We start from the raw sequence: 72,089 nt of genomic DNA on the forward strand, positions 1-72,089 counted from the left end.
AAGAATGTAGATTTGAAGTTACAGAAATTAATCATTTTCAATTAGTGGCATCATTTGGGAAAATTTAGAACATATTGTCATACTGGAAGAAATGTCATGGGTTTTTTACTGAGAGTATACATTCACACACCATTTCAAGATCCTATACCTGGTTCATGATACAGGCTAAGTATATGAGTCCTTCACTTCCCGGTGTAGGTGTCATGTCTGAGACTTCTTGTGACAACACTGTCAAAGTAATCATGTAACCGTCTGGAACCCAGAGTCACATTAAACGCTTTTATTAAGTGACTTAGACATTATGATTCATCACAGACACAGAAGAGGCACTCATACCCATCTACCAAATTTTACATCTGGATAAGTGATAGGGGAAGCTTTGTTAACCAATCATCTTAAAGAAGTGGAATCTAGTTAAGGCATGGCTTCCTGGAGCCCAGGAGAAAAAACTGGGGTAGACCAGGTGCTTGCTATCTGGGTGATTCCCATGGGACACAGTGGAACTTGGACTTTCCATTCCTGTGGCATGAGTTTTCTCTTATAATAAGTAAAAATATAATTGTTTATCATTAAGGTAGCCTGGTTATATCCCAAAGTCAGCTAATTTCTAGAGATAGCTGTATTTATATAATTGAAGAAAAGTGCAAAATCAAAAATAGTTACCTTATCAGTGAATTCATAGGACTTCTGTCCATATAATTTTGCAGGTGCGAACAAAATAGAGACTTTATAATGCTTGAACAGTTATGATACTTGTAGACTTGTTTTCTTCTCAGTCTTATGTAAGTAAATGTGTATTGGATGAAGATATTTCAAAAACATTTACAGTTACAGTCCCTTTAGTAGGAATCTTCTGAAGACCTCAGAGTACTGTGATATGCAAAGGCCTTAATAGACCTCTTTTCCACCAAACGTTTACTCTTGTATAAAGACTACCAAGAAGAAGAAAACTTTACCACACTGATTGCACTTAAAGCGTTTGACAGGCTAAACTGTGGAGGCACACCCCTGTAATCCAGCACTTGGGAGACAGACAAATCTCTGTGAGTGTAAGGCCAGCCTCTTCTATACGTGAGTTCCACAACAGATTCCAATGTTACAGAGAAACACTGTCTCAAAAATTAAAAAAAAGGTTTCTTTGCAGTATGATTTTTTCTCAAGATTTAAAGCCTGTTGCCACATACAAAGGCTCTACCACATTTGCTAAAATTGTAGGGTTTCTATTCAGCATGTGTTCCTTTATGGATGCGTGCACTTTTATGACATGCAAAGGCCTTACTACATTGATTACATTTATAAGGTTTCTCTCCAGTATGTGTTCTTTTATGTGATTTTAGACTACTGCAATGTGAAAAGGCTTTATCACATTGATTACATTCATATGGCTTCTCTCCAGTATGTGTTCTTTTATGTGTTTGTAGATTAATGAATTGTGAAAAGGCTTTATCACATTGATCACATTCATATGGTTTTTCTCCAGTATGCGTTCTTTTGTGAACTTGGAGACTATTGATATATGAAAAGCCTTTACCACATTGATTACATTCATAGGGTTTCTCTCCAGTGTGTGTTGTTTTGTGTATTCGGAGTTTAGAGTGCTCCCAGAAAGCTTTATCACATTGATTACATTCAAAGGGCTTCTTTCCAGTATGTCTTCTTTTATGTCTGTGAAGCTCACCATGACTCACAAAAGCTTTATCACATTGATTACATTGATGAGGCTTCTCTCCAGTATGTGTCCTTTGATGTACTTGAAGATTACTCTTAATTGAAAAGGCTTTACCACATTGATTACATGTGTAGGGTTTCTCTCCAGTATGTGTTCTTTTATGTAGTTGGAGACTATCTTGTCGTGAAAATGCTTTACCACATTCATTACATTCATAGGGTCTCTCTTTAGTATGTGTTCTTTTGTGTGTTTGGAGTTTAAAGCATTTTGAAAAAGCTTTATCACATTGATTACATTTGTAGGTTTTCTCTCCAGTGTGTAATCTGTTGTGAACTTGGAGACTTCTTACATATGAAAAGTCCTTACCACCTTGATTATATTCATTTGGTTTCTCTCCAGCTTGTGTTCTTCTTTTAAGTATTTGGAGACAACTGGTATTTCCAAAGGCTTCAGCATATTGAATACCATCATATGGCTTCTCTGTAAAATAATTGTTTTCATGTCTTTGAAGATGACTATAACATGCAAATGATTTAACGCATTGAGCATACTCAGAGAGTTTCTTTCCATTATGGATTCTTTCATACCTGCAAAGATAATTGGCAAATGCAAAAGTTTTACCATGTACATTACCCTGATGAATCTTAGTATCTATATGAATTAATTTTATAATTTTGCTTTATTGTAAAGAGGAATAAGATTTTCAGTTTTACATTCATGGTGCTCTCCTATAGTATGGGATGTTTTGTGTCTATGAAGAACCTTTGATGGTAAGGGTCTGTTTCCAAATGACCCACATTCATAGCATGATTTAATATGATTTTTTTTTACATATTTGAAAGGAACTAGACTAACTCAGTTTTAAATAACCTTACATTTCTTTTGGATTCTTATGTTTTCTTGTAGTGCAATATCTACCACAAGAAAGTGTACGAGGACAAACAAAAGTAAGTACACATTCCAACACTCATAGGGCTTAACTTCAGTGTGAGTTTGCTGATATCTTCCCAAAAAATTTGAAAATGAATTACATATAATCTTATAGCACATTCAACAAATCTACCCAGTGTTGAAATACTAAATATCTTTCATATCTTCTCATTATTCTGAAGGAGATACAGTCTCTCTTTTCATTTTGGGAAGCTCACTTGTGACATATGACATTCTTATCAAATGAAGAAGAAATAAATGGTTTTCAATTGAATTTACAGAGTTTCATCACAAACATGTAGTATAGGAATTAAGCTTTCTCAAGATGAGACTTTTTGACTCTCATAAACTAACTCTTTCAATAAGTTTGGCAAAGTCACAAGTACATAAGTAACACTGGCTTTACTACTGAGTATTTATTTTTTGGTCAGTTCTAAACATAGACTTATTATCTAGTCAAGTAACACTGGCTTTACTACTGAGTATTTATTTTTTGGTCAGTTCTAAACATAGATTTATTATCTAGTCAATGTGTGTATGTGTGTTCCCTGTGCAGTATCTGAGTGCTATGAAACTAAATGGATTGGCAGCTCTACAGCATAGTTCTCATGGGACTAGGACTCAAATGGTGGGATCAGGTAAGGAATCATTTGTTTCTCTTCTGATTTTAGAGGAATGCCTTGGAAACATAGACCATTTATGTTATATTGAGGCATATGGTTTTATGAGATATTAATACACATCAATATACTTTAAGCTGTGTTCATTTATATTATTGTTTTTCTTTAAGTGTTCCAGGACAAATTAAAACTTCTTCAGAGACAAATATATACCAAGTTGCAAATAAAAATTACCTTCCATGTTTTTTAGCACTTTGACAATACTCTTCAAAATTATGGTCTTCCAAACTGTAGCCTAATACAGTAACAAAAAGTAAATAATATATTAATCATATGTACAAAATTGAATATCTTAAGTGACCTATGCCTTAATTATTTGACTCATTTTTACTCTTTCTCAAACACATATACCAAAAGTATAAATAAATAATACAGAGTAATCCCCTTATTTTAAAATGTAAAGGAAAGTTCACAGTCCTACCAGTAGCAGTGAGGTTCCTGTATGTCTCCAGCATCACATCTTTGTAGAGACTCTTTTGGGAAGGATTCAGCAAAATCCACTCATGCTCAGTGAAGTCAATGTGCACATCCTCAAAGGTCACTGAATTCTAGAATAATTCAACCAACAGTAAAACAAAGTGTGATCCTGACATTGGATACTTCTTTTAAAATGGTATATTTGTATAATGTTGCAGCTTCCCATACTTCTTTCATTACATTACATTATAATGTAATCACCAGTCACTTTAGAAGGAAACTGAAGAAGAGGTTCCTATGTGCCCTTCCTTGGCCCTTTAAATAGGATACGGCTTTAAGAAAGAAATGCCAATGAACAGACATAGAGACACAGAGAAGCAAGCAGATCAACACTACTGAGAAAACATTACAGAAATAGTAAGAGCAATGATTATTTAAAAAAGAGATGGGGAAATTGGGTATACTGACACTTGCCTTTAATCCCAGCAATCAATATAAAAGCAGATGAATTAAATTGAGTTGGATGTCAGTCAAAACCTATGCAGAGTTAAAGGTAAGCCAGAGTTACAAATTAATAAATCCCAGTATCCATCCAAAAATCACTCAAATAAAAAATGTAATAGGAAATCAGAGGATCTACTGAAGAACTTACAGAAACTTTTTTTTTTTTGAGACAGGGTTTCTCTGTGGCTTTGGAGCCTGTCCTGGCACTAGCTCTTGTAGACCAGGCTGGTCTCGAACTCACAGAGATCCACCTGCCTCTCGAGTGCTGGGATTAAAGGCGTGCTCCACCACCGCCCGGCTAGAAACTTTTGTATTCACTTTAGTTCTACATTCATCTTCGAGAACCTGTAGTTGCCCAGTTTAAACTGTTGCATACTAAGATCTGAATAAATGGAGTGCATGTTTAAACAGTTACAAATGGAACAAAGAAAACATCAGCCCCGCAAATGATGATCATAAACAACATAGAGTAAGGGAGATGGGTCAGCAATTAAGCAGTTTTGCTGTCCTTGCAGATGAGTGGGAAAATTGCCAGTACTAAAGGGGACTTGCAATTATCCATTACTTCAACATCATAGGTGCTGTCGTCTCTTGTGACTACCATGAGGAACAAGAACACATGTGGTACATACCCTTGTATATAGATACAACCTCATATTCATTGAAAGCATTCAAAAGAAAAAAATTAGAGGCAGGTAGAAAGTCACACTCCTGCACTGCAATGATTCACAAGGCAGAGGTATTAATGTCATGCATACTACACTCCTGGGAAAGAGAATGATACCCTCCACCAAACTTCAAATTTCAAGATGTAGGTGAAGTTTAGCATAGATGTTTATCATTGAAATATATAAAAATCTACATTCCAGCCTCATCAGACAATCAAACAATACACACACAAACACAAACACACACACAAACAACACTGTTGTTTTGTCATTAATCCCTCTGTGCAGAAGCCAGAATCATTTGTATTTGTGAGTAAGGACAACATGGTTTAAGGAGCTACATTAAGTACCCAGAGCTACACAGAAAAATATCGTCTTTCAAAAACAAACGCCTTTAATCTCAGCCCTCAGGAGGCAGAGGCAGATAGATCTTTGTGAGTTCAAGGCCAACATTGTCTACTAGAGCTAGTTCTAGGAGAGGCTCCAAAGCTACAGAGAAAGCCTATCCCGAAAAACCAAAAAAAAAAAAATTACAGAAACCACCTGTGTTACTTAAGAATTTTATGCATGTGAAGAGATACAATGAGCACCATAACCCGTATTAAAAAACATTTAATCGGGGTGGCTATTTTAGACTTCCAGAAGTTGTCCATTGTCATTATGGTGGGGAGAATATGTTGTGCAGGACAATTTTGCTGCAGGCCACAGGAAGTTGACTGAAATGCTTGGCAGTATCCAGAATATAGGAATTCTCAAAGCCCATCCCCAGTGCCACACTTCTTTCAATAAGACCATACAGATTCCAACAAAGATACACTTTGTAATAGCAACAATCCCTATGAGATTATAGGAGCCAATAACCTTGAAACTACCACACTGCCACAATCAGGTCCTTTCTCAGACTGGTGACTCCAGCAGCTGATTTCCTCCCATTTCGCCTGTAGTGCTCTCTGTTAACTATTCTTTCTATTCTGATCTGAAGGCAGACACCATGTTCTACATGCAGGTCCTTCTCCTGTGAGTTAATGAATAGTGGAGTTCATGACTCAAGTGGGTAATTTCAAAAGTCTGAGGCCACACAGTCATTTAAAAATTTTGAATCATTACCGGGTGGTGGTGACACACGCCTTTAATCCCAGCACTTGGGAGGCAGAGGCAGGCCGGTCTCTTGGAGTTCAAGGCCAGCCTGATTTACAAAAGCTAGTTCTGAAACAGGGACCAAAGCTACAGAGAAACCTTGTCTCAAAAAAAAAAAAAGAATTTTAAATCAAGACAGCAAGGTCATTGAGCTGGAATGCCACAGAATGAAATCGAGGTCTCATATAAAAACATAAGAGACCTTTTCTCACCAACATTATTCTACAATGCTGGAAGTGCAGATATTCTAGAATATACCTTTCCAGTGAGAAAACACTGTTCACACTTAAGAGATTAATAAAGAAAAATCTGCACAATGATAGCATGCATCCATCTCTGGCAAATGCTCAAAGAGCAGAGAATCTAGAATAAACAATGCATTCCACATACATTACCATCCTTGAGTTTCTTTTAGGTTCAGACTCTAGCTTACACTTTGAAGAAATAAAATAGCCATGGGAATATATACATATTAGAGTACTACTCAGCAGTAAAAAACAAGAACTTCTTGAATTTTGCATGCAAATTGATGAAAATAGAAAACACTCTCCTGAGTGAGGTAAGCCAGACACAAAAAGAGGAACATGGGATGTACTCACTCATATTTGGTTTCTAGCCATAAACAAAGGACATTGAGCTTATAATTAGTTATCCTAGAGAAGCTAAATAAGGAGAACCCAAAGAAAAACATATAGGCATCCTGCTGAATATTAACCTTCATCAGGCGATTAAAGGAGACAGAGACAGAGACCCTACTGCACGTACTGGCTTTGTGGAAGCCTAGGCAGTTTGGATGCTCACCTTACTAGACCTGGATGGAGGTGGGTGGCCTTTGGACTTCCCACAGGGCAGGGAACCCTGATTGCTCTTTGGGCTGACGAGGGAGAAGGACTTGACTGGGGGAAGAGGAGAGAAATGGGAGGCGGTGGCAGGGAAGAGACAGAAATCTTTAAACAAAAATTAAGAAAAATCTGCACAATGATAACATGCATCCATCTCTGGCCTATGCTCAAAGAGGAGAGAATCTAGAATAAACAATGCATTCCACATACACTACCATCCTTGAGTTTCTTTTAGGAGCAGATTTTAGCTTACACTTTGAAGAAATTAAACAGCCATGGGAAACTGCAAGTCTTGCCAGTTAGGGAATAGGGAAACTTACACAGCAAGGATATTGCAACAATTATGTCAAAAGTATGTAAGTGACCTGAGCAGCAGGTCATACTTTACTGACAGGGCCCTACGTGCAGTGCCAGAAGGTGAGAAAGGCAGGAAAACTGGAACGAAGGTATGATAAAAGCTGGGACAGAGAAGTCTTCTTTAAGCTATGTCTTATTCCAAGTAAGCTTCTTAAGATGAATAGCTTCTTGTATACCATTTGTAAGGGGAAATGGGAGGAAATAGGAGACTTCTAGAAAATCAGCAGAAATTGCCACACAATGAGACAAACTCAGAATAAGGTTAATCAAGCAATGGAACACAATAGCAGGGTAGTGGTGGAGCACGCCTTTAATCCCTGCACTGGGAAGGCAGAGACAGGTGGCTCTCAGGAATTTCGAGGCCAGCCTTGTCTCCAAGAGTGAGTTCCTGGACAGACTCCAAAGCCACAGAAAAACCCTGTCACAGAAAAAATGCAACACACACACACAAAAAAAAAAAAAAAAAAAAAAAAAAAAAACAAAGGCGGGGAGGGGGAGGGAAATGGGAAGCGGTTGCAGGGCGGAGGCAGAAATCCTTAATAAATAAATAAATTAAAAAAAATGGCGATCTCAAGAATATTATGGACTGGCCGGGTGGTGGTGGCGCACGCCTGTAACCCCAGCACTTGGGAGGCAGAGGCAGGTGGATCTCTGTGAGTTCGAGGCCAGCATGTTCTACAAAGAAAGTACCAGGACAGGCTCCAAAGCTACAGAGAAACCCAGTCTCAAAACGCCCAGCACAAAAAAAAGAATATTATGAACTACGCCCAGAGTGGCCTTGGTACCATAGCTCACTGTGGTGGGAAGAGTTGGGATCTCAGGATCTGAAGAACCTCTCCAGAAAGGCACTGGTTCCAGATCCTTACCATCTCACGCAAACATATTCCCGGTTTCAATGATGGAGTTCTATTTTATTCTCCATAACTCAGGATCTTAGGCAAAACCCCAAGGCCTAGACACTCACTAGGCTGTTCCTGGCTCTGCCAAGAGTATCCCTGGTTTTGAGAAGGAGCTAAGTTCCTTCTCCATGAGTTGGACCCTAAATGGAAAGACATCATTGATATGGCCAGCTCTCAACACAACAGCATTTTCCTTTCAAATGACTGTCACTTCTCTCAGCATATACATCTGACAGAACTATAATTTTCTCTAAAAAGAATTGGAACTTTAAGTCACACCATACCCTAATGTTCATTATGATCCCATAATGACTTGAGCAGCACGTTAGAGGTTTCTTCATTGATTTGGGAGCAGAGTAGTGGCTGTTTATAAATCAGTGGTGTCTCTGTCATGGTCTAGATTGAAATGTTTAAACAATCCTTGTAAACAATTTTGTATGCTACCATCCTAATCTCTAATAGGCCTAGTTAGCACACTACTTTGCTATCTTTGGGTAATTTAGAGGCAGGCTTCCTCAGCTAATATCTCCTAAGCACTGGTGATGCCTTTATATCAAATTTCCACTCTTCTGCACAACTGGTTAGTGGTAGAGTGGGAAGGAACACAAGAATGCCATTTACAAACTCCACAAAATTAACTCACTTCAAAGGGATCTTACTCCTAAATGTTAAATACAAAGGGCAAAGCTTCTGAAAGATAATAAAAAAACTAGGCATCTCCAAGTTTGGGATCCTGCCTTCCATACGTATCAAAACTACGTTTATGTGGACCACAAAGATGTTTCTACACACAATTCCCTGCTGGAAATGCTTTTCACAGATGCAGGCCACAGAGGGAAGTCATTCAGAGGCCACGACCTCGTTATGGGGAGTTGCAAGGACCAATGGAACCTCAGAAAACACTGATAGTAGCAGTGGGTTCCTACACTTGCTCAAGGAGGGCGTGCCACACTCACTCCCATGGCTCACATCCTCTCCTCCTCGTCTTGGAACAGCAACCCGTTACTCACCACGTTGTGGCTTCCAGGCTCACCCATGTTCTCCTCAGAGCTCGCCGCAGAAGCACTCACAGCACAGAATACAATCCACTGGCGCCTGCTCAGCTTGAAAATCAATCCAGGAGCAAGGCGCAGGAAGAGCCCTGCCTGATTTCTGACTGACAGGTCGGCCTGGAAGTCTTGATTGGCTAGTGAGGCTTGAGTGACAAGAGCACCTCCCTGAGCCTTACAGTGCACTTAAAGACACAGAACAAAATTCCTTGGCTCTGGCTTCCACCCCAGACCCAGACTTTTACAGATCTGCAGACATATGAATTTTAATATCACTTATGCCTCTATCAGATAGATGACACAGCTGTCCTCCTGCAATCCACAACCACACTGCCTTCATCCTCCTGGACATGAAATGGCTCGCTAGCACAGCCCATTACACAATGTGCAGTAGACTGATTCTCCTGTTCAAAAGATGGAAGGGTACACAGAATACTAATGAGTACAGATTTTAGGAAACCAAAGATGATGTTTGTTCTGTGGCTTCAGGCTGACACCAGGAGTCACAGGCACTTCTGACAGCCATGAGAGCAACCCAAGCACCAAATGACAACTAAGCTGGTATCTTTATGTCCTGCCAGAAGATTGCATGATAGGTACAGACTATGTCCCATTCCAGACTATGACCAGCTGGCAAATTTAGCTCAGGTTCTTAAGTGCCCACCATTACAGAGGCTTTGAACTGCCACATTCTTAAGTTTAAGTGGGGACAGTCATCCCGATTTTTACTATACTTGCTTTATTATTTTATCTTTTGTAATAACACAATTAGAAGAATTCTGAATCCTCTCCTCTGTTAATGGCCATAGATTTTTCCGTTATAGGCTCCTTGTCTAATGGGTCAATTAGCCTATAGGTGTTTCCATTGGCTGACTCTGTGTGCTGACTGTGGGAGGTATAGCCCTTTAAGCTCTCCTGTCTGCCTTTCCTGGCTCCAAGGCACAGCATGGGTCAGACTCTGCTGGCCACAGCATGTGTGCTTGGACTACCCCAATCTCAGCAGTATCCTAGGCCAATTCTAGGGCAAACACCATACCCCCTTCATTCTTTTCATCCAGACAGAGGTGGGAGAAGCTGTGGCTTGGTGAGCACAGCACTGCTGGTTGCAAGGGTGAAGGTGAAACTTATTTTGGTCTCTCCAAGTCTTGGAACTGTCTGAAGATGGCAGTGGATACACTATCAGTGCTGTGGGAAAACTATAATATTTAAAAACTGTAAAAATTTCTGCCTTTGTTTTTACTTCTTTTCAGCTCCTCTGGCCAATTAAAATCCATCTAAGTAACTGTACAGATACTTGAGTGCTATTTCCTTGTGCCATGTTTACAAATATTTGCATTTTTACTCCCAATTTTATACCCAGCTTAACTCTTTCCTTTTTATATCTACTACTCATTTCTCTTTTTTTGAAACACACCTTTTATTATACTTTTTAAAATATTTATTTATTTATTACGTATACAATATTCTTTCTACATATATGCCTGCAGGCCAGAAGACGGCACCAGACTTCATTACAGATGGTTGTGAGCCACCATGTGGTTGTCGGGAATTGAACTCAGGACCTTTGGAAGAACAGGCAATGCTCTTAACCACTGAGCCATCTCTCCAGCCCCCTCTACTACTCATTTCTGAGCACTCATTACTTACCTCTCCACCTGTGGTGCAGTTTTCTTGTGGCATCCCTCACATGCTCCCTTGTACACAAGACCACACTTCTTTTTTTTATGGTTTATTTAACTTTTTATTTTATGTGCATTGGTGTGAAGTGTCAGATCCCCTGGAACTGATCTTCAGACAGTTTTGAGCTGCTGTATGGGTGCTGGAAATTGAACCCGGGTCCTCTGGAAGAGCAGTCAGTGCTCTTAACCACTGAGCCATCTCTCCAGCCCCCAAGACCACACTTCTGTATGTTTTGAGGTTCACTGGTCAGACCCACATTTAGGTGCCATTTGTGGGCTGACTGTGGCTTATTGGGCTGCCATTCGTAGACAATGACACCTTGCTTTCTAACAGGTTTTAGAGTCGCTTTATGCACATCATTAGGATTCTCAAATGCTAGCTCTTTAACTATCGAATGCTCTGGTTCTGTACCTCCAATCAATCTATTAGATGCCAGTGTCAGTCTGGAGACAAGTCTTGAAATAATTTATCTGGTCCCTCTCTTATACTAGACAACTCCCCAGCCTGTTCTTTAGAAGATGAAAGTCTATGCCAGGCCTTCTTGGCAGTTGCATTAACTTGGACATATGCTGTCATATCAAAGTCTAATTGCTGATCTCTGTATCTCCTTTGCCCACTCCTGCCTAGCCTTATTCTGCCTAACTAAGGGCCGATTCTGGTATATTATTAACCAATGGAAGGAATACATATTCAAAGAATACATAAGCATTTTCCCACAGCAGTGTGAACTTGTGTAATGTGAGCTGATTTAGATCTGTGACATGAAACCACTGCTACAGTCAATGGCCTGTGTCTGAAACTTTTGGATGACCCAGTTTTGTCAATCAGGACTATACACATTTGTAGGCAGAGATTTCCTCTTCTGACAGTTTCCAAAAACTGACATGGAGACTTAATATTAATTATAAATGCTTGGCAGAGAGTTTAGGCTTATTACTAGGTAACTCTAACATTTCAAATTAACCCATATTTCTTATCTATGCTCAGCCATGTGGTGGTACATTTATTAGCATAACACATTCATCTCCTTATATGTCTTCATTTGGTTTGTGAATTCTCTGACTCTGCTCTTGCTCTTCCCAGAGTCCTCAGTTTGGTTTTCCTTCCTATACTTTGTTACTAATAATAACATCAACACATTGTCATGGTATATATGAGTATTCCACAGTACCTATTTGCAAAACAAAACAAAAATCTACAAAAATCCTTTTCCTTAAATATTCATTTACTCAAGAGAATCCCCCCAATTGTACACCCAGTAATCTGGTCTGTCTTCATTCACATGACATGCATTAATATATGCCGGGAAATTACAGAATCACTCCCTACTGTGAGCCACAGGATTATGCAGTAATTATACAGTTATCATTTTTTAGGATCTACCCATCAGAATCAATGATTCTGTTGTGAAGGCTTTAATCAAGACGTGAAGCATATTGGCATAATTGCCTTGTAAATGAACTGGATGTTTCCTGGCTACAGAATTCTCCCATAACTTACTCTCATCTATTACCTTTTTGGGATATATTGCCCATAGTTTAGTATGATTTGATCTCATTTTGGGCACAATTTCCCCTAACTATGTGCAAAAGCAGGCACAGTGTCACAAAGACCTGTTCCCCATTACCTGATCTTCATTCTTTTTTCCAGTGTATACACAGAACTATAACTTCTTGTGATTATCTTTATTGGCAGGCATTTGACCAGCATTAAGCATCCAGGCAAAAGTACTTCATTAAAACCATTCATACAATTTCTGAAGGCAAGTTCTCCCTTTCCACGATGGGCTCTGGTGGATCAAACTCAGGTCTAAAAGTTTCTAAAACCAGAGCCTTCCCCTGCTATTAAGATGCCCAACATCAAATCTAACAAATATTTAACAGACACCCAAGACATATGGGTAACTATCTTTGCAGGTCTGAAAACTTAAAGAGAATTTCTGGGCATGATAATAGTGGCTCCAGTTGTAGGAAGCTTAGTATAAATGAGGAAAGGAACTCTTTCTTTACCTCTTATAACATTTAAAATTTTTCTTTGAAATTCATCAATATTATTCTTAAAATTCAGAAAATAATCAATATAGAAGAAAAGCCTTCATTTATAGGGTGTAAATAGAGGTCTGGCAGAAGCATAAAATTTAAACTGTCTTTTTATTGTATAAACTAAGAATGCTTTTTCCTCTCTTAACATGACTTAGAGCAATTAACATTTACTTGTTCTGTGTGGTGTAAGAGAAATGGGTCAGTTTGAAGAGGAAAAAAATACAGAAACACAATAAAACCATCCATAAATTTCAAGGGCATAGAAATACTACATTCATAAGACTGTACATTGATAGTCACTCAAATAGACAGAAAAATAAGTATACTCTGGTTTTGCCTCATTTATAGATAAGAGATTGGCCTAAAGTAACCTTGCTGTGAAACACTCCTAAATCTTCATACTCACCTTCACCTAAATTTATAGATGACTTTAGTCCATGAGATTTACTATTTATATTTTACTCTCCCAGATAGCAAGAAAAAGAATTAAATATCTGCCCACAGCCCAAAGAAGACAATCCATCTTTTTCTGGGGCCTCCAGACTTACACTACCAATGACCAAAGTGGCAGAGAGGCATCGAAAACCAGATCTGTTAATTTAGAGCTTCAGTACCTCTTATCAAGGTTTATTTTGGGGGTAACCCCCACTAAACCATTTAGCGTTCAGAAAGATTTGATATAGCAGTGGGAAATCTGACTAATAGGATCTGAGCAGAAAGAATAAATAAATTAACTCACATACATCCTTTTATTGCGTCCTGTTTATTCTTTCTATGGCCTCTCTATTAACTATGCTCCTCATAATACTTTGCTGTTCCTGGTGGTTATGCTGTGCTTGCTGTTCCCACCTAGCTTGAGGTTTCCAGCCTATATAACCCACACAGACAATAACAGTCATCTTTACATGCACTACAGAATCATAAAAAATAGGTAGGAAGGTCCTGACAAAGCAGCCCTGCAGGAAAAGTGACACCACACAAGAAGGGCCAGTATCCAAGGGGACATATCTGACATTCCAAACCTTTGGATAGGATCAGTAGACTTCCATAAACCCTGGACTCACCCACTCCCCTCAGCCCAATCTCAACTGTGATCACCAGCTTATGATACCCAGACCTGTTTGCCAGTAAGGGTGGGCATGTTGTCTTTCTATCTTTTTGGAATTTCTACATGGTCTATTAGCAAGGGAAATTATGGGGTATTAATGTAATGTAGACTTGACTATTCAACATAGAGTGAAAGTTATTGCTCAAAAGTAGTGTGGCATTTGTGAATGAGAGAAGGTTATTTGGTTCCCATATACTGCTTGGGTACTTTGGTGTGAATAACTTTTTGAAGGGGAGAAATGCCATGATTTCACAAGATTTCTGCAGAATTGACAGTGACTGTCCAAAACACAAGTGTCCCCAAAGCTCTGCAATCCGGTTCTCCATATGGGGTGTATATTCCTGAGAATTGGCCTATAGGTCTGTCAGCTATGCATTCATTGTATAATACTTGTGGCTGCAACTTCTCCACTTCTTTTGTTTAATAAAAACAGACTGTGCATATTTTTCTGGGAAAGGAATAATAATTTTAAAATTAATGCCAAATAGTCTATTGATGGCAACCAGAGAACTAGTTTGTCTATCCTACAGATGAGTTTTATAAAATTTTAGAATATCTCTCATCTATGGTAAAACACAGCACTAATATAAAAGTTCACAGTTATTATGACATGATGTATTTAAGTCCATCTAAGAGTTGTAGAATTGATTTCTTAAAGAAATGATTGTTACTTTAGAAGGCTAGTTTTCTCTATTAGTCATTGATTATTAGAATGTACTTTGATAAAGAATTGTTAGGCAGAGATTACCTGGTATGCATCTGTGGGACCATGCTTGCAGTTGAAATAGACCTGATGCGTAAAGTTTGTGATCAAGGCAAAGGTAACCCATTTTATTCAGGATAGGACAATACCAACTTTCTCAAAACATACATAGCTAGATGTTCACAGCAGAACAGTTGTCAGAAATACACGAGGAGAGTGTCTGATAACATATACATTACAGTCTCATGGGCAGAATATAGACATTAGTGATAGAATATGTTTAAAGGCAGTCTAGTCTCTGGGGCATAGAGTTTAATACAGTAAAAGGTGACATAAGATGTGAAGTTCTCTCATAGTTGCTTCCTGCTGATAAGGGGAGAAGTTGTAGGTCTTGTCTTGAAGGCTGGAGCATAGTGGAAACCCATGGAGACCAGGGAAGAGCAGGCTGCATCAGACTCTGGGAGGCCTGCAGGCAGCCTTGGAGCAGTCTGTGTCAGGAGAATGCAATAGGGATTCCTTGGGTGAGAGCTGCAGAGAGAGCTGGAGGGCAAGGTGCACAGCTGTGGCAAGGAAGCTGCCTAGCAATCTCTAACTCCTTAAATGATTATAAATCTGGTGGAATAAATACATGTTAATGGAAGAATAGGAAGTTAAGGAATCTCAAAGAAGAAACTTTATCTCTTGGGTGCACACTTGAAATGTTTAAGTGCACAGTTTTGGCAGATTTAAAAAGGCAAACTGGGCCAGGGAGACAGGGAAATTTTCTCTCCTGCACAAAGAATTAGGCAGGTGGGAAAACAAATTACAAACAAATAATACTTAGCTGAGTTTACTTTTAGTTGTGACAATGTTGCTGGATCTAAATCGATCTTTTAAAGCCCCTAAGAATCATTTTTAAGAGGCAAAAATGTTATATCTATCAGGTTATTACTATTTGTGGTCTGTACTGAAATTCATACTGTGGAAGAATCAAAGAGACAGCTATTTTGTAGCTATATTTTATCTATACCTGTAAGGTAAATAGCAATTAATATGACAGTTATACAGTTAAAGAAATAGGTCCCTAGTACTAGAATGAAAAAAATGTTTAGAGTTAAATGAAGAGTACAGGTTTTAAATTTAAAGAACGAACAGCGGCAAGTGTTTTTTTTTTTTTTTTTTTTTTTTTTTCATGGATGGCTGGGATGGCTTAGGAATATAGGAGAGTGGCAGCTTGCTGATACCTGAGCAAGCTGGGATAGACAGTGAAAGGGCAGGGGGGAGGGGCAGAAAGAGCTGTCTGGGAGAGTGCACACAATTAGACTGATGCAGAGTTAATGTGCAATATAAAGTAAGATTTATTTTATTATCTTGAATGTCTCCAATCGAAGTGGGAAAATCCTGTAGAGTTTTCACAAGTCCTCGGAGAGAGCATCCTCTCAGGGACTTGGTCTTGGATGGGCTTGCAGGAACTCTCTGTGCCTGGCCACTTATTTTTTTGTAAACATAACTTGAGAAGGATAGCCTCACCCAGAAAGAAAGAGAGGTTTTAGACAGGTGACAGGAAGAAAAGCTGTAGGAATCATTTATGCAATGTTGAGAAATCATCATTTGGGTTTTTAAAGCAGCTAAAATGGTCTCTATACAGAGCCTAATACTGGGGGCGTGTTAGTGAAACCTGCTTTGTCATTTAAATGAGAAGCACCAGGGATAGGTATCTGGGCTGCCTACAAGACAGTTTTGGGTTTAAAGTGCAAGTTTAATCATTTAGGTTTCAGCAAGTTACAGTAAAGAAATCTGTTCAGATCAGGCAGGGATCTGAACTTCACTTAAGGTCTACTGACCTGGCAGCAGTACATTCATTCACTGCAGTGTTTGTGGCTCCAACATCCTCTCCTTGTTTCAACTGCTTAGAGCAAAAGGTGTCAACATTTGATCTAAACAACCCCTAGAGGATGCTAATCTTTGGCAGAGGTGCTCTTGGACCAAGAGACAGATGCTTCCCCTGGTTGTTACATAGTTTGCCTTGTTACCCTATACCCTATGCCTACTGGGGGAAAAACCAGTTCAGTAAAAAGGCAGACTTGCCTTACTCCTAGTTTTTATTGATGATAAACCATTAACTTCTTATCTAATCACTTAAGGATATAGTGTAGCACACAAGTCCCCCCTCCAAGATTTCACTGATGATGTCATCTCTCCCTTAATAAAGCTCTCCACTCACTACCCATAGCCTCCTTGAGCCGTAAAGTAAGCTGGGAGTTACTGCTTTCTGTGGAAAAATCCTTGTCTGGGTATTGTGGCCCTGAACAAATGCCAGTCCAGGACTCAGCTCGGGCTGCCACCGACAATCCTTGCAGCATGAGGGAACAGTAAAGAAACATACATGCTCAGGAAAAGTTACCGGTTAGTGAATGCATTTTTTTACACTTCAAGATTTGCTTCACCTCAGCTGCCCAAGGAACTAACTGGGAACCTCATCTTGGGCACTAGGGAGCCCCTCTAGGGTCAAGTCTCTTGCCCACCCTAAAGTGGCTCCCTTAACTAAGAATTGTGGTTCCGTGCTCCCCTATCCACCTTTCCTTTATCCCAATTCTCCTGTTTCCCCAGGTCCCCCCTCCTTCCCTTCTACCTTTTCTCTCCCCATCTCCCCTTACCCCCATCCCACCCCACCCCCAAGATCCCATTTTCTCCCCGGAAATTTGGTCTACTTCCCTTAGCCAAGAGGACAACTATATGTTTTTCCTTGGGTTCACCTTCTTACTTAGCTTCTTTAGGTTCACCTATTGTAGACTCCGTGGTCCTTATTTATGGCTAGAAACCAATTATGAGTGAGTACATCCCATGTTCATCTTTTTGGGTCTGGGACACCTCACTCAGGATAGTGTTTTCTATTTCCATCCATTTGCATGCAAAATTCGAGAAGTCATTGTTTTTTACCGCAGCGTAGTACTCTAGCGTGTATATATTCCATACTTTCTTCATCCATTCTTCCATTGAAGGGCATCTAGGTTGTTTCCAGGTTCTGGCTATTACAAATAATACTGCTATGAACATAGTTGAACAAATGCTTTTGTCATTTGATAGAGCATCTCTTGGGTATATTCCTAAGAGTGGTATTGCTGGGTCCAGGGGTAAGTTGATCCCGCATTTCCTGAGAAACCAAAACACTGACTTCCACAGTGGTTGCACAAGATTGCATTCCCACCAGCAATGGATGAGGGTACCCGTTCCTCCACAGCTTCTCCAGCAAAGGTTATCCTTGGTGTTTTTGACTTTAGCCATTCTGACAGGTGTAAGATGATATCTCAAAGTTGTTTTGATTTGCATTTCCCTGATTGCTAAGGAAGTTGAGGATTGGGAACCTGAAATGACCCTTTCCTAGAGCAATACTGACGAATATCTTGCATATCATCATAGAATCTTCATCTGGTGATGGATAGAGATAGAGACTGAGACCCACACAGGAGAACTGGACTGAGCTCCCAAGGTCCCAAGGAGGAGCAGAAGGAGGGAGAACATGAGCAAAGAATTCGGGACCACGAGGCGTGCATCCACCCACTGAGACAGTGGAGCTGATCTATGGGGAGCTCACCAAGGCCAGCTGGACTGTGACCGAAAAAGCATGGGATAAAACCGGACTCTCTGAACATGGCGAACAATGAGGGCTGATGAGACACCAAGGACAATGGCAGGGGGTTTTGATCCTACTTAATGTGCTGGCTTTGTGGGAGCCTAGCCAGTTTGGATGTTCACCTTCCTAGATATGGACGGAGGGGGGAGGACCTAGGACTTAACACAGGGCAGGGAACCCGGACTGCTCTGTGGACTGGAGAGGGAGGGGGAGAGGAGTGGGGGGAGGGGGAGAAGGGTGGGAGGAGGGGGAGAAGGGTGGGAGGAGGGGTAGAAGGGTGGGAGGAGGGGAAGGGAAATGGGAGGCTGGGAGGAGGTGGAAACTTGTTTTTTGTTTATGTTTTTTTTTCTCTTCTTTTCGCAAAAAAAAAAAAAAAAAGATTTGCTTCACCAGTTGTAATGCATTAGCTGAATCCTAAAGAGTTCCAAGGGACGAGTGCCCCCAAAGACACTGTTTACTGCCCTTACCATAATCAGTAATTTATTTCATAATGGTGACTCCAGAAACTGACTGCTTTCCCTGTACCGCCCCCCGCCACAGTGTACTCAATAAACTGTTCCTTCTATTTTGCTCTGAAGGAGAAACCAGGCTCCATATGCAAATCCTTTTCCTGTTACTTCAATGGACTACATGACTCAAATGGGGAATTTTAAATTCAGTGGTGTTACAGTCATTTAGTGTAACATTTTATTTGGCTTACTGAATAGAACAGGAAAATCATTGTCCAGAATACTAAATGATTGGGATTAAAGCTACCTGAGTCAACAGAAGAGGGCATATCTCAGAAATACTTTTCTAAAAGGCTGCACATACACCTGTTCTAAAATTTTTATGCTTTCCCAGGGATAAAGCATAGTAAACACTTTGAAGACGAACAAAAAAATCTGGTTAATAGCAGCATGCATTCAGCTCTGGCTAATGCTAGAAGAGGAACCAGTCTAGAACAGACTTCACATTCCACATATGCCGTCATCCTTTTTCTTCTTTTAGTTCATGTCCCAAGTTATACATTGAACAATATAGATAGTGACAGGAGCCTGCAAGTCTATCCATTTAGGAAGATGAAAATTTACAGAGCAAATCTATCTTTTAGATCATACATTATGATCTGCACCAAAGGGAAGCACTAAGACATTTCAAAGATGTACCATTGCCACAATCCTCACACATATGAACACGAAATAACACAAAAACAGTGGGAAAAAAACAAAGAAAAGTCTCCAATCCCCACTGTGAATGCTGTTATTAAATGAACAGGCTTGCTGAGCTCTTCAAACGTTAAAACAAGGCTGCCTTTTCCTCTAAGAGGGCTGGCTAGATTTTAAAATCACAGTTGCTTCCTTGCAGATCCAGAAGGAGTTCAGAATAACCAGACCTGCCCTCTGTCTGTCTCAGGGCTTTATTATGTTTTTGGTGTGTGGGTGTTTGTCTGCCATTTTCTGTGCACAATACCTAAGAGGCCAGAAGAGGGCATCAGAAGCCTTGAGATTGGAGTTACAGGAGATGGTTAGCTACCATTATTTCTTGCAATGGATCCTTTTCCTCTTCAACAACAGACAGTGCTCTTAGCTGATAAGTTGTCTCTACAAAGGCTTTTTTATTTAAAGTTTATTTTCATACATTTTACTTAAAACATTATATCACTTTCACCCTTCTTTGTTCTCTCTTCACTTTTTCATAAATTATTTCCTTCCATTTTTCTCCTTATTAAGCATGTGTTACTAAGTGTGTACAAATACGTGTATAAAACCTGCTGAGGCCATTTCTGTTGGTTGTGTATACTTAGATCCAGGGCTAAACGTGTATCATTGGATATTCAGTTAGTTAGCTTATCACTGACTAAATGAAATTCTTCCACTGAAATAAAACTCTAGTTGTTAATGAATGAAATGATCTGTCCCCACCATGACCTAGGCTTTCTTGGGTAGAAAACATTATCAAAATTAGAAAACCCTTGGTGCAAATATCATCAGAGTTTTGCTGGTGTAATGAATGAGTCTGAAGTTCTAGCCCTGCAGTGAACCTTCTGAACACTGATCTAAGCCAATCACAGTCTTTTTTGGAACTCTGGGCCTCCCTTCACACCCTTTTCACCATTCTCATCTCAGAGAACTTAAAAATCCAGAAGTTCCTGCCACCACTTTCTAAGTACCGTGACTACATGTCTGTGCCACCATGTTTGACTTAGATTGCTCCAGCTTCAATTATTTTGGCATAAAAAGATGGGATGAGAAAAAGAACATTAAGTTAACTTCATTATAATAGCACTTATCTCATTGAAACTGGGTTTTACTATCTTTAGAATAAATTCAGAACTATGTGCTAGTCACTTGATGAGTTATAAGAGACTCAATGGTAAAGAAAAACTTTACCATTTCGAAGACTGTAGACCTTAAGGAAGAAGGATAGTATTTGATGGGAGCCATCCTGTCACTAGAATTAGGTCTTCTTTTTAAGTACCAGAATTTCTTGACATCTTCACGTCATTTGAAGTCACCACCATTCATGTCTCCTAAACAAAAGATTTACAGTCATCAGGAGAGCAGACTATAATCACATTCAGAAAAGTTATTCTTCATGCCTGCAAGTTCCCTTTCTCTCCTTACAGGCGGCATAAACTCTAGCAGGGTTCCACCTGCCCTGTGTCCTTGTGGTATCCCATTGCTATTTACCAACTTTGGGCTAAACTCAGTTTTGTGGTTTCATCAAGGGTCTGTCACTTTAAAGACATTTGTATTTTCAGTTTCTCTCCTGAAAATCTTTTCTACTCTTCCATTGTTTTATGGAGATTTGGGCTCAAAGACATCTTTGTGCATATTTCTAAGTTGTTTTCTGATACTGCCCATCTTGTATTTCATTTGGGTCATTAGGGATGAGGCAAAGATGAACTCAGGATCACCCATTCACACATCACTGCTATAATGACATGCTCACTAGGCTGAAGAGATGGCTCAGCAGATAAGAACACTGGTTGCTTATCCACACGGCATGACTTTGTTTCCCAGAACCCACAAAACAGTTCACAATTCTCTTTAACTCCAGTGAAAGGGGATCAGATACCCTCTGATGGCCTCCACTCTTGGACTTGGTATGTACAATGACAAACTCAAGTCATCAGACAGCAGCAACAAACTTTATGTACTGAGAAATATTATGGTATTCACTCGGATTCTGAGGAAATGTTATGAACAAGTGGTTAGTCCTAAGGATAACACAGTCTACAAAAAAAGGAATAACAAAAGAAGAGATATCAGTTTCTCATTTTCAATCAAAAAATAGGTTTTATTATTTAAATTGTTTTTCCTCTATCTTTCAATGAAAATATGTTAACAACCTGAATAAAAGGCAACATTTTTGTGGAAGAATGTTTCAGTTAATCAGGGTTCTGATTTAGTGGGATACGTGTGTGGTGTGCAAGTCTGGAAACCGAATTTTGATCACCATATGAAGAGAGCAAAAATCCCACCTCAATAAGTTGTCTTATGTTCTTCACATAATTGTCAGGCCTAAAATTCCATAATCATATCACACATACATATAACAGAAACTATTTTTCAAATAAATCTCATTGATGTTACATTACCTTGCATCTCTGGATAATTCCCTTAGAAGGAAGCACTTCATGATGAAGTGACAAATGGATAACTAATGGGGACAGGAAGATGCATAGAGCTTCACATAATGTATACATATCCACAGGAGATCAAGCTATACTGTGAAATATTCACTTGATTACTGATTGTCCTACATTTTACAACTCTACCAGTTGGATGAAAATGATGCTGTCCAGTTTTTCTGCTCTCATGGAAGCTCACGCAGTGCAGGTGGAGAGACGCAGGAGGCTGGGGTGGAAGAGGTTGAGGAGCTCACATCCAGTGCCATGACAACAGCTGAGAAGCTCGCACTCAGCTTTGCCAATGCCGCCACAGGCAATGCTTCCTCTGTCCTGAGCAGGAGGCACCTGCCTCCCTCTGCCAACTGTCTTGTGTGGCCTCTGACCAGCCAGGGACATCTGACGAACATGAAGTCTGGTTTATCTTTCAGTATTTTGCTCTAAAACCAGATTTCAGATGGCCACATGAGAACTGCTATGCCCCATTGATATTTTCTGTAGGTGGCCCATGACACCTACCCCATCTAATTAAATGATAGGTGAGATTTGTTATCCTAAATATAACTCATAATTTGCTGATTGAATAGGGCAATATGTCAGAAAGCCTAACCGTCCAAGGTTTCAATAGCCTCTTCATTAACACCAGGTGCAAGATTTTACAAGATGTATATGATGTCCCTCTACATCACTATTTTTATTTCTGAGGCTTAGACTTGTCCTCAATACTTTTTCTTTTTTCTTTAATATTTATTTACTTATTATGTATCCAACATTTTTTCAGCTTGTATGTCTGAAGGCCAGAAGAGGGCACCAGACCTAATTCTAGATGGTTATGAGCCACCATGTGGTTGCTGGGAATTGAACTCAGGACCTTTGGAAGAGCAGGCAATGCTCTTAACTGCTGAGCCAACTCTCCAGCCCTCAGTATGTGTTCTTTTATGTGTTTTTAGACTACCCAGTTGTGAAAAGGCCTTATCACATTGATTACATTCATAGGGTTTCTCTCCTGTATGGATTCTTTTATGTGTTTTTAGATTACTGATATATGAAAAGGCTTTACCACATTGATTACATTCATAGGGTTTCTCTCCAGTGTGTGTTGTTTTGTGTATTCGGAGTTTAGAGTGCTCCCAGAAAGCTTTATCACACTGATAACATTCAAAGGGCTTCTTTCCAGTATGTCTTCTTTTATGTCTGTGAAGCTCACCATGACTCGCAAAAGCTTTATCACATTGATTACATTTATAAGGTTTCTCTCCAGTATGTGTCCTTTGATGTACTCGAAGATTACTGTTCCGTGAAAAGGCTTTACCACATTGATTACATGTATAGGGTTTCTCTCCAGTATGTGTCCTTTGATGTAGTCGAAGATGACAGTTCTGTAAAAAGGCTTTACCACATTGATTACATGTATAGGGTTTCTCTCCAGTATGTGTCCTCTGATGTACTCGAAGATGACAGTTCTGTAAAAAGGCTTTACCACATTGATTACATGTATAGGGTTTCTCTCCAGTATGTGTCCTTTGATGTACTCGAAGATGACAGTTCTGTAAAAAGACTTTACCACATTGATTACACGTGGAGGTATTTTCTCCAGTATGTCTTCTTTTGTGAAGTTGGAGATTATACTGACGTGCAAAGACTTTACCGCATTTATTACATTCATAGGCTTCCTCTTTAGTCTGTGTTCTTTCATGTATTTGGCGGTTAGAGTGTTTTGAAAAAGCTTTATCACATTGATTACATTGATAAGGTTTCTCTCCAGTATGTGTCCTTTGATGTACTCGAAGATGATTGTTCTGTGAAAAGGCTTTACCACATTGATTACATGTGTGGGGTTTCTCTCTAGCATGTGTTCTTCTAAGTATTTGGAGACAAGTGGTAGCTGCAAAGCCTTCATCATATTGAATAACATCATAGGACTTCTCTGTAGAATGAATTTTTTCATAGCTTTGAAGATGATTATAACATGCAAAGGCTTTATCATATTGAGTATATTCAGAGGGTTTCTCTACATTATGGTTTCTTTCATTCCTGTGAAAATAATAGAGACATGTAAAAGATTTACCATGTACATAACACTGATGCATTTTAATATCTGTATAAATTAATTTTATAAATATGTTTTATTGTAAAAAGGAATCAGATTTTAAGTTTTACATTCGTGGTGCTCTCCTTCAGTATGAGACGTTTTGTTTCTTTGAAGAACCTTTGATGGTAAGGGTTATTTTATAAATGACCCCCATTTATAGTATCATTTTATTTAAGATTTTTTTGCATATATGAATGGAATGAGACTAACTCAGTCTTAAATAACCTTACATTCCTTTTTCATTCTTATGTTTTCCTGTAGTGCAATACCTACCACAAGAAAGTGTACAACTACAAACAAAAGAAAGTACACAGTCCAACACTCATAGGGCTTATCTTCAGTGTGAGTTTGCTGATGTCTTCCCAAGGAAGTTTGAAAACCAATTAAATATAATCATATAGCAATTCCACAAATCTACCCAGTGTTGAAATACTAAATATCTTTCCTAGATTCTAATTATTCTGAAAGAGATACAGTCTCTCTTTCCATTTTGGTAGCTGACTTGTGACATATGACATTCTTAATAAAGGAAGAAGAAATAAATGGTTGTACATTGAATTCACACAGTATGACTTTCTGCTCCTCACAGACATGCGGTATAGGAATTAATGTTTCTCCACAAGAGCCTTTTTTACTCTCATGACCCAACTCTTTCAACAAGTTTGGCAAAGTCACAAGTACATGAGTAACATGCGCTTTACTACAGAGGATTTTTGGCACAGTTTTAAACATATACTTATTATCTATTCATTGTGTCTATGTGTTATCTGAGTGGTATGAAACTAAATGGATTAGCAGCTCTACAGTATAATTCTCACGGTAGCATCAGTTAAGACATTGTTTTCTTCTCTTCTGTTTAGAGGAATGCACACACCATTTACCTTATATTGAGGCATATGATTTTATGAGAAATTAATAAACCATATAGGTTATGGCATGCTTATTTGTACTATTTTTTTCTTTAAATCTTCCAGGACAAATTAAAATTTCTTCAGAGACAAATATACACCAAGTTGCAAATAAAAATTACCTTCCATGTTTTCTAGCACATTGACAATACTCTTCAAAATTATGGTCTTCCCAACTGTAGCCTAAAATAAAGGAACAGAAAGTAGACAATATATTAAAGGATATTGTACAAAATTGAATACCTTAAGTGAACTATGCCTTAGTTATTTGGCTCATTCTTACTCTTTCTCCAACAAAAATATAAAAAAAGTATCAATAAATAATACAGGGTAGTCCCCTTATTTTAAATGTAAAGGAAAGTTCACAATCTTACCAGTAGCGGTGAGGTTCCTGTATGTCTCCAGCATCACATCTTTGTAGAGACTCTTTTGGGAAGGATTCAGCAAAACCCACTCCTCCTCAGTGAAGTCAATGTGAACATCCTCATAGGTCACTGAGTTCTAGAAGAATCCAATCAACAATAAATCAAAGTGTGATCCTGACACAGGATACTTCTTTTACAATGATATATTTGTATATTGCTGCTGCTTCCCACACTTCTTTCTTCCATGCCATTGCATTAGAATATAAAGAAAAGTCACTGTAGAAGGAAACTGAAGAAGAGGCTCATATGTGCCATTCGTTGGCCCTTTAAAAAGGATACAGCCTTGAGAAAGAAATGCCAATAAACAAACACACAGAGATAGACAAGCAAGCACATCAATACTACTGAGAAAACATTACAGAAATAATAATACCAATGATTATCTAGAAAAAGGATGGCAAAATTGGATATATTCATTTGTGACTTTAATTCCAGTGATCAATGTAAAAGCAGATGAAATAAATTGAGTTTGATGTCGGTCAAAGCCTATGAAATGGCTTGCAGGTAAGCCAGAGTTACAAATTGATAAAACCCAGTATCCATCCATAATCATTTAAATAAAAAACGTAAAAGGAAGCCGGGCGATGGTGGCGCACACCTTTAATTCCAGCACTCGGGAGGCAGAGGCAGGCGGATCTCTGTGAGTTCGAGGCCAGCCTTGTCTACAGAGCTAGTTCCAGGACAGGTTCCAAAGCCAGAGAGAAACCCTGTCTCGAACCCCACCCAACCCCCCCAAAAAAAACGTAAAAGGAAATCAGAGGTTTTAAATGAAGTTCTTTTTTTTTCTTTTTTTTTTTATTGCGAAAAGAAGAAAAAAAAACATAAACAAAAAACAAGTTTCCACCTCCCCCCAGCCTCCCATTTCCCTTCCCCTCCTCCCACCCTTCTTCCCCTCCTCCCACCCTTCTCCCCCTCCTCCCACCCTTCTCCCCCTCCCCCCACTCCTCTCCCCCTCCCTCTCCAGTCCACAGAGCAGTCCGGGTTCCCTGCCCTGTGTTAAGTCCTAGGTCCTCTCCGTCCATATCTAGGAAGGTGAAATCCAAACTGGCTAGGCTCCCACAAAGCCAGCACATTAAGTAGGATCAAAACCCCCTGCCATTGTCCTTGGTGTCTCATCAGCCCTCATTGTTCGCCATGTTCAGAGAGTCCGGTTTTATCCCATGCTTTTTCGGTCACAGTCCAGCTGGCCTTGGTGAGCTCCCCATAGATCAGCTCCACTGTCTCAGTGGGTGGATGCACGCCTCGTGGTCCCGAATTCTTTGCTCATGTTCTCCCTCCTTCTGCTCCTCCTTGGGACCTTGGGAGCTCAGTCCAGTGCTCCTGTGTGGGTCTCTGTCTCTATCTCTATCCATCACCAGATGAAGATTCTATGATGATATGCAAGATATTCGTCAGTATTGCTCTAGGATAGGGTCATTTCAGGTTCCCAATCCTCAGCTGCCCAAGGAACTAACTGGGAACCTCATCTTGGGCACTAGGGAGCCCCTCTAGGGTCAAGTCGCTTGCCCACCCTAAAGTGGCTCCCTTAACTAAGAATTGTGGTTCCGTGCTCCCCTATCCACCTTTCCTTTATCCCAATTCTCCCGTTTCCCAGGTCCCCCCTCCTTCCCTTCTACCTTTTCTCTCCCCATCTCCCCTTACCCCCATCCCACCCCCCCCCCAAGATCCCATTTTCTCCCCGGAAATTTGGTCTACTTCCCTTAGCGAAGAGGACAACTATATGTTTTTCCTTCGGTTCACCTTCTTCCTTAGCTTCTTTAGGTTCACCTATTGTAGACTCCGTGGTCCTTATTTATGGCTAGAAACCAATTATGAGTGAGTACATCCCATGTTCATCTTTTTGGGTCTGGGACACCTCACTCAGGATAGTGTTTTCTATTTCCATCCATTTGCATGCAAAATTCGAGAAGTCATTGTTTTTTACCGCAGCGTAGTACTCTAGCGTGTATATATTCCATACTTTCTTCATCCATTCTTCCATTGAAGGGCATCTAGGTTGTTTCCAGGTTCTGGCTATTACAAATAATACTGCTATGAACATAGTTGAACAAATGCTTTTGTCATTTGATAGAGCATCTCTTGGGTATATTCCCAAGAGTGGTATTGCTGGGTCCAGTGGTAAGTTGATCCCGAATTTCCTGAGAAACCGAAACACTGACTTCCACAGTGGTTGCACAAGATTGCATTCCCACCAGCAATGGATGAGGGTACCCGTTCTTCCACAGCCTCTCCAGCAAAGGTTATCCTTGGTGTTTTTGAGTTTAGCCATTCTGACAGGTGTAAGATGATATCTCAAAGTTGTTTTGATTTGCATTTCCCTGATTGCTAAGGAAGTTGAGCACGACCTTAAGTGTCTTTTGGCCATTTGAACTTCTTCTGTTGAGAATTCTCTGTTCAGTTCAGTGCCCCATTTTTTAATTGGGTTAATTAGCATTTTAAAGTCTAGTTTCTTGAGTTCTCTATATATTTTGGAGATCAGACCTTTGTCTGTTGCGGGGTTGGTGAAGATCTTCTCCCAGTCAGTAGGTTGCCTTTTTGTCTTAGTGACAGTGTCCTTTGCTTTACAGAAGCTTCTCAGTTTAAGTAGGTCCCATTTATTCAATGTTGCCCTTAATGTCTGTGCTTCTGGGGTTATACATAGGAAGCGATCTCCTGTGCCCATCTGTTGTAGGGTATTTCCCACTTTCTCTTCTATCAGGTTCAGTGTGTTCGGACTGATATTGAGGTCTTTAATCCATTTGGACTTGAGTTTTGTGTACGGTGAGAGATATGGGTCTATTTTCATTCTTCCACAGGTTGACATCCAGTTGTGCCAGCACCATTTGTTGAAGATGCCTTCTTTCTTCCATTGTATACTTTTAGCTCCTTTATCGAAAATGAGGTGTTCATAGGTTTGTGGGATAAAATTCGGGTCTTCTACACGATTCCATTGGTCGGCTTCTCTGTTTTTATGCCAGTACCACACTGTTTTCATTACTGTAGCTCTGTAATAGAGTTTGAAGTCAGGAATGGTAATGGCTCCAGAAGATCTTTATTGTATAGGATTGTTTTGGCTATCCTGGGTTTTTTGTTTTTCCATATAAAGTTGATTATTGTCTTCTCCAGATCTGTGAAGAATTTTGATGGGATCTTGATGGGGATTGCATTGAATCTATAAATTGCCTTTGGTAGAATTGCCATTTTTACTATGTTGATTCTCCCAATCCAAGAGCAAGGGAGGTCCATCCATTTTTTGGTATCCTCTTCAATTTCTTTCTTCAATGCCTTAAAGTTCTTGTCAAATAGATCTTTCGCTTCCTTGGTTAGATTTACCCCAAGATATTTTATGCTGTTTGTGGCTATCGTGAATGGTGAAGCTTCTCTGATTTCCCTCTCTGCTTCCCTATCCTTTGTGTATAAGAGGGCGACTGATTTTTTGGAGTTGATCTTGTATCCTGCCACATTACTAAAGCTGTTTATCAGCTGTATAAGTTCTTTGGTGGAGTTTTGGGGGTCGCTTATGTACACTATCATATCATCTGCAAATAACGAAAGTTTAACTTCTTCCTTTCCAATTCGAATCCCCTTGATCCCATTATGTTGTCTTATTGCTATTGCTAGAACTTCAAGCACTATATTGAAGAGGTATGGTGAGAGTGGACAGCCTTGCCGTGTTCCTGAGTTAAGCGGGATGGCTTTGAGTTTCTCTCCGTTTAATTTGATGTTAGCTGTCGGCTTGCTGTATATAGCTTTTATTATATTTAGGTAAGACTTTTGTATTCCTAATCTCTCCAAGACTTTTAACATAAATGGATGTTGAATTTTGTCAAATGCTTTTTCAGCATCTAATGAAATGATCATATGGTTTTTTTCTTTCAGTTTATTTATATGCTGGATTACATTGATAGATTTTCGTATGTTGAACCAGCCCTGCATCTCAGGAATGAAGCCTACTTGATCATAATGGATAATTTTTCGGATGTGTTCTTGGATTCGATTTGCCAGTATTTTGTTGAGGATTTTTGCGTCGATATTCATGAGTGAGATTGGCCTGTAGTTCTCTTTCCTGGTTGAGTCTTTGAGTGGTTTTGGTATCAGAGTAATTGTGGCTTCATAAAAGGAATTTGGTAATGACCCTTCTGTTTCTATATTGTGGAATACATTAAGGAGCATAGGTATTAGGTCTTCTTGGAAGTTCTGGTAGAATTCTGCATTGAAACCATCTGGTCTTGGGCTTTTTTTGGTATGGAGGTTTTTGATAACAGCTTCTAATTCTTCGCGACTTACAGGTCTGTTTAGATTGTTCACCTGGTCCTGGTTTAGTTTTGGTAAATGGTATTTATCTAAAAAAGCATCCATTTCTTTTACATTTTCCAGTTTTGTGGCATATAGGCTTTTGTAGTAAGATCTAATGACTCTCTGAATTTCCTCTGTGTCTGTGGTTATGTCCCCCTTTTCATTTCTGATTTTATTAATTTGCGTGTTCTCTCTCTTTCGTTTGATTAGTTTGGATAGGGGTTTATCTATCTTGTTGATTTTCTCCAGGAACCAGCTTTTTGTTTCATTGATTCTTTGGATTGTTTTCTGTGTTTTTATTTTGTTGATTTCAGCCCTCAGTTTGATTATTTCCAGTCTTCTACTCCTCCTAGGTGAGTCTGCTTCTTTTTTTTCTAGAGCTTTCAAGTGGGCTGTTAAGTCTCCAATATGTGCTTTCTCTGTTTTCTTTAGGTGGGCACTTAGTGCTATGAACTTTCCTCTCAGGACTGCTTTCATAGTGTCCCATAAGTTCGAGTATGTTGTTTCTTTATTTTCAATGAATTCCAGGAAGACTTTAATTTCTTTCTTTATTTCTTCCTTAATCCAGGTATGGTTCAGTAGTTGACTGTTCAGTTTCCATGAGTTTGTAGGCCTTCTGGGGGTAGCATTGTTGTTGAATTCTAACTTTAATCCATGGTGATCTGATAAGATACAGGTGGTTACTAATATTTTTTTTTGTAACTGTGTAAGTTCGCTTTGTTACCAAGTATGTGGTCAATTTTCGAGAAGGTTCCATGAGCTGCAGAGAAGAAGGTATATTCTTTCCTCTTTGGGTGGAATAATATATAGATGTCTGTTAAGTCCATTTGCTTCATTACCTCCATTAATTCTCTAATTTCTCTGTTAGGTTTCTGTCTGATTGACCTGTCCATTGGTGAGAAAGGAGTGTTGAAGTCTCCTACTATTAGTGTGTGCGGTTTGATATCTGCCTTGAGTTTTAGTAATGTTTCTTTTACGTACTTGGGTGCTTTTATATTAGGGGCATAGATATTCAGGATTGAGACTTCTTCCTGATGAATTGTTCCTGTTATGAGTATAAAATGTCCCTCTCCATCTCTTCTGATTGATTTAAGTTTGAAGTCAACTTTGTTAGAAATTAGTATGGCCACACCTGCTTGTTTCTTAGGTCCATTTGCTTGATAAGCCTTTTCCCAGCCCTTTACTCTGAGTAGGTGCCTGTCTTTGTGGTTGAGGTGTGTTTCTTGTAGACAGCAGAATGTTGGATCCTGTTTTCTTATCCAATCTCTTAGCCTGTGCCTTTTTATAGGTGAGTTGAGCCCATTGATATTAAGTGATATTAATGACCAGTGGTTGTTAACTCCGTTCACTTTTTAAGTAGTAGGGTTTGTGTGTTTTCCTTCTTTGATTTGCGCTGGTGAAGAGTCTCTAGATGTCTGAGTTCTTGTGGTCATTGTTGGACTCCTTGGTTAGTGATTTTCCTTCTATTATTTTCTGTAAGGCTGGATTTGTGGCTACGTATTGTTTAAATTTGTTTTTATCCTGGAAAATTTTGTTTTCTCCATTTATAGTGAATGAAAGTTTGGCTGGATATAGCAGTCTGGGCTTGCATCCGTGGTCTCTTAGTTTTTGGAGAACATCTATCCAGGACCTTCTGGCTTTCATGGTTTCCATAGAGAAGTCAGGTTTAAGTCTGGTAGGTTTATCTTTATAAGTAACTTGGCCTTTTTCCTTTGCGGCTCTTAATATTCTTTCTTTATTCTGTATATTTTGTGTTTTGATTATTATATGGCAAGGGGATGTTTTCTTTTGATCCAGCCTATTTGGTGTTCTGTATGCTTCTTGAACCTTCATAGGTACCTCTTTCTTCAGGTTGGGAAAGTGTTCTTCTATAATTTTATTAAGTATATTTTCTGTACCGTTGAGCTGCACTTCTTCTCCTTCTTCTACTCCAATTATTCTTAGGTTTGGTCTTTTTATTGTGTCCCATATTTCCTGAATGTTTTGTAATGAGAGTTTGTTGGACTTGCTGTTTTCTTTGATCAGAGTGTTTATTTTCTCTATGTTATCCTCAGAATCTGAGATTCTTTCTTCTATCTCTTGCATTCTGCTGGTTATACTTGATTCTGTAGTCTCTATTCGTTTACCTAGATTTTCCATGTCCAGTCGGCCCTCTGTTTGTGTTTTCTTCTTTGCCTCCATTTCAGTTTTCAAGTCATGAACTGTTTCCTTTATCTGCTTGATTGTTTTTCCTTGGTTTCCTAGGGTATCATTCACTGATTTACTCAATTCCTCGAACTTTCTATTATACTTCTCATCCATTTCTATAAGGGCGTTTTTTATATGCTGTTTAAGGGTGTCAATCACTTTCATGAAGTCAGTTTTTTCTACTTCTTCTTGATTAAGGTGTTCATGTCCTCCTGTTGTGGGATCACTGGCTTCTGGTGGTTTCGTGTTGTTTTTCAGATTGTTGGGAGAATTCCTGCATTGGCGTCTGCCCATCTCTTCCTCCCAATACTCCCCTTTGGATCTTCTTTTATAGGATCAGGTCTTCTTGCCCACTGACGTACCTTCCCAGTGATGTCACTCCCCAGAGATGTTTCTCCACAATGATGTTTCACTCGGTGCCCAGAACGAAACTCCACGCTGCTTGGTTAGCTCGCGAAGAAAGGGCCCACCCTGCTCGCTGCGGGCAGGCTATGGGAATAAAGGAGCTACCGGCCACCCCTTTGTCCTCCTGGTTCGGGTTCTGTCCCAGCACCCTAGCAGGCTGGGCAGGGAGGCGCTATGCCCCAAAGGAGGGAGGGAGACAGGGGTTGTGGGGATCTGGATGTAAGCTGAGTGGGATAGGAAGAGAGAAGGGGTTTTTGGGCAGTATAGCCCCTGTAGGATGGCCAGGAAGTGTGGGCGGGCTGAGGTATGATCCCAGCTGCTGCAGCACTCACTCACCACAATGATGTTTCACTCGGTGCCCAGATGGAAACTCTGCGCTGCCTGGTTAGCTCGCGAACAAAGGGCCCACCCCGCTCGCTGCAGGCAGGCTATGGGAACAAAGGAGCTACCGGCCACCCCTTTGTCCTCCCGGTTCAGATTCGGTCCCAGCACCCTAGCAGGCTGGGCAGGGAGACGCTATGCCCCAAAGGAGGGAGGGAGACAGGGGTTGTGGGGATCTGGATGTAAGCTGAGTGGGATAGGAAGAGGGAGGGGGTTTGGGCAGTATAGCCCCTGTAGGATGGCCAGGAAGTGTGGGCGGGCTGAGGTATGATCCCAGCTGCCGCAGCACTCACTCACCACAATGATGTTTCACTAGGTGCCCAGGTCGAAACTCTGAGCTGCCTGGTTAGCTCGCGAACAAAGGGCCCACCCCGCTCGCTGTGGGCAGGCTATGGGAACAAAGGAGCTACCGGCCACCCCTTTGTCCTCCCGGTTCAGATTCGGTCCCAGCACCCTAGCAGGCTGGGCAGGGAGGCGCTATGCCCCAAAGGAGGGAGGGAGAAGGGGTTGTGGGGATCTGGATGTAAGCTGAGTGGGATAGGAAGAGAGAGGGGGTTTGGGCAGTATAGCCCCTGTAGGATGGCCTTAAATGAAGTTCTTACAAAAAGTTTTGTATTTACTTTAGTTCTACATTCATCTTCCAGAACTTGCAGTGGCCCAGGTTAAACTGTATCATAATAAGATCTTAAAAGGGAGTGCATGTTTAACACTTACAAATGGACCAAATAAAACTTCAGCCCTGCAAATGATGATCATAAACAACACAGAGTAAGGGAGATGGGTCAGCAATGAAGCGGTCTTGCTGTCCTTGCAGATAAGTGGGCACAATTACCAGTACTAATTGGGACTTGTAATTATCCATTACTTCAACTTCATAGGTTCTGACGCCTCTTGTGACAACCGTGAGAAACAGGCACGCCTGTGGTACACACCCATGTATATAGATACAACCTCATATTCATTGAAAGCATTCAAAACAACAAAAAAAAATAGAGGCAGGTAGAAAGTCACACCCCTGCAGTGCAAGGATGCAGATGACAGAGGTACTGATGTCATGCATACTACTCTCCTGGGAATGGGAATGATAATCTCCACCAAACTTCAAATTTCAATGAGTTCAGCATCGAAACTTATTCTTGAAATGTACAAAAACCTATATTCCAGGCTCATCAGACAGTAAAAGAAGTCAGAAAAATAACAAGCATGTTGCTCTGCCATTAATCCCTCTGTGCAGTAGCCAGGATCATTTGTATTGCTGAGTTGAGAACACCATGGTCTAAGGAGCTACACTGAGGACCAAGAGCTACACAGAAAAAATATTGTCTTTCAAAATCAAAAGTAAAAACAAAAAATTAACATAGAAATCAGGATAGCAAAAGGCTTAAGATTGAACAGATACTGCTTCAACTGCATGTTTTGTCATTGAGTGACACCATCTATAATGGCGGTGAAGTCATAACAGCAGGACACACATAACCAGAAATGGGTTCAGGCTATGAACATGTAAATCCAATCCCCAATATAGGAATTTCATCCAAAAGGTTTCTCCTACTCAATGTTCTACAAATACAACAAAGAAGAGCACCCCAGAGAGACAAGTGTTCAACCACTTCTTCTAATCTGGGACCTTTTCCTTTGATCAACTACATTCTGACCCTGATGCATAAATATTCATAGTCATCCCATGATAACACGTATTTACTCTAACTTCAATGACTGTCATAGGCTGGAACAGTTCCTGAAGTGTTTCAATGTAAAGTCTCTTATAAAAATCATGATATTTACCTGACTTGGCCATTACCCAGCCCAATAAAGCCACAACTAATAGTGCCACTCACTCCCTAGGAGATTTTTGGGTCTCACTGCATTCAAACTACCAGCGTGGTTTATCTGAGTCTTAAAATAGATAGATTCCCAATTATCTGAGGTACTACCATATTGGTTACTATAGTGGCTATACGGATTTACATTCCCAGCAACAATGGGGGAGTGTTTCTTTTTGTCCATTTTTTGCCAGTATGAGATATCACTTGTGTTATTGATCCTAGCCAATCAACGTTTTACTTATTCAACATCCTTGCCAGCATGCGTTTTCCATTATGTTCTTGAACCTATCTATCTGACAGGTATAAGGTGAATTCTAAAAGCTCTTTCGATGTACATTTCATTGATGGCTAAGTATATTGAACATGTAGTTAAGTGTTTCTAAGACAGTTTGGATTCATCTATTTAGAACTCCTTGTTTAATGGTTGCACAAGATTGCATTCCCACCAGCAATGGATGAGGGTACCCCTTCCTCCACAACCTCTCCAGCAAAGGTTATCATTGGTGTTTTTGACTTTAGCCATTCTCACAGGTGTAAGATGATATCTCAAAGTTGTTTTGATTTGCATTTCCCTGATTGCTAAGGAAGTTGAGCATGACCTTAAGTGTCTTTTGGCCATTTGAACTTCTTCTGTTGAGAATTCTCTGTTCAGATCAGTGCCCCATTTTTTAATTGGGTTAATTAGCATTTTAAAGTCTAGTTTCTTGAGTTCTCTATATATTTTGGAGATCAGACCTTTGTCTGTTGCGGGGTTGGTGAAGATCTTCTCCCAGTCAGTAGGTTGCCTTTTTGTCTTAGTGACAGTGTCCTTTGCTTTGCAGAAGCTTCTCAGTTTTAGTAGGTCCCATTTATTCAATGTTGCTCCTAATGTCTGTGCTTCTGGGGTTATACATAGGAAGCGATCTCCTGTGCCCATCTGTTGTAGGGTATTTCCCACTTTCTCTTCTATCAGGTTCAGTGTGTTCGGACTGATATTGAGGTCTTTAATCCATTTGGACTTGAGTTTTGTGCACGGTGAAAGATGTGGGTCTATTTTCATTCTTCTACAGGTTGACATCCAGTTGTGCCAGCACCATTTGTTGAAGATGCTTTCTTTCTTCCATTGTATACTTTTAGCTCCTTTATCAAAAATGAGGTGTTCATAGGTTTGTGGGTTAAAATCCGGGTCTTCTATACGATTCCATAGGTCGACTTCTCTGTTTTTATGCCAGTACCACACTGTTTTCATTACTGTAGCTCTGTAATAGAGTTTGAAGTCAGGGATGGTAATGCCTCCAGAAGATCCTTTATTGTATAGGATTGTTTTGGCTATCCTGGGTTTTTTGTTTTTCCATGTAAAGTTGATTATTGTCCTCTCCAGATCTGTGAAGAATTTTGATGGGATCTTGATGGGGATTGCATTGAATCTATAAATTGCCTTAGGTAGAATTGCCATTTTTACTATGTTGATCCTCCCAATCCAAGAGCAAGGTAGATCCATCCATTTTTTGGTATCCTCTTCAATTTCTTTCTTCAATGCCTTAAAGTTCTTGTCAAATAGATCTTTCACTTCCTTGGTTAGATTTACCCCAAGATATTTAATGCTGTTTGTCGCTATCATGAATGGTGAAGCTTCTCTGATTTCCCTCTCTGCTTCCCTATCCTTTGTGTATAAGAGGGCGACTGATTTTTTGGAGTTGATCTTGTATCCTGCCACATTACGAATTTTGCATGCAAATGGATGGAAATAGAAAACACTATCCTGAGTGAGGTATCCCAGACCCAAAAAGATGAACATGGGATGTACTCACTCATAATTGGTTTCTAGCCATAAATAAGGGTCACGGAGTCTACAATAGGTGAATCTAAAGAAGCTAAGTAAGAAGGGGAACCCAAGGAAAAACATATAGTTATCCTCTTGGCTAAGGGAAGTAGACAAAATTGCCTGGGAGAAAATTGGGATCTTGGGGTGGGGTGGGTTGGGGGTAAGGGGAGATGGGGAGAGAAAATTTAGAAGGGAAGGAGGTTGGGCCTTGGGAAAGCAGGAGGATTGGGATAAAGGAAGGTTGGACAGGGGAGCACGGAAACACAATTCTTAGTTAAGGGAACCACTTTAGGGTTGGCGGGAGGGGGAGAAGGGTGGGAGGAGGGGGCGTAGGGGGGGATGAGTGGGAGGGAAATGGGAGGCAGGGAGGAGGTGGAAACTTGTTTTTTTTCTCCTTTTCTCAATTAAAAAAAAAGAACTCCTTGTTTAAATCTGTACCACATTTTTATTCAATTAATTTATTTCTAGATGTGTTGCTTGAGGTCTTTTGCTTCTGAACAAGTAAATCCAAACTACATAGACAAACATGATGTGTACTCACTGTAAGTGGATATTAGCTGTTGAATCAAGACTAATTACTGTACAATCCACAGACCCAGATAAGGTAAGTGACAAAGATAGCTGTAGCAGGGGGTGCATGGATCCCAAAGATTCTATTAAATAGACTAGATTTTGTGGGAGTACACAGATCAAGAATAGGGAGGATCATAAGAGTAAATGTAGGTATGTAGGGGGAAAACACAGCAAGAAATTACTAGAATAGGAAATCTTTCAATGGATGATGGTCAAACAGTGCAGTAACAACTTTCTGCAATCTTTGAGGGTCATTATAGTGAGGACTCCCTATAACTCAGAAATATGGAGCCTGTACTGGCCATCTTCTGTAATCACATATGGTTCCCAGTAGTGGGACTATAAAACCAAGCCATCCACATAATATTTGACACACACTTGTTGTGTATGGAAGATAGATCAGGAAAATGGTGCTCAAGATTTGTGTAGTGGCTAACCAATGACTGGCCCAAATTAGGCCCAACATGGTTAGGAAGAGCGCCTAGATGGGCAGGATCCAGAAGTTAAATGGCTCAAAGAACTAGGGTAGAAAGAAATACAAGTAACAATAAAGAAAAAAGTCAATGTAATGATAACTAATTCCATGTCCAATAGCTCTCCAGGTTTCTAATCCTGTTCAGCTTTGTCAAGAAAATCACACTTCTTTTCCTTTGGTGGGTTCCATTGCACATTAGTAGCTCTCCTTGGCAGGTAACCTATGACCCTGGGATTGCTAAATCTTAGATAATTAAAGAATTCCAACCTTCCAATATTAAGGCCCACTCAAGATCTTCAGTACCCTTCCATAGGCTTTGGGTCAGTACACTGACTCTGCCCTCTGCAGTACACACACCTGGTCTTCTAGACTCTGGCTGGCTCAATTCCACTATCACTGCTGTTTTCGTGGTCATCTCACAGTGCTGGCCTCTCCAGACACTGAGGTCTTCTGTTGTAACTGGGTTTCACCTTCACCAGTGTTTCTCATAGAATCTCCTCAGGTTGCCGCACCTGTTGGCCTGACCCTTACAGTCCTGGGCATTCAAATGCCAATGACACTACACCTTCAGTGATGTCCTTTTCTGACCTCTCACAGTGGCAAGTCTTACATCCATCAATACCTTCAAAATATTACCACCCGGTGAAACACATTAGAAACTCCACCTACCTGTTGAGGTACAACTGTGGCTACCCCTGGAAGACAGTTGCTCTGTGCTCTTAGAAAACACTTCCCAGACATTTTTACATCAGTGATGCTGGTCTCGTAATCATCACTAAATTTTTAGCTCTAGCCATCCAGCGTTAAGTATCCAGCAGAACCATATTTTGCTTAAATACTTCTGATAACTTGCTCATCACAGCTGATTCTTCAGCACCAGCTAACAAGAAACAGAGAATATAATCCTCTTCTTTTATCTTTAAGTCTTAAGCCAGAACCATGTGGCCCCAGCTGTCAGGTTCTACTGCTTACTGGGGTTGGAACATGGCACCTTGTTTAATTCTATCTCTACCAGCTTTCTGCTTTTGGCTGTATAAGCTTGGGTGTCCTGAAACTTGATGTGTAAACTAAGCTGTTCTTTAACTAACCGAGGTGTGCCGGCCTCTGTGTTCAAAGTACTAGGATTAAAGTCAATGTGCCACCTACCACTCAGGCCATGAATCCCTTTTATTAAGTATCTTCAGTAGAGTTATCACCAACATCCACTTGGCAGAGTCTATCTCATGCTGTGTTGAGGATTCTTCTTCCCAGGGAATGAATCAAAATCTCCTTACTTTAGCTTCCGGTAGATTTTTTCAACCAAGGCACTTCCTTCACCAAAACATCACTAGAATCATTTGTAAGAAACATATATATATATATATATATATATATATATATATATATATATATTTTGGTTTTTTGAGACAGGGTTTCTCTGTCGTTTTGGAGCCTGTCCTGGAACTAGCTCTTGTAGACCAGGCTGGTCTCGAACTCACAGAGATCGGCCTGCCTCTGCCTCCCAAGTGCTGGGATTAAAGGTCTGTGCCAACACTCCACGACATGTAAGAAACATATTAAAATTCCTCTCTGAAACCTCTTGAGCTGGCTCCTGATGTTTCATTTCATTATCAAGGTCACTCCCTCCCATGCTGTACGCAGTGCCAAATGCATTCTTTCCTTTTTGTAAGCCAAAGAATCAAAGACCTTATGATTCGAAACAAAAGCATGGTTAGGACTAGAACAGGAATACTCTAGTCCCTGGGACCAACTTCTATTTTAGTTTTTTTTTTTTTTTTTGTAAAGAGACACCATGACCAGAGAAACTCTTATAACAAGAGTATTTAATTGAGGGGGCTCACATATAATTTCAGAGGTTGAGTTAATTATCATCATGGCTTGAAGCCTGTAAGCTGGCAGCCAGTTGTGATACTGGAACTGAGAGTCCTTTGTTCTTGACTAAGAGGAAACAGGACATAGTCTGACACACTGGGAAGTATCCTGAGGATAAGAGAACTCAAAAACCCACAGTGACATACTTCCTCCAACAAGGCCATACCAACTCCAGAACGGCCACACCTCCCACTACTTCCACTCCATAAGAGATTATGGGGGCCAATTATATTCAAACTACCACAGTGTTATAGCTGAGTCTTGAGGTAGATAGATTTCCAATTATCTAAGGAATTGCCATATTGATTTCCATAGTGGCTATACAGGTTTACAATCTCAGCAACAATGGGGGAGTGTTCCTTTTTGTCTGTATTTTAGCCAGTATGAGATGTCACTTGTGTTATTGATCCTAGCCAATCTGACAGGTATAAGATTAATCATTAAAGTACTTTTGATTTATATTTCCTTGATAGCTAAGGTTGTTGAACATTTATTTATCTGTTTTTCAGCCAGTTTTAAATTCATCTATTTAGAATTCGTTGTTTTCATCTGTACCATCTTTTTATTTGCTTATTTTATTTTAACATATAGTTTCCTCAGTTTTTTTTATTCTGAACAAGTAAAACCAAAACCACAAAGACAAACATTATATGTACTCATCTATATGTGGATATTAGCAGTTGTGTAAAAATAATCTGAGTACAATCCATAGACTCAGAAAGGGTAAATTACAAGAATGGCTGTAGCATGGGATGCATGGAGCCTACATGAAAGAAGGAAATAGACTAGACTTTATATATGAACAGAAAATAGCAAGAGTAACAATCATGGGATAATGGATGGATGGAGGGAGAATATATAGGGAGAGATGACTGGAATAGGAAAAATTTTAAAGTTGATGTGGAAACCTAATATAGTAGAAACTTTTTGCTAGCTAAGAGGGCAACCGTAGTGAGGACTCCCAGTAACTAAGAATATGGAACCTGAACCTGTCATCTTCTCCGATGACATATGGCTCCCTGTGGCGGGAATAGAAAAGAAAGCCAGCCACAAAATATCTGAAACTCAGTGTGTTGTCCCAAAGATATACCAGGAAATTGGTGGCTTAAATTGGTGTAGTGGCAAACCAATGACGGTACTAACTTGAGGCCTAAGGGAAAAGAATCAACCCATGAACAACACTGCCTGGATGGCAAGGAATGAGAAATTCAATGGTTCAGAATTTAGAGTAGAACAAAATACAAGTAACAAAAAGAAAATAATAATCAATATAATGATTCCTAGCTTTACTCTAATAAAATCATAGATTGTTTCCTAGACTAACTGTCAACAGATGGCCTTTCTCTGAAAATTGATTATGGCAGATGTAAAAAACTTTACTAAAATACTAGCTAAAGCATGTGGAAGCAAGCAGAAATTTGGGTGAGGGTTTTTTAGAAGTCAGATGTGTCAAGGACATGGAAAAGACCACAATTTACAGAATCACCTAGGCAGGGATGATAAGGGCCTAGAGAGCCTGAGAGAGCAATTATGAGCTTGCAGTGTCTGAGTTTTATCCTTTCAATAAAGGTGACCCCAGCAGCTGATTTTCTCCCATTTCCTCTGCAGTGCACTCAGCAAACTATTCTTTCTACTCTGGTCTGAAGGCAGAAACCATGTTCCACATGCAGATCCTTCTCCTCTGAGTATAATGAATAGTTGAATTCATGATACAGTGGGTAATTTTAAAAATCTGAGGCCACATAGTCATTTAAAATTTTGAATCATGCCGGGAGATGGTGGCGCATGCCTTTAATCCAAGGACTCCAGAGGCAAAGGCAGGCGGATCTCTTTGAGGTTGAGACCAGCCTTGTCTACAGAGCTAGTTCCAGGACAGGCTCCAAAGCCACAGAGAAACACTGTCTCAAAAAAAATTGAATCATTACCAGGTGGTGGTGGCAGACACCTTTAATCCCAGCAGTTGGGAGGCAGAGGCAGGCAGATGTCTTGGAGTTCGAGGCCAGCCTGATCTACAAAAGACAGTTCTGAAACAGGCACCAGGCTACAGAGAAACCTTGTCTCAAAAAAAATGAATAAAAGAATTTTAAATCAAGACAGCAAGGTCATTGACCTGGAATGCCACAGAATGAAATCGAGGTTTCATATAAAAACATAAGAGAACTTATCTCACAAATATTTTTCCACAATGCTGGAAGGGGAGCTATTCTAGAATATCCCTTTCCAGTGAGAAAACACTGTACACACTTAAGAGATTAATAAAGAAATATCTGTACAATGATAGCATGCATGCATCTCTGGCAAATACTCAAAGAGGCGAGAATCTAGAATCAACAATGCATTCCACATACACTGCCATCCTTCAGTTTCTTTTAGGTTCAGACTCTAGCTTATACTTTGAAGAAATTAAATAGAGATTGGAAACTACATGCCTTGCTAGTTAGGGAATGGGGAGACTTACACAGCAAAGATATCATCATGATTATGTCAAAAGTATGTAAGTGACCTGAAGCAGCAGGTCATACTTTACTGACAGGGCCCTACGTGCAGTGCCAGAAGGTGAGAAAGACAGGAAAACTGGAACTAAAGTATGATAAAAACTGAGACATAGAAGTTTTGTATAAGCTATGTCTTATTCCAAGTAAACTTCTCCTGTTCATAAGATGGAAGAATACACAGAATACTAATGAGTACAGATTACAGGAAACCAAAGATGATGTTTGTTCTGTGGCTTCAGGCTGACACAAGGAGTCACAGTCACTTCTGACAGCCATGAGAGCAACCCAAGCACCAATGACAACTAAGTTGATATATTTTACTCCTGCCAGAAGATTGCGTGATAGCTACAGACTATGTCCCATTACAGAATATGACCAGCTGGCAAATTTAGCTCAGATTCTCAGGTGTTCACCATTACAGAGGCTTTGAGACTGCCACATTCTTATGCTTAAGTGGGTACAGTCATAACGATTTTTACTATACTTGCTTTATTATTTTATCTTTTGTAATTACACAATAAGAAGAATTCTGAATCCTCTCCTCTGTTAAAAGCCATAGATTTATCCATTATAGGCTCCTTGTCTAATGGGTCAATTAGCATATAGGTGTTTCCACTGACGGGATGTGGGTGCTGACTGTGGGAGGTATAGCCCTTTAAACTTTCCAGTCTGCCTCTCCTGGCTCCATGGCACAGCATGGGTCAGACTCAGCTGGCCATAGCATGTATGCTTGGACTACCCCAATCTCAGCAGTAACCTAGGCCAATCCTAGGGTAAACACCATACCCCCTCATTCTTTTCACTCAGTCAGAAGTAGGAGAAGCTGTGGCTTGGTGACCACAGCACTGCTGGTGGAAAAGGTTAAGGCAAAACTTATTTTGGTCTCTCCACATTCTGGAGCTGCCTGAAGATGGCAGCGGATACACTGCCAGTGCTGGGGTAGGACCATATTTAAAAACTCTAAAAATTTCTTCCTTTGTCTCTACTTTTCTTCAGCTACTCTGGCTATCAAAATCCATCTTAGCAACTGTACAGACACTTGAATACTATTTCCTTGTGCCATGTTTACAAATATTTGCGTTTTTACTCCCAATTTTATGCCCAGCTTTACTCTTTCATTTTAATATCTACTACTTATTTCTGAGCACTCATTACTTACCTCCACCTGTGGTGCAGTTTTATTGTGGGATCCCTCACGTGCTCCCATGTACACATGACGACATTTCTGTGTGTTTTTTGGTTCACTGGTCTGACCCACATTTAAGTGCCATTTTTTGGCTGATTTCGGCATATTGGGCTGCCATTTGTACACAATGACACCATGCTTTCTGAAAGGTTTTGAGCCGCTTTATGCACAGCATTAGGATTCTCAAATACTTGCTCTTTAACTATTGATTGCCCTGCTTCTGTACCTCCAATCAACCAATTAGATTTCTGTGTCAGTCTGGAGACAAAGTTTTGAAATAATTTATCTGATCCCTGTTTCATACTAGACAACTCCTCAGCCTGTTCTTTAGAAGATGAAAGTCTATGCCAGGCCTTCTTGGCAGCTGCATTAACTTGGGCATATGCTGTCATATCAAAGTCTAATTGCTGATCTCTGTATCTCCTTTGCCCACTCCTGCCTAGCCTTATTCCGCCTAACTATAGGCTTATTCTAGTATATTGTTAACCAATGAAATGAATACATATTCAGAGAACACAAGCATTATCATCCCACAGCAGTGTGAACTTGTGTAATGTGAGCTGATTTAGATCTGTGACATGAAACCACTGCTACAGTCAATGGCCTGTGTCTGAAACCTTGGGATGACCCAGTTGTGTCAATCAGGACTATACACATTTGTAGGTGGAGATTTCCTCTTCTGACAGTTTCCAAAAACTGACATGGAGACTTAATATTAATTATAAATGCTTGGCAGAAAGTTTAGGCTTGTTACTAGGTAACTCTAACATTTCAAATTAACCCATATTTCTGTTCCATGCGGTGGTACATTTATTAGCATAACACATTCATCTCCTTATATGTCTGCATTTGATTTGTGAGTTCTCTGACTCTGTCCTTGTTCTTCCCAGAGTCCTCAGTTTGGTTTTCCTTTTTATACTTTGTTACTAATAATGACATCAACACATTGTCATTGTATATAGGAGTATTCCACAGTACCTATTTATAAAACAAAACAAAACTACAACAAAAACCCTTCCTTAAATATTTATTTGCTCAAGAGAAACCCCCCAATTGTATAACCATTAATCAGGTCTGTCTTGATTCACATGACATGCATTAATACATGCTGGGAAATTACAGAATCACTAACCTACTACGAGCCACAGAATTATGCAGTAAGTATACAGTTATTGTTTCACAAGATCGACCCATCAGAATCTATAATTCTGTTAGGTGATGGATTTAATCAAGATGTAAGGCATATTGGCCTAATTGACCTGTAAGGAACTGAATGTTTCCTCGCTACAGAATTCTCCCATAGCTTACTAACATCTGTTACTTACTTTGGATATACCTCCCACAGTTTAGTACCATTTGATCACTTTTTGTGCAAAATTTCCCTGAATTATATGAAAAACAGGCACACTGTCAAAAAAACCTTCCTCCCCACTATGAGAACTTCATTCTTTTTTCCAATGTAAACACAGAACTAACTGCCTGTGATTATCTTTATTGGCAGTCATTTGGCCAGCATTAAGTGTCCAGGCAAAAGTACTTCATTAAAGCCATTCGTAGATATTAACTAACATAAATATACTACATTCTAAGACTCTTAATTGATAGTCCCTCAAAGAGTTAGAAAAATAAGTATACTCAGGTTTTGCCTCATTTACAGATAAGAGATTGACCTAAAGTAACCTTGCTGTGAAAGATTCTAGATCTTCATACTCCTATTTACCTCAATTTTTTTTTTTTGGTTTTTCGGGACAGGGTTTCTCTGTGGTTTTGGAACCTTTCCTCAAACTAGCTCTTGTAGACCAGGTTGGCCTCGAACTCACAGAGATCCGCCTGCCTCTGCCACCTGAGTGCTGGGATTAAAGGCGTGCACCACCACCTCCCAGCTATTTAACTCCATTTATAGATGACTTTAGTTCATGATATTTACTACTTATGTTTTACTTGCCCAGATAGTAGGAAAAATAATTAAATATCTGCCTTCATCACAGAGAAGACAATCCATCTTTTTCTGAGGCCTCCGGACATACACTACCAATGACCAGAGTGGCAGAGAGGCATCAAGAACCAGATCTGATAATTTAGAACTTTGGTCCCTCTTATCAAGTTTTATTTGGTGGGTAAACCCCGCTAAACCATTCAGTGTTCAGAAAGATTTGATATAGCAATGGGAAATCTAACCAAAGGATCTGAGCACAAAATATTAATAAATTAACTTACATACATCCTTTATCATGTTCTATTTATTCTTTCTATGGCTTCTTTATTAGCCACACTGTTTATAGTTTTTTGCTGTTCCTGGTGGATATGCCTTGCTTGCTGTTCCCAACTACCAAAATGTTTCCAGCCTATATAACCCACACCGACATTAACAGTCATCTCTACATGTACTATAGAACCACAAAAAAAAAAAAAAAAAAACGGTAGGAAGGACTTGACAAAGCAGCACTACAGGAAATAGTGAAAGCACACAAGAAGGGCCAGTATCCAAGGGGACATATCTGACATTCCAAACCATTAGATAGGATCAGTAGACAACCATAAACCCTGGATCACTCATTCCCCTCACCCCAGTCTCTATTGTGACACTAGGTTTGATGACACCCAGACCTGTTTGCCAGTAAGGGTGTGCATGTTGTCTTCCTATCTTTTTGGAGTTCCTCCATGGTCAATTAGCAAAGGAAATTTTGGGGTATTAAAGTAAAGTAGACTTGGCTATTAAACATAAAGTGAATATTAGTGATCAAAGGCCCCATGACATGTTTGAATGAGAAAAGGTAATTTGGTACCCATATATTACTTGGGTCCTTTGGTGTGAATAACTTTTTGAAGGAGAGAAATGCCATGATTTCACAAGATTTCTACCGAATTGACAGTGACTATCCAAAACACATGTGTTCTCAAAGCTCTATTCTAGACTAGGCTAGAATCTTCCTGTTAAGCCAAACCTCGTGTGCTGCACACATTAATAGAAATGGGCCAAGCAGTGTTTATATGAATACAGTTTGTGTGTTGTTATTTTGGGGCATAAGCTAGCCAGGCGGCCAGGAGCTGGGTGGCAGGAATACAGCCCGCAGCACCCTCAACCGAATGGCGCCAACGTGTGGACCACTGTATCCACTTAAAACCTGAGACAGCTTGGGAAGTAATTCTAGAACAAAATGAAAGCATTGCGCCAGGTTTCTTGGTAGCATCAATTTCTTGGGTCTGCTCTGCTTGCTTGAGGCAAGCAAGTGCTCTCTTCTAAGAGAGGCTTCCTGATTCAGCTTTAGCTGCAAAACCCTGCAGCTCTTTTAAGAGGTCCTGCCACAAAACCTGTAAATGATGTTGATGAAAAGCTGAACACATGCTTTTCGGTTTTTAGCCGTAACAGGAAAAAGGCTTGCGCCATTTTAGAATGCCCCCTTTCTGGGTTGACCTGACAGGGCAAACTCTGACCCTTTCAGTCAGGCAGCCCAAAGCACTTGAGTGTGGTCTTGGAGTGAAGTGCTACTGCTTGCTTGCTGGCAGGGACCTTGAAATGCCACAGAGTTGTGGTAATACATATGGCTCCAGCAGTACCTCTGCCATGAGGCTGGAAAGCTAAGGAATGGGCTGGATCTAACCTATAAAGCCACGGCTTTAGTCCTACTGATATTGCTTGGTAAATTAAAGACTCTTGTAGTCACAAAAGAAACAAATACAGTAAAAGAAAGATTCAAGCTTGAAGAAAACATCTAAATGTTTTACTATGTGTTAAAAAATCTATGTAGGCTAAAGGTTAAAGTTCTTAAAAGTAGAAAAGAAAGAAAGAAACAGAGTAGTTGAGTGCGGTGGTACACACCTTTAATCCCAACACTTGGGAGGCAAGGTAGATTGACCTTGGAGTTAAACTCTGTGACTTCAAAGTGTAGTAGCACAGGCCTTTAATCCCAATGCCTGGGAGGCAGAGCCAGACAGATGTCTGAGAGTTCAAGGTGTGGTAGCATGCACCTTTAATCCCAATACCTGGGGGGCAGAGACAGTCTTATCTCTATGAGTTCAAGGACAGCCTGGTCTACAGTGTTATTCCAGGACAAAGATATACAGAAAAATTGTCTCAAAATATAAAAGTAATAATAAGCGAAATAGAGGTTAAAATAAAGAGCACAAAGATGGAAAATACACAAAGAATATTGATACTGTATGCTATTATGCTCTCTTTGAATTGTTTGAATACTGAGGAAAGAGCAACAGCTACTTAAAGATATTTGTTTATAAATGCTGCTGAACTTAACCAAGACAGATATTTGAAAATACCTTGACTTCAGAATTTGGATCTAAGGATATGATACTTTGGAAAAGAGATTCTTCTTTTGTTTCCACAGAGGATGAAACCCTGTGGATTGCTTCTATCCCAATATGATATGATAAACCACTCCCTCCTGAAAAGGTGCTGTGAACACCCTCAAAAATTTACTTTGCTCAACTGCTGACTGAGAGGAACCTAGCACATTGGTTACAGCATGAAAGACCTGATTAACAGAACCCCCCATACAGCAGGAAACAGTTTGGAGAGGAAAAACTGTGCCCATGTTCCCAAATATTGTTTATAGATGTTCTTTTACATTTAAAGGGGGATATGATATAGATATTAATAATTTGCATTGGTATGGATTTTAAGGTCAATTTAGATATACATATATTTCTGATATTGATTAAGGTATTGTGATTGTGTATTTCATGTAAAAATGTAATGTCTATAGGTTGTTAAATGATAATCATTATAATAATCAAGCTTGTAGTTATGTTAGATTTTCTAGATGTGCATAGATATATTTCTGTTAGATAGGCATTCTGGATATCTTTCAAAGAGTATGGAATATAGCATTTTAAATGTTTTAATAACTTAGGACTTTTCATGACAATGAGACACGTCTGCTCCTGACAGCATCAATCTACTTCAAGAGGAAGATGGGCATCAAAGAGGCGCCTTATGGAGTTTGATAGCCATTTGGGCAACAAACTGCTCTTGCCTGGACTATTGCATAAACTGGAAACAGAGAACCCGCAGAGAGAGGACTACTGAACTTGCCTAAAGGTGAGATTATCTTTCGGGGTTCCTGATTTATGAAAGTATCTGCGAGACATTCTGCAGGACACAGCAGATAGTGACTGAACTGCCTTTGAAATTTCCTGCTTCATGGGAATGTCTGCTGGAAACTATGGGCCTGTAGGACAAAGATGGATGCCCCAACAGTACAGAGGAACTTTGGGTGACTATCCAGGCAGTGAGATGTCTCTGTGATTTCTAGAGTTTTGTAAGTTGCTTACTTATCATTTACTTAGGTAATATTATATACTTCTGGAGTCTTTGATGGAGTTGAAGATTAGATAGATAGTTATAGTTGTTTTCCTTTGTTATGATAAAAGATAAAATAGATATAAATATTGTAACTGTAATTCTTACTTGAAAACTGTTTTGTTATATGTAGTTTTGCTATGTTAAAGTTAAAGACTTCCTGTTTTTGTTAAAACAGAAAAAGAAGAAATGATGGAGGAAGGTCCTTGGTTAATAAAGAAACGGCTTGGCCTATTAGGTAAGAACATAGGTGGGTGGAGTAAATAGAACAGAATGCTGGGAGGAAGAGGAAGTGAGCCAAGATGCCATACCGCTCCTCTCAGGGGCAGACGCAATGAAGATCCAGCCCAAGACTAGGCTAGAATCTTCCTGATAAGCCAAATCTTGTGGTGCTACACACATTAATAGAAATGGGCCAAGCAGTGTTTATATGAATACAGCTTGTGTATTGTTATTTTGGGGCATAAGCTAGCCAGGCGGCCAGGAGCTGGGTGGCAGGAACGCAGCCCGCAGCTCCTTCAACACAGGGCATTACCAACTGTCTCAAAACATTCACAGCAAGATTATGAAAGGAGATCAGTTGTCAGAAATACATAGGGAGAGTGTCTGATAACATATACATTACAATCTTATGGGCAGAATACAGACATTAGTGATAGAATATTTTTCACATTTTGTTTTCACATGTGATAGAATATTTTTAAAGGCAGTCTGGTCTCTGGGGCATAGAGTTTAATACAATAAAAGGCAACATAAGAGGTGAAGTTCTCTCATAGTTGCTTCCTGCCGATAAGGGGAGAAGTTGTAGGTCTTGTCTTGAAGGCTGGAGCATAGTGGAAACCCATGGAGACCAGGGAAGAGCAGGCTGCCTTAGACTCTGGGAGGCCTGCAGGCAGCCTTGGAGCAGTCTGTGTCAGGAGAATGCAATAGGGATTCCTTGGGTGAGAGCTGCAGAGAGAGCTGGAGGGCAAGGTGCACAGCTGTGGCAAGGAAGCTGCCTAGCAATCTCTAACTCCTTAAATGATTATAAATCTGGTGGAATAAATACATGTTAATGGAAGAATAGGAAGTTAAGGAATCTCAAAGAAGAAACTTTATCTCTTACATGAACACTTGAAATTTTAAGTGCACAGTTTTGTCAGATTAGAAAAAGGCAAACTGGGCCAGGGAGACAGGGAAATTTCCTCTCCTGCACAAAAGAATTAGGCAGGTGGGAAAACAAATTACAAACAAATAATACTTAGCTTAGTTTACTTTTAGTTGTGACAATGATGCTGGATCTAAATCAATCTCTTGAAGCTCATAAGAATCATTCTTTTTTTTTATTGAGAAAGAAAAAAAACCCAAATTTCCTCCTCCTCTCAGCCTCCCATTTCCCTCCCCCTCCTCCCACCCTTCTTCCCCTCCCCCCACTCCTCTCCCCGTCCCTCTCCAGCCCAAAGAGCAGTCAGATTTCCCTGCCCTGTGGTAAGTCCTAGGTCCTCCCCCATCCGTCCATTTCTAGGAAGGTGAACATCCAAACTGGCTAGGCTCCCACAAAGCCAGCACATTACGTAGGTTCAAAACCCCGTGCCATTGTCCTTGGGTTTCATCAGCCCTCATTGTTCGCCATGCTCAGAGAGTCCAGTTTTATCCCATGCTTTTTCAGTCCCAGTCCAGCTGGCCTTGGTGAGCTCCCAATAGATCAGCTTCACTGTTTCAGTGGGTGGGTGCTCCCCTCGTGGTCCCGACTTCTTTGCTTATGTTCTCCCTCCTTCTGCTCCTCATCGGGACCTTGGGAGCTCAGTCCAGTGCTCCAGTGTGGGTCTCTGTCCCTGTCTCCATCCATCACCAGATGAAGGTTCTATGATGATATGCAAGATATTCGTCAGTATTGCTATAGGATAGGGTCATTTCAGGTTCCCCATCCTCAGCTGCCCAAGGAACTAACTGGGGACCTCGGCTTGGGCATCTGGGAGCCACTCTAGGTTCAAGTCTCTTGCCAACCCTAAGGTGGCTGCCTTAACTAAGAACCGTGCTTCCGTGCTCCCCCATCCAACCTTCCTTCATCCCAATCCTCCCCCTTCCCCAAGCTCCCCTCATTCTCCCCCTATCCCCCTCTCTCCCCATCTCCCCTTACCCCCATCCACCCCACCCCCAAGATCTCAATTTTCTCCCTGGCAATTTTGTCTACTTCCCATAGCCAAGAGGACAACTATACGCTTTTCCTTTGGTTCACCTTCTTACTTAGCTTCTTTGGGATCACCAATTGTCGACTCCGTGACCCTTGTTTATGGCTAGAAAACAATTATGAGTGAGTACATCCCATGTTCATCTTTTTGGGTCTGGGTTTCCTCACTCAGGATAGTGTTTTCTATTTCCATCCATTTGCATGCAAAATTTGAGAAGTCATTGTTTTTAACTGCAGCATAGTACTCTAATGTGTAGATATTCCACACTTTCTTCATCCATTCTTCCATTGAAGGGCATCTAGGTTGTTTCCAGGTTCTGGCTATTACAAATAATACTGCTATGAACATAGTTGAACAAATGCTCTTGTCATATGATAGGGCATCTCTTGGGTATATTCACAGGAGTGGTATTGCTGGGTCCAGGGGTAAGTTGATCCCGAATTTCCTGAGAAACCGAAACACCGATTTCCAAAGTGGTTGCACAAGATTGCATTCCCACCAGCAATGAATGAGGGTTCCCCTTCCTCCACAGCCTCTCCAGCAAAGGCTATCATAGGAGTTTTTTATTTTAGCCATCTGACAGGTGTAAGATGATATCTCAAAGTTGTTTTGATTTGCATTTCCCTGATCGCTAAGGAAGTTGAGCATGACCTTAAGTGTCTTTTGGCCATTTGAACTTCCTCTGCTGAGAATTCTCTGCTCAGTTCAGTGGCCCATTTTTTAATTGGGTTAATTAGCATTTTAAAGTCTAGTTTCCTGAGTTCTCTATATATTTTGGAGATCAGACCTTTGTCTGTTGCGGGGTTGGTGAAGATCTTCTCCCAGTCAGTAGGTTGCCTTTTTGTCTTGGTGACAGTGTCCTTTGCTTTACAGAAGCTTCTCAGTTTTAGTAGGTCCCATTTATTCAATGTTGCCCTTAAAGTCTGTGCTGTTGGGGTTACACATAGGAAGCGATCTCCTATGCCCATCTCCTGTAGGGTACTTCCCACTTTCTCTTCTATCAGGTTCAATGTGTTCTGACTGATAGTGAGGTCTTTAATCCATTTGGACTTGAGTTTTGTGCATGGTGATAGATATGGGTCTATTTTCATTCTTCTACAGGTTGACATCCAGTTATGCCAGCACCATTTGTTGAAGATGCTTTCTTTCTTCCATTGTATACTTTTGGCTCCTTTATCAAAAATGAGGTGTTCATAGGTTTGTGGGTTAAAATTCGGGTCTTCTATACAATTCCATTGTTCGACTTCTCTGTTTTTATGCCAGTACCACACTGTTTTCATCACTGTAGCTCTGTAATAGAGTTTGAAGTCAGGGATGGTAATGCCTCCAGACAATCCTTTATTGTATAGGATTGTTTTGGCTATCCTGGGTTTTTTGTTTTTCCATATAAAGTTGATTATTGTCCTCTCAAGATCTGTGAAGAATTTTGATGGGACCCTGATGGGGATTGCATTGAATCTATAAATTGCCTTTGGTAGAATTGCCATTTTTACTATGTTGATTCTCCCAATCCAAGAGCAAGGGAGGTCCTTCCATTTTCTGGTATACTCCTCAATTTCTTTCTTCAATGCCTTAAAGTTCTTGTCAAATAGATCTTTCACTTCCTTGGTTAGAGTTACCCCAAGATATTTTATGCTGTTTGTGGCTATCGTGAAAGGTGAAGCTTCTCTGATTTCCCTCTCTGCTTCCATATCCTTTGTGTATAAGAGGGCGACTGATTTTTTGGAGTTTATCTTGTATCCTGCCACATTACTAAAGGTGTTATCAGCTGTAAAAGTTCTTTGGTGGAGTTTTGGGGGTCTCTTAAGTACACTATCATATCATCTGCAAATAACGAAAGTTTAACTTCCTCCTTTCCAGTTCGAATCCCCTTGATCCCCTTATGTTGTCTTATTGCTATTGCTAGAACTTCAAGTACTATATTGAAGAGGTATGGCGAGAGTGGATAGGCTTGTCGTGTTCCTGAGTTTAGTGGGATGGCTTTAAATTTCTCTCCATTTAATTTAATGTTAGCTGTCGGCTTGCTGTATATAGCTTTTATTATATTTAGGTATGACCCTTGTATCCCTAATCTCTCCAAGACTTTTATCATAAAGGGATGTTGAATTTTGTCAAATGCTTTTTCAGCATCTAATGAAATGATCATATGGTTTTTTTTCTTTCAGTTTATTTATATGCTGGATTACATTGATAGATTTTCGTATGTTGAACCAGCCTGCATCCCTGGGATGAAGCCTACTTGATCATAATGGATAATTTTCCTAATGTGTTCTTGGATTCGGTTTGCCAGTATTTTGTTGAGGATTTTTGCATCGATGTTCATGAGTGAGATTGGTCTATAATTTTCTTTCTTGGTTGAGTCTTTGTGTGGTTTTGGTATCAGAGTAACTGTAGCTTCATAAGAGGAATTTGGCAATGACTCTTCTGTTTCTATATTGTGAAATACATTAACGAGTATAGGTATTAGGTCTTCTTGGAAGTTCTGGTAGAATTCCGCATTGAAATCATCTGGTCCTGGGCTTTTTTTGGTAGGGAGGTTTTTGATAACCTCTTCTAATTCTTCGCGACTAACAGGTCTATTTAGATTGTTCACCTGGTCCTGGTTTAACTTTGGTATATGGTATTTATCTAAAAAAGTGTCCATTTCCTTTACATTTTCCAGTTTTGTGGCATATAGGCTTTTGTAGTAAGATCTAATGATTCTCTGAATTTCCTCTGTGTCTGTGGTTATGTCCCCCTTTTCATTTCTGATCTTATTAATTTGCAAATTCTCTCTCTGCCGTTTGATTAGTTTGGATAGGGGTTTGTCAATCTTGTTGATTTTCTCCAGGAACCAGCTTTTTGTTTCATTGATTCTTTGGATTGTTTTCTGTGTTTCTATATTGTTGATTTCAGCTCTCAGTTTGATTATTTAAAGTGTTCTACTACTCCTAGGTGAGTCTGCTTCTTTTTTTCTAGAGCTTTCAGTTGGGCTGTTAAGTCTCCAATGTGAGCTTTCTCTGTTTTCTTTAAGTGGGCACTTAGTGCTATGAACTTTCCTCTTCGGACTTCTTTCATAGTGTCCCATAAGTTTAATTATGTTGTTTCTTTATTTTCATTGAATTCCAGGAAGACTTTAATTTCTTTCTTAATTTCTTCCTTAATCCAGGTATGATTCAGTAGTTGACTGTTCAGTTTCCATGATTTTGTAGGCTTTTTGGGGGTAGCATTGTTGTTGAATTCTAACTTTAATCCATGGTGATCTGATAAGACACAGGTGGTTACTAATATTTTTTTGTAACTGTGGATGTTTGCTTTGTTACCGACTATGTGGTCGATATTTGAGAAGGTTCCATGAGCTGCAGAGAAGAAGGTATATTCTTTCCTATTTGGGTGGAATGTCCTATAGATGTCTGTTAAGTCCATTTGATTCATTACCTCCATTAATTCTCTTATTTCTCTGTTAGGTTTCTGTCTGATTGACCTGTCCATTGGTGAGAGAGGAGTGTTGAAATCTCCTACTATTAGTGTGTGCGGTTTGATGGCTTCCTTGAGTTTTAGCAATGTTTCTTTTACATACGTGGGTGCTTTTATATTAGGGACATAGATGTTAAGAATTGAGACTTCATCCTGCTGAACTGTTCCTGTTATGAGTATAAAATGCCCCTCTCCATCTCTTCTGATTGATTTAAGTTTGAAGTCAACTTTGTTAGAGATTAGTATGGCCACACCTGCTTGTTTCTTAGGTCCATTTGCTTGATAAGCCTTTTCCCAGCCCTTTACTCTGAGTAGGTGCCTGTCTTTGTGGTTGAGGTGTGTTTCTTGTAAACAGCAGAATGTTGGATCCTGTTTTCGTATCCAATCTCTTAGCCTGTGCCTTTTAATAGGTGAGTTGAGTCCATTGACATTAAGTGATATTAATGACCAGTGGATGTTAACTCCGGTCATTTTTTTAGTAGTAGAGTTTGTGTGTTTCCCTTCTTTGATTTGTGTTGGTGAAGGGTCTCTAGATGTCTGAGTTATTGTGGTCATTGTTGGACTCCTTTGTTAGTGATTTTCCTTCTATTACTTTCTGTAAGGCTGGATTTGTGGCTGCGTATTGTTTAAAATTGTTTTTATCCTGGAAAATTTTATTTTCTCCATTTATGGTGAACGAAAGCTTGGCTGGGTATAGTAATCTGGGATTGCATCCATGGTCTCTTAGTTTCTGAAGTACATCTATCCAGGACCTTCTGGCTTTCATGGTTTCCATGGAGAAGTCAGGTGTAAGTCTGATAGGTTTACCTTTATAAGTAATTTGGCCTTTTCCCTTTGCAGCTCTTAATATTCTTTCCTTATACTGTATGCTTTGTGTTTTGATAATTATATGGCGAGGGGATGTTCTTTTTTGATCCAGCCTATTCGGTGTTCTGTATGCTTCTTGAACCTTCATAGGTATATCTTTCTTTAGGTTGGGAAAGTTTTCTTCTATAATTTTATTAAATATGTTTTCTGGACCATTGAGCTGCACTTCTTCTCCTTCTTCTACTCCTATTATTCTTAGGTTTGGTCTTTTTATTGTGTCCCATATTTCCTGAATATTTTGTGATGAGAGTTTGTTGGACTTGCTGTTTTCTTTGCTCAGAGTGTTTATTTTCTCTATGGTATCTTCAGAATCTGAGATTCTTTCTTCTATCTCTTGTATTTGTTGGTTATGCTTGTTTCTGTAGACTCTGTTTGTTTACTTAAATTTTCCATGTCCAGCCGGCCCTCTGTTTGTGTTTTCTTCTTTGCCTCCATTTCAGTTTTCAAGTCTTGCACCGTTTCCATTATCTGTTTGATTGTTTTTCCTTGGTTTTCTAGAGTATCATTCACTGATTTATTCAGTTCTTCAAACTTTCTGTTATATTTCTCATCCATTTCTACAAGGGCATTTTTTACATGCTGTTTAAGGGCGTCAATCACTTTCATGAAGTCAACCTTTTCTACTTCTTCTTGATTAAGGTGTTCTTGTCCTCCCGTTGTGAGGTCGCTGGTTTCTGGTGGCTTCATGTTGCTTTTCAGCTTGTTGGGCGAATTCTTGCCTTGGCGTCTTCCCATCTCTTCTTCCAAATGCTCCCTTATGGATCTTCTTTACCGGATCAGGTCTCCTTGCCTACCCAATGCTGGATCTCCCCAACGTTGTCTCTCCCCAACGCTGGGTCTCCCCAAGGCTGGGTCTCCTGGCGCTGAGAGATCAGGCCTCTGTGCTGATGGGCAGGTGGCAAACAAAGCGCCTACCCTGCTTGGTGCAGGCAGGCCAAAGAAACAAAGGAACTCCTGCCCGCTTGGATGCCCCGAGGATTTGGACCCAGTGCCCAGACAGGGTGGGCTGGGTGATGTTATGTGCAGAAAGAGGGCGGTGGGGCAAAGTGGGGAGGGTTCTGGATGGAAGCTGGGTGGGCTAGGAAGAAAGAGGAGGTATGCAGGGAGTGGGGGCCCTGCAGAGAGCTCAAGAAGGATAGGGGGGCAAGAAACCTCTGAACTCCCCTTCCCGGGCTAGTGCTGCGGGGCCAGAAACTCACCCCAACGCTGGGTCTCCTGGCGCCGAGAGATCAGGTCTCTGTGCTGGTGGGCAGGTCGCAAACAAAGTGCCTACCCTGCTTGGTGCAGGCAGGCCATAGAAACAAAGAGACTCCCGCCCGCTTGGGTGCCTCGAGGATTTGGACCCAGTGCCCAGACAGGCTGGGCTGGGTGATGTTCTGTGCAGAAAGAGGGCGGTGGGGCAAAGTGGGGAGGGTTCTGGATGGAAGGAAGCTGGGTGGGATAGGAAGAAAGAGGAGGTATGCAGGGAGTGGGGGCCCTGCAGAGAGCTCAAGAAGGATAGGGGGCCAAGGAACCTCTGAACTCCCCTTCCCGGGCTGGCGCCAGAAACTCACCCCAACGCTGGGTCTCCTGGCGCCTAGAGATCAGCAAGAATCATTCTTAAGAGGCAAAAATATTAGATCTATCAGGTTATTACTATTTGTGGTCTGTACTGAGATCCATATTGTGGAAGAAGCAAAGAGACAGCTATTCTGCAGCTATATTTTATCTATACCTGTAAGGTATATAACACTTAATAAGAAGACAACTATACAGTTGAAGAAATAGGTCCCTAGTATTAAAATGAAAAAAAAATGCTTAGAGTTAAATGAAGAGTGTAGGTTTTAAATTTATTGAGCGAGCAGCAGCATGTTTGTTTTTTTTCTTGGAGGGCTGGGATGGCCATGAGTGTAGGAGAGCATCAGGTTGCTGATACCTGAGCAAGCTGGGATAGACAGTGAAAGAGCAAATCTATCTTTTAGACCATACATTATTATCTGCACTGAAGAGAAGCAGTACAACATTTCAAAGATGTATCATTGGCACAATCCTAACACGAAAGGGAAATAACACAAAAACAGGGAAAAATCAAGGAAAAGTCCCCAATCCCCACTGTGAATGCTGTTATTAAATGAACAGCCTTGCCGAGCTCCTCAAATGTTAGAATAAGTGTGCCTTTTTCTCTGAGAGGGCTAGCTAGATTTTAAAGTCATAGTTGCTTCCTTGCAGAACCAGTTCAGTTTACCCAGACCTGCACACTATCTGTCTCAGGGCTTCATTGTGTTTTTGGTATGTGGGTTTTTGCCTGCCATTTTCTGTGCACAGTACCAAAGAGGCCATAAAAGGCCATCAGAACCCTTGGGACTGGAGTTACAGGAGATGGTTAGCTACCATGGTTTCTTGCAATGGATTCTTTTCCTTTTTAACAGCAGATAGTGCTCTTAGCTGATAAGCTGTCTCTACAGATGGTTTTGTATTTAAAATTTATTTTTATACATTTTACTTAAAATGGATTATATCAATTTAATTCTTCTTTGTTCTCTTTTCACCAGTTCATAAATTATTTCCTTCCAATTTCCTCTTTGTTAAGCACATATGACTAAATGTGTACAACACATTGTAAAACCTATTGAGGCCATTTCTGTTGGTTGTGTATATATAGATCCAGGGCTGAACATGTTCCATTGGATACTCAGTTAGTTAGCTCATCCCTGCCTGAGTCAAATTCTCCCACTTAAATGAAAACTCCAGTCATTAAAGAACAAAATGATCTGACCCCACAGTGACATAGGCTTCTTTGGGTAGGAAATATTATCAAAATTAGAAAACCCTTGGTGCAAATTCCTCATCAGCCACTTTCTGGTGTAATAAAGGACTCTAAAGTTCTGTACCTGCAGCAAACACTCTGAACACTGATCTCAGCCAATCACAGTCTTTCTTGGAACTCTGGGCCTCCCTCCACACCCTATTCACCATTCCCATCTAAGATAACTTAAAAATCCTGAAGTTCCTGCCTCCACTTTCTTAGTCCCATGACTACATGTCTGTGCCACCATGTTTGACTTAGATTGCTCTAGCTTTATTTAGTCAGGCATAAGAAAGATGGGATGAGTAAAAAGAGCATTACAGTTAACTACATTATAAAAGCATTGATCTCTGTAAGCCTGGGTTTTATATCTTTTGAATAAATTCAAAAGTATGTGCTAGTCTCTTGATTAGTTATAAGAGACTCAATGATAAAGAAAAACTTTCTTTTTAATAGTTGAAAACAGTAGACATTAAGGAAGAAGTATTGTGTTTGATGGGAGTCATTTTGTGACTAGAATTAGGACCAGAGTCTGTGCCCTGGCTTCCTAAACTAACCAGGCTCAGACACTCATGCTCATTAAGCCAATTAAAAAACCATGTTATCCAGGTGTGCTGTGCGCATGTCTTATGCATACACACTGGAGAAAATGTGTGAAGACCTCTCTTATGTCCTAGGACAATCTAGACTACCAAGTGAGGTTTGGGACAACCAGAAATTCACAAGCACACACTTAAAATTAAATAAATACATAAATTTGATTATAAAAATTAAAATTATGAAAAATTTAAAAACTAAAAGTCAAATATATAACTCAAAAAACTAGCCATAAAATACCCAATAATCCAATTAAAAATTAAAAAGATATTCACAGAGAATTCCCAAGTGAAGACTCTCAATTGGCAAAGACTTTGAGAAATTGCTCAACATACTTAGTCATTATAAAAATGCAAATCAAATAACTCTGAGATACCATCGTATACCTGTTAGAGTAAATAAGATCAAAACCACTGAAGACAGCTTTTGTTGGAGAAGATGTGGAGTAATTGGGACATTCCTCCATTGCTGGTGGAAGTACAAACTTGTGCAGTCAACTTGAAATCAATATGGTGGTTTATCAGAAAATTGGGAATCAATCTATTCTCAAGATCCAGCATTATCACTATTGGGTACATCCCTAATGTATTCTCAATCATACCACAAGGATACATGCTCGACTATGTTCATAGCAGCACTATTCATAATATCCAGAGCCTTTATATAACCTAAATGCCTCTCACCACAGTTGAGTGGATACAGAGACCACAGTCCATTAAAACCCAATCAAATAGGCAGAGGCAACGCTTGGGCTTTACCTGAGCACAGACTCACTTCGACTGTGGTCCCTGTATCCACAGCTGGCCTTGGTGAGTTCCCGATAGAACATCCCCATTGTCTCAGTGTGTGGGTACACCCCTTGCGGTCCTGAGTTCCTTGCTCATGCTCCGTCTCCTTCTGCTCCTGATTTGGACCTTGAAATTTATGTCAGGTGTTCCTAAGTGGGTCTCTGTCTCTGTCTCCTTTCATCGCCTGATGAAGGTTAATATTCATGAGGATGCCTATGTGTTTGTCTTTGGATTCACCTTCTTATTTAGCTTCTCTAGGAACATGAATTATAAGCTCAATGTCCTTTATTTATGGCTAGAAACCAAATATGAGTGAGTTCATCCCATGTTCCTCTCTTTGGGTCTGGCTTACCTCACTCAGGATAGTGTTTACTATTTCCATCCATTTGCATGCAAAATTCAAGAAGTCCTTGTTTTTTACTGCTGAGTAATACTCTAATATGTATATATTCCATACTTTCTTCATCCATTCTTCCGTTGAAGGGCATCTAGGTTGTTTCCAGGTTCTGGCTATTACAAACAATGCTGCCATGAACATAGTTGAGCATATTTTGTTGTATGATAGGGCCTCTCTTGGGTATATTCCCAAGAGTGGTATTGCTGGATCCAGGGGTAGGTTGATCCTGAATTTTCTGAGAAACCGAAACACTGCTTTCCAGAGTGGTTGCACAAGTTTGCATTCCCACCAGCAATGGGTGAGTGTACCCCTTTCTCCACAACCTCTCCAGCAAAGGCTATCATTGGTGTTTTTTATTTTAGCCATTCTGACAGGTGTAAGATGGTATCTTAAAGTTGTCTTGATTTGCATTTCCCTGATCCCTAAGGAAGTTGAGCATGACCTTAAGTGTCTTTTGGCCATTTGAAGTTCTTCTGTTGAGAATTCTCTGTTCAGCTCAATGCCCCATTTTATAATTGGGTTGATTAGCCTTTTACGGTCTAGTTTCTTGATTTCTTTATATACTTTGGAGATCAGACCTTTGTCAGTTGCAGGGTTGGTGAAAATCTTCTCCCAGTAAGTGGGTTGCCTTTTGGTCTTAGTGACAGTGTCCTTTGCTTTACAGAAGCTTCTTAGCCTCAGGAGGTCCCATTCATTCAATGATGCCCTTAGTGTCTGTGCTGCTGGGATTATACGTAAGAAGTGGTCTCCTGTGCCCATGTGCTGTAGAGTACTTCCCACTTTCTCTTCTATCAGGTTCAGTGTGTTCGGACTGATATTGAGGTCTTTAATCCATTTGGACTTGAGTTTTGTGCATGGTGATAGATACGGATCTATTTTAATTCTTCTACAGATTGACATCCAGTTTTGGCAGCACAATTTGTTGAAGATGCTCTCTTTTTTCCATTGTATACTTTTAGCTCCTTTATCGAACATCAGGTGTTCATAGGTTTGTGGGTTAAGTCAGGGTCTTCTATTCGATTCCATTGGTCGGCTTCTCTGTTTTTATGCCAATACCAAGCTGTTTTCAATACTGTAGCTCTCTTTGATTTAATTGTAGTAGGGCGATCTCCTCTCCTTATTACACGCCTGTCCCTGCTGCTTGGGTCTGCGGCCGCTCTGGTCCCCCAAAGCCTCTTCCTGAATGCGGTGTTGCGCTGCCTCTGTGCATCTGGCCACCACGCCGCCTCTGTGTGTCAGGCCGACGTGCCGCCTCTGTGCGTCTGTGCATCTGGCCGCTGTGCCGCCTAGCTACTTTTATTTTTTGAGACAAGTTTTCTGTATATCTTTGTCCTGGAATAACTCTGTAGACCAGGCTGTCCTTGAACTCATAGAGATTAGTCTGTCTCTGCCCCCCAGGTATTGGGATTAAAGGTGTATGCTACCACACCTTGAACTCTCAGAGATATGTCTGGCTCTGCCTCCCAGGCATTGGGATTAAAGGCCTGTGCTACTACACTTTGAAGTCACAGAGTTTAACTCCAAGGTCAATCTACCTTGCCTCCCAAGTGTTGGGATTAAAGGTGTGTACCACCGCACTCAACTACTCTGTTTCTTTCTTTCTTTTCTACTTTTAAGAACTTTAACCTTTAGCCTACATAGATTTTTTAACACATAGTAAAACATTTAGATGTTTTCTTCAAGCTTGAATCTTTCTTTTACTGTATTTGTCTCTTTTGTGACTACAAGAGTCTTTAATTTACCAAGCAATATCAGTAGGACTAAAGCCGTGGCTTTATAGGTTAGATCCAGCCCATTCCTTAGCTTTCCAGCCTCATGGCAGAGGTACTGCTGGAGCCATATGTATTGCCACAACTCTGTGGCATTTCAAGGTCCCTGCCAGCAAGCAAGCAGTAGCACTTCACTCACAGACCACACTCAAGTGCTTTGGGCTGCCTGACTGAAAGGGTCAGAGTTTGCCCTGTCAGGTCAACCCAGAAAGGGGGCATTCTAAAATGGCGCAAGCCTTTTTCCTGTTACGGCTGAAAACCGAAAAGCATGTGTTCAGCTTTTCATCAACATCATTTACGGGTTTTGTGGCAGGACCTCTTAAAAGAGCTGCAGGGTTTTGCAGCTAAAGCTGAATCAGGAAGCCTCTCTTAGAAGAGAGCACTTGCTTGCCTCAAGCAAGCAGAGCAGACCCAAGAAATTGATGCTACCAAGAAACCTGGAGCAATGCTTTCATTTTGTTCTAGAATTACTTCCAAAGCTGTCTCAGGTTTTAAGTGGATACAGTGGTCCACACGTTGGCGCCATTCTGTTGAAGGTGCTGCGGGCTGTATTCCTGCCACCCAGCTCCTGGCCGCCTGGCTAGCTTATGCCCCAAAATAACAACACACAAACTGTATTCATATAAACACTGCTTGGTCCATTTCTATTAATGTGTGCAGCACACGAGGTTTGGCTTAACAGGAAGATTCTAGCCTAGTCTAGAATAGAGCTTTGAGAACACATGTGTTTTGGATAGTCACTGTCAATTCTGTAGAAATCTTGTGAAATCATGGCATTTCTCTCCTTCAAAAAGTTATTCACACCAAAGGACCCAAGTAATATATGGGTACCAAATTACCTTTTCTCATTCAAACATGTCATGGGGCCTTTGATCACTAATATTCACTTTATGTTTAATAGCCAAGTCTACTTTACTTTAATATCCCAAAATTTCCTTTACTAATAGACCATGGAGGAACTCCAAAAAGATAGGAAGACAACATGCACACCCTTACTGGCAAACAGGTCTGGGTGTCATCAAACCTAGTGTCACAATAGAGACTGGGGTGAGGGGAATGAGTGATCCAGGGTTTATGGTTGTCTACTGATCCTATCTAATGGTTTGGAATGTCAGATATGTCCCCTTGGATACTGTCCCTTCTTGTGTGCTTTCACTATTTCCTGTAGTGCTGCTTTGTCAAGTCCTTCCTACCGTTTTTTTTTTTTTATGGTTCTATAGTGCATGTAGAGATGACTGTTAATGTCGGTGTGGGTTATATAGGCTGGAAACATTTTGGTAGTTGGGAACAGCAAGCAAGGCATATCCACCAGGAACAACAAAAAACTATAAACAGTGTGGCTAATAAAGAAGCCATAGAAAGAATAAATAGAACATGATAAAGGATGTATGTGAGTTAATTTATTAATATTTTGTGCTCAGATCCTTTGGTTAGATTTCCCATTGCTATATCAAATCTTTCTGAACACTGAATGGTTTAGCGGGGTTTACCCACCAAATAAAACTTGATAAGAGGGACCAAAGTTCTAAATTATCAGATCTGGTTCTTGATGCCTCTCTGCCACTCTGGTCATTGGTAGTGTATGTCTGGAGGCCTCAGAAAAAGATGGATTGTCTTCTCTGTGATGAAGGCAGATATTTAATTATTTTTCCTACTATCTGGGCAAGTAAAACATAAGTAGTAAATATCATGAACTAAAGTCATCTATAAATGGAGTTAAATAGCTGGGAGGTGGTGGTGCACGCCTTTAATCCCAGCACTCAGGTGGCAGAGGCAGGCGGATCTCTGTGAGTTCGAGGCCAACCTGGTCTACAAGAGCTAGTTTGAGGAAAGGTTCCAAAACCACAGAGAAACCCTGTCCCGAAAAACCAAAAAAAAAAAATTGAGGTAAATAGGAGTATGAAGATCTAGAATCTTTCACAGCAAGGTTACTTTAGGTCAATCTCTTATCTGTAAATGAGGCAAAACCTGAGTATACTTATTTTTCTAACTCTTTGAGGGACTATCAATTAAGAGTCTTAGAATGTAGTATATTTATGCTAGTTAATATCTACGAATGGCTTTAATGAAGTACTTTTGCCTGGACACTTAATGCTGGCCAAATGACTGCCAATAAAGATAATCACAGGCAGTTAGTTCTGTGTTTACATTGGAAAAAAGAATGAAGTTCTCATAGTGGGGAGGAAGGTTTTTTTGACAGTGTGCCTGTTTTTCATATAATTCAGGGAAATTTTGCACAAAAAGTGATCAAATGGTACTAAACTGTGGGAGGTATATCCAAAGTAAGTAACAGATGTTAGTATGCTATGGGAGAATTCTGTAGCGAGGAAACATCCAGTTCCTTACAAGACAATTATGCCAGTATGCCTTACATCTTGATTAAATCCATCACCTAACAGAATTATAGATTCTGATGGGTCGATCTTGTGAAACAATAACTGTATACTTACTGCATAATTCTGTGGCTTGTAGTAGGTGAATGATTCTGTAATTTCACAGCATGTATTAATGCATGTCATGTGAATCAAGACAGACCTGATTAATGGTTATACAATTGGGGGGTTTCTCTTGAGCAAATAAATATTTAAGGAAGGGTTTTTGTTGTAGTTTTGTTTTGTTTTGTAAATAGGTACTGTGGAATACTCCTATATACAATGACAATGTGTTGATGTCATTATTAGTAACAAAGTATAAAAAGGAAAACCAAACTGAGGACTCTGGGAAGAACAAGGACAGAGTCAGAGAACTCATAAACCAAATGAAGACATATAAGGAGATGAATGTGTTAGACTAATAAATGTACAACCACATGGCTGAGCATAGATCAGAAATATGGGTTAATTTGAAATGTTAGAGTTACCTAGTAATAAGCCTAAACTCTCTGCCAAGCATTTATAATTAATATTAAGTCTCCATGTCAGTTTTTGGAAACTGTCAGAAGAGGAAATCTCCACCTACAAATGTGTATAGTCCTGATTGACAAAACTGGGTCATCCCAAGGTTTCAGACACAGGCCATTGACTGTAGCAGTGGTTTCATGTCACAGATCTAAATCAGCTCACATTACACAAGTTCACACTGCTGTGGGATGATAATGCTTGTGTTCTCTGAATATGTATTCATTTCATTGGTTAACAATATACCAGAATAAGCCTATAGTTAGGCGGAATAAGGCTAGGCAGGAGTGTGCAAAGGAGATAAAGAGATCAGCAATTAGACTTTGATATGACAGCATATGTCCAAGTTAATGCAGCTGCCAAGAAGGCCTGGCATAGACTTTCATCTTCTAAAGAACAGGCTGAGGAGTTGTCTAGTATGAGACAGGGATCAGATAAATTATTTCAAAACTTTGTCTCCAGACTGACACAGACATCTAATTGGTTGATTGGAGGTACAGAAGCAGGGCAATCAATAGTTAAAGAGCAAGTATTTGAGAATCCTAATGCTGTGCATAAAGCGGCTCAAAACCTTTCAGAAAGCATGGTGTCATTGTGTACAAATGGCAGCCCAATATGCCGAAATCAGCCATAAAATGGCACCAAAATGTGAGTCAGACCAGTGAACCACAAAACACACAGAAATGTCGTCATGTGTACAGGGAGCTCGTGACGGATCCCACAAGAAAACTGCACCACAGGTGGAGAGGTAAGTAATGAGTGCTCAGAAATAAGTAGTAGATATTAAAATGAAAGAGTAAAGCTGGGCATAAAATTGGGAGTAAAAACGCAAATATTTGTAAACATGGCACAAGGAAATAGTACTCAAGTGTCTGTACAGTTGCTAAGATGGATTTTGATAGCCAGAGTAGCTGAAGAGAAGTAGAGACAAAGGAAGAAATTTTTAGAGTTTTTAAATATGGTCCTTCCCCAGCACTGGCAGTGTATCCGCTGCCATCTTCAGGCAGCTCCAGAATGTGGAGAGACCAAAATAAGTTTTGCCTACACCTTTTCCACCAGCAGTGCTGTGGTCACCAAGCCACAGCCTCTCCAACTTCTGACTGAGTGAAAAGAATGAAGGGGGTATGGTGTTTGCCCTAGGATTGGCCTAGGTTACTGCTGAGATTGGGGTAGTCCAAGCATACATGCTGTGGCCAGCTGAGTCTGACCCATGCTGTGCCATGTAGCCAGGAGAGGCAGACTGGAAAGTTTAAAAGGCTATACCTCCCACAGTCAGCACCGACAGCCCGTCAGTGGAAATACCTATAGGCTAATTGACCCATTAGACAAGGAGCCTATAATGGATAAATCTATGGCTTTTAACAGAGGAGAGGATTCAGAATTCCTCTTATTGTGTAATTTCAAGGTTAAAATAATAAAGCAAGTATAGTAAAAATCATTATGACTGTACCCACTTAAGCTTAAGAATGTGGCAGTCTCAAAGCCTCTGTAATGGTGAACACCTGAGAACCTGAGCTAAATTTGCCAGCTGGTCATAGTCTGTTATGGGACATAGTCTGTAGCTATCATGCAATCTTCTGGCAGGAGAAAAAGAAATCAGCTTAGTTGTCATTTGGTGCTTGGGTTGCTCTCATGGCTGTCAGAAGTGCCTGTGACTCCTGGTGTCAGCCTGAAGCCACAGAACAAACATCATCTTTGGTTTCTTAAAATATGTACTCATTAGTATTCTTTGAACCCTTGCATCTTTTGAACAGGAGAATCAGTCTACTCCACATTGTGTAATGGGCTGTGCTAGCTAGCCATGTCATGTCCAGGAGGATAAAGGCAGTGTGGTTGTGGATTGCAGGAAGACAGCTGTGTCATCTATCTGATAGAGGCATCAGTGATATTGAATTTCATATCTCTGCAGATCTGTAAAAGTCTGGGTCTGGGGTGGAAGCCAGAGCCAAGGAATCCTGCGCTGTGTCTTTAAGCACACTGTAAGGCTTAGGGAGGTTCTCTTGTCAATCAATACTCAGTAGCCAATCAAGACCTCCAGGCCGACCTGTCAGTCAGAAAACAGGCAGGGCACTTCCTGGCGCCATGCTGCTGGATTGATTTTAAAGCTGAGCAGGCGCCAGTGGATTGTATTCTGTGCTGTGAGTGCTACTGCAGCGAGCTCTGAGGAGAACATGGGTGAGCCTGGAAGCCACGACATGGTGAGTAAGGGGTTGCTGTTCCAAGATGAGGAGGAGAGGATGGTGAGCCATGGGAGACAGTCTGGCACGCCCTCCTTGAGCGAGTGCAGGAACCCATGGCTACCATCAGTGTTTACTGAAGTCCCATATCGTCCTTGCAACTCCCCAGAACCAGGTCTTGGCCACTGAATGACTTCCCTCTGTGGGCTGCATCTGCGAAAAGCATTTCCAGCAGGAAATTGTGTGTAGAAACATCTTTGAGGTCCACATCAACGTGGTTTTGGCGGGATCCCAAACTTGGAGATGCCTAGTTTTTCTATTATCTTTCAGAAGCTTTCCTCTTTGCATTTAACATTTAGGAGTACGATCCCTTTGGAGTTAATTTTGTGGAGTTTGTAAATGGCATTCTTGCGTTCCTTCCCACTCTACCACTAACCGGTGGTGCAGAAGAGTAGAAATTTGATATAAAGGCATCACCAATGCTTAGGAGATATTAGCCGAGGAAGCCTGACTCTAAATTACCCAAAGATAGCAAAGTAGTGTGCTAACTAGGCCTGGTAGAGATTAAGATGCTAGGATACAAAATTGTTTACAAGGATTGTTTAAACATTTCACTCTAGACCATGACAGAGACACCACTGATTTATAAACAGCCACTACTCCTGTACCAAATCAATGAAGAAACCTCTAACGTGCTGCTCTTGGTCATTATGGGATCATAATCAACATTAGGGTGTGGTGTGACTTAAAGTTCCAATTCTTTTTAGAGAAAATTATAGTTCTGTCAGATGTATATGCTGAGAGAAGTGACAGTCATTTGAAAAGGAAAATGCTGTTGTGTTGAGAGCTGGCCATATCAATGATGTCTTTCCATTTAGGGTCCAACTCATGGAGAAGGAACTTAGCTCCTTCTCAAAACCAGGGATACTCTTGGCAGAGCCAGGAACAGCCTAGTGAGTGTCTTGGCCTTGGGGTTTTGCCTAAGGTCCTGAGTTATGGAGAATAAAATAGAACTTCTCCATTGTAACCGGGAATATGTTTGGAAGAGGTGGTAAGGATCTGGAAACAGTGCCTTTCTGGAGAGGTTTTTTAGATCCTGGGAAACCAAGTCTTCCCACCACAGTGAGCTATGATCCCAAGGCCAATTTGAGCATAGTCCATAATATTCTTGAGATCACCTTTGTTTTCCTTGTGTTGCATTTTTTTTTTTTGAGACCGGGTTTTTCTGTGGCTTTGGAGTCAGTCCTGGAACTAGCTCTTTTTTCTTTTTTTTTTGGTTTTTCGAGACAGGGTTTCTCTGTGGCTTTGGAGCCTGTCCTGGAACTAGCTCTGTAGACCAGGCTAGTCTCAAACTCACAGAGATCCGCCTGCCTCTGCCTCCCGAGTGCTGGGATTAAAGGCATGCGCCACCATCGCCCGGCTTGGAACTAGCTCTTGGAGACCATTCTGGCCTCGAAATTCCTGAGAGCCACCCGCCTCTGCCTCTGAAGTCCTGGGATTAAAGGAGTCCTGGTATTAAAGGCGTGGGCCTCTGCCATCACCACCACCCTGCCCTTGTGTTACATTGCTTGATTAACCTTATTCTGAGTTTGTCTCATTGTGTGGTAATTTCTGCTGATTTTTTAGAAGTCTCCTATTTCCTCCCATTTCCCCTTACAAATGGTATACAAGAAGCTATTCATCTTCAGAAGTTTACTTGGAATAAGACATAGCTTATACAAGACTTCTATGTCTCAGTTTTTATCATACTTTAGTTCCAGTTTTCCTGTCTTTCTCACCTTCTGGCACTGCACGTAGGGCCCTGTCAGTAAAGTATGGCCTGCTGCTTCAGGTCACTTACATACTTTTGACATAATCATGATAATATCTTTGCTGTGTAAGTTTCCCCATTCCCTAACTGGCAAGACATGCAGTTTCCAATCTCTATTTAATTTCTTCAAAGTGTAAGCTAGAGTCTGAACCTAAAAGAAACTCAAGGATGACAGTGTATGTGGAATGCATTGTTTATTCTAGATTCTCTCCCCTTTTATTATTTGCCAGAGATGTATGCATGCTATCATTGTACAGATTTTTCTTTATTAATCTCTTAAGTGTGTACAGTGTTTTCTCACTGGAAAGGGATATTCTAGAATAGCTGCCCTTCCTGCATTGTAGAATAATATTGGTGAGATAAGGTCTCTTATGTTTTTATATGAAACCTCGATTTCATTCTGTGGCATTCCAGGTCAATGACCTTGCTGTCTTGATTTAAAATTCTTTTATTTATTTTTTTTTGAGATGAGGTTTCTCTGTAGCTTTGGTGCCTGTTTCAGAACTGTCTTTTGTAGATCAGGCTGGCCTCAAAATCCAAGAGATCTGCCTGCCTCTGTGTCCCAAGTGCTGGGATTAAAGGCGTCTGCCACCACCACCTGGTAATGATTCAATTTTTTTTTGAGACAGTGTTTCTCTGTGGCTTTGGAGCCTGTCCTGTAACTAGCTCTGTAGACCAGGCTAGTCTCAAACTCACAGAGATCCGCCTGCCTTTGCCTCCTGAGTGCTTGGATTAAAGGCGCGTGCCACCATCGCCAGGCATGATTCAAAATTCTTAAATGACTATGTGGCCTCAGATTTTTAAAATTACCCACTTGAGTCATGAATTCAACTATTCATTATACTCACAGGAGAAGGATCTGCATGTGGAACATGGTTTCTGCCTTCAGACCAGAGTAGAAAGAATAGTTTAATGAGTGCACTGCAGAGGAAATGGGAGAAAATCAGCTGCTGGGGTCACCTTTATTGAGAGGATGAAACTCAGACACTGCAAGCTCATAATTGCTCTCTCAGGCTCTCTAGACCCTTATCATCCCTGCCTAGTTGATTCTGTAAATTGTGGTCTTTTCCATGTCCTTGACACATCTGGCTTCTAAAAAACCCTCACCCAAATTTCTGCTGGCTTCCACATGCTTTAGCTAGTATTTTAGTAAAGTTTTTTACATCTGCCATAATCAATTTTCAGAGAAAGGCCATCTTTTGACAGTTAGTCTAGGAAACAATCTATGATCTTATTAGAGTAAAGCTAGGAATCATTATATTGATTATTGTTTTCTTTTTGTTACTTGTATTTTGTTCTACTCTAAATTCTGAACCATTGAACTTCTCATTCCTTGCCATCCAGGCAGTGTTGTTTATGGGTTGCTTCTTTTCCCTTAGGCCTCAAGTTAGTACCATCATTGGGTTGCCACTACACCAATTTAAGCCACCAATTTCCTGGTATATCTTCGGGACAACACACTGGGTGTCAGATATTTTGTGGCTGGGTTTCTTTTTTATTCCTGCCACATGGAGCCATATGTCATTGGAGAAGATGACAGGTTCAGGCTCCATATTCTTAGTTACTGGGAGTCCTCACTACGGTTGCCCTCTTAGCTAGCAAAAAGTTTCTATTATATTAGGTTTCCACATCAACTTTAAACATTTCCTATTCCAGTCATCTCTCCCTATATATTCTCCCTCCATCCATCCATTATCCTATGATTGTTGCTCTTGCAATTTTCTGTTCATTCATAAAGTCTATTCTATTTTCGTCTTTCAGGTGGGCTCCATGCATCCCACGCTACAGCCATTCTTGTAATTTACCCTTTCTGAGTCTATGGATTGTACTCAGATTATTTTTAAACAACTGTTAATATCCACAAATATATGAGTACATATAATGTTTGTCTTTGTGGTTCTGCTTTTACTTGCTCAGAATAAAAAAAAAACCTGAGGAAACTATATGTTAAAATAAAAAATAAAACAAAAATTCTAAATAGAATTCTAAGTAGATGAATTTAAAACTGGCTGAAAAGCAGATAAATAAATGTTCAACAACCTTAGCTATCAAGGAAATATAAATCAAAAGTACTTTAATGATTAATCTTATACCTGTCAGATTGGCTAGTATCAATAACACAAGTGACATTTCATACTGGCTAAAATACAGACAAAAAGGAACACTCCCCCATTGTTGCTGAGATTGTAAACCTGTATAGCCACTATGGAAATCAATATGGCAATTCCTCAGATAATTGGAAATCTATCTACCTCAAGACTCAGCTATAACACTGTGGTAGTTTGAATATAATTGGCCCCCATAATCTCTTATGGAGTGGAAGTAGTGGGAGGTGTGGCTGTTCTGGAGTTGGCATGGTCTTGTTGGAGGAAGTATGTCACTGTGGGTTTTTGAGTTCTCTTATCCTCAGGATAATTCCCAGTGTGTCAGACTATGTCCTGTTTGCTCTTAGTCAAGAACAAAGGACTCTCAGTTCCAGTATCACATCTGGCTGCCAGCTTACAGGCTTCAAGCCATGATGATAATTAACTCAACCTCTGAAATTATATGTGAGCCCCCTCAATTAAATACTTTTGTTATAAGAGTTTCTCTGGTCACGGTGTCTCTTTCCAAAAAAAAAAAAAAAAAAACTAAAACAGAAGTTGGTCTCAGGGACTAGAGTATTGCCGTGCTAGTCCTAACCATGCTTTTGTTTCGAATCATAAGGTCTTTGATTCTTTGGCTTACAAAAAGGAAAAATGCATTTGTCACTGCATACAGGGTCATACTAGGAGGAGCATGGGAGAGAGTGACCTTGATAACGAAATGAAATATCAGGAGCCAGCTCAAGAGGTTTCAGAGAGGAATTTTAATATGTTTCTTACATGTCGGGGAGTGGTGGCACATGCCTTTAATCCCAGCACTTGGGAGGCAGAGGCAGGCGGATCTCTGTGAGTTCGAGACCAGCCTGGTCTACAACAGCTAGTTCCAGGAGAGGCTCCCAAACAACAGAGAAACCCTGTCTCAAAAAACCAAAAAAAAAATATGATTCTTACAAATGATTCTTGTGATGTTTTGGTGAAGGAAGTGCCTTGGTTCAAACAGTCTGCCTGAGGCTAAAGTAAGGAGATTTTGATTAATTCCCTGGGAAGAAGAATCCTCAACACAGCGTGAGATAGATTTTGTCAAGTGGATGTTGGTGATAACTCTACTGAAGATACTTAATAAAAGGGATTCGTGGCTGAGGGGGTGGTGGCACATTGACTTTAATCCTAGTACTCTGAACACAGAGGCCGGCACACCTCTGTTAGTTCAAGGACAGCTTAGTTTACACATCAAGTTTCAGAACATCCAAGCTTATACAGCCAAAATCAGAAAGCTGGTAAAGATAGAATTAAACAAGGTGTCATGTTCCAACCCCAGTAAGCAGCAGAACCTGACAGCTGGGGCATCGTGGTTCTGGCTTAAGAGTTAAGGATAAAAGAAAGGCATTATATTCTGTTTCTTCTTATCTGAGGCTGAAGAATCAGCTGTGATGAGCAAGTTATTAGAAGTATTTAAGCAAAATATGGTTCTGCTGGATACTTAATGCTGGACAGCTAGAGCTAAAAATTTAGTGATGATTACGAGACCAGCATCACTGATGTGAAAATGTCTGGGAAGTGTTTTCTAAGAGCACAGAGCAACTGTCTTCCAGGGGTAGCCACAGTTGTACCTCAACAGGTAGGTGGAGTTTCTAATGTGTTTCACCAGGTGGTAATATTTTGAAGGTATTGATGGATGTAAGGCTTGGCACTGTGAGAGGTCAGAAAAGGACATCACTGAAGGTGCAGTGTCATTCGCAGTTGAATGCCCAGGACTGTAAGGGTCTGGCCAATAGGTGTGGCACCCTAAGGAGATTCTATGAAAAATACTGGTGAAGGTGAAACTTATTTACAACAGAAGACTCCAGTGTCTGGAGAGGCCAGCACTGTGAGATGACCACCAAAACAGCAGTAGCAGTGGAATTGAGCCAGCCAGAGTCTAGAGGACCAGATTTGTGTACTGCAGAGGGCAGAGTCAGTGTATTGACCCAAAGCCTATGGAAGGGTCCTAATGATCTTGAGTGGGCCTTAATATTGGAAGGTTGGAATTCTTTAATTATCCAAGATTTAGCGATCCCAGGGTCATAGGTTACCTGCCAAGGAGAGCTACTAATGTGCAATGGAACCCGCCAAAGAAAAAGAAGTGTGATTTTCTTGACAAAGCTGAACAGGATTAGAAA

General features: G+C 40.3%; 2 protein-coding genes and 1 pseudogene across 2 annotated transcripts in view; 1 reads left to right on the forward strand and 2 right to left on the reverse strand.

The window, feature by feature from the left end:
• Positions 1-1,292: 1,292 nt before the first annotated feature.
• On the reverse strand, positions 1,293-23,746 carry LOC121465115 (zinc finger protein 431-like; the record flags this gene model as incomplete). Its single annotated transcript, XM_041678299.1, has 3 exons — positions 1,293-1,846; positions 22,867-23,489; positions 23,574-23,746. Coding segments are annotated over 3 exons (1,350 nt in total), but the record flags the coding sequence as incomplete, so codon positions are not given.
• Positions 23,747-23,754: 8 nt separating this feature from the next.
• Positions 23,755-42,920, reverse strand: LOC121464652 (annotated as a pseudogene).
• A 23,110-nt stretch (positions 42,921-66,030) lies between these two features.
• The window catches only part of LOC121464653 (zinc finger protein 120-like), a gene marked incomplete at its 3' end in the record, with an annotated part of 11,886 nt that continues 5,827 nt past the window's right edge, over positions 66,031-72,089 (forward strand). The window contains exon 1 of the mRNA XM_041677682.1: positions 66,031-66,099. Within this exon, the coding sequence (XP_041533616.1) occupies positions 66,031-66,099 (69 nt within the window). The remainder of the gene's footprint in view (positions 66,100-72,089) is intronic.

This window comes from Microtus oregoni, unplaced genomic scaffold (assembly GCF_018167655.1).
Source record: "Microtus oregoni isolate MIOR12 unplaced genomic scaffold, Mior012 000029F_ref0000214, whole genome shotgun sequence".
In the NCBI taxonomy this organism is placed as follows: Eukaryota; Metazoa; Chordata; class Mammalia; order Rodentia; family Cricetidae; genus Microtus; species Microtus oregoni.